The sequence below is a fragment of the Medicago sativa genome, chromosome 3 (assembly GCF_051527215.1).
Source record: "Medicago sativa cultivar Bolivia chromosome 3, Bolivia_mono, whole genome shotgun sequence".
NCBI classification, from domain to species: Eukaryota; Viridiplantae; Streptophyta; class Magnoliopsida; order Fabales; family Fabaceae; genus Medicago; species Medicago sativa.
In genome coordinates this window covers 52,821,066-52,893,154 of record NC_140751.1, presented here as the reverse complement: position 1 = coordinate 52,893,154, position 72,089 = coordinate 52,821,066, and the positions used below count along the sequence as shown (strand labels likewise).

General features: G+C 33.0%; 3 protein-coding genes, 3 long non-coding RNA genes and 1 pseudogene across 10 annotated transcripts; 3 read left to right on the top strand and 4 right to left on the bottom strand.

The window, feature by feature from the left end:
- Nucleotides 1–1,498: 1,498 nt before the first annotated feature.
- LOC146938261 (uncharacterized) lies at nucleotides 1,499–3,689 on the bottom strand. 2 transcript variants are annotated; one of them, XR_015033360.1, is made up of 5 exons: nucleotides 3,056–3,689; nucleotides 2,887–2,937; nucleotides 2,748–2,794; nucleotides 2,179–2,233; nucleotides 1,499–2,033 (listed from the first exon to the last, which is right to left on the bottom strand). It is a non-coding gene; the product is annotated as an uncharacterized LOC146938261 (long non-coding RNA). The 2 variants fall into 2 exon arrangements; XR_015033359.1 differs by having other exon boundaries at nucleotides 2,748–2,937.
- A 5,484-nt stretch (nucleotides 3,690–9,173) lies between these two features.
- On the bottom strand, nucleotides 9,174–11,594 carry LOC146938260 (receptor-like protein EIX2). 2 transcript variants are annotated; one of them, XM_085752236.1, is made up of 3 exons: nucleotides 11,279–11,594; nucleotides 9,494–9,988; nucleotides 9,174–9,383 (listed from the first exon to the last, which is right to left on the bottom strand). In XM_085752236.1, exons 1-2 carry the CDS (start codon nucleotides 11,439–11,441, stop codon nucleotides 9,495–9,497), a joined length of 657 nt encoding a protein of 218 aa, XP_085608362.1. In that variant the 5' UTR covers nucleotides 11,442–11,594; the 3' UTR covers nucleotides 9,174–9,383; nucleotide 9,494. The 2 variants fall into 2 exon arrangements, with proteins under 2 accessions (XP_085608362.1, XP_085608361.1); XM_085752235.1 differs by having other exon boundaries at nucleotides 9,494–11,594.
- Nucleotides 11,595–20,133: 8,539 nt separating this feature from the next.
- On the bottom strand, nucleotides 20,134–23,419 carry LOC146938259 (uncharacterized). 2 transcript variants are annotated; one of them, XR_015031225.1, is made up of 6 exons: nucleotides 23,083–23,419; nucleotides 21,146–21,276; nucleotides 20,961–21,042; nucleotides 20,771–20,866; nucleotides 20,562–20,679; nucleotides 20,134–20,411 (listed from the first exon to the last, which is right to left on the bottom strand). XR_015031225.1 is itself a non-coding variant. In XM_085752234.1 (5 exons), exons 2-5 carry the CDS (start codon nucleotides 21,232–21,234, stop codon nucleotides 20,352–20,354), a joined length of 327 nt encoding a protein of 108 aa, XP_085608360.1. In that variant the 5' UTR covers nucleotides 21,235–21,276; nucleotides 23,083–23,419; the 3' UTR covers nucleotides 20,134–20,351. The 2 variants fall into 2 exon arrangements, 1 of the variants encoding a protein (XP_085608360.1); XM_085752234.1 differs by lacking the exon at nucleotides 20,562–20,679.
- Nucleotides 23,420–41,581: 18,162 nt separating this feature from the next.
- On the bottom strand, nucleotides 41,582–44,019 carry LOC146938258 (uncharacterized). Of its 2 annotated transcripts, XM_085757831.1 has the most exons (3): nucleotides 43,412–44,019; nucleotides 43,179–43,266; nucleotides 41,582–42,294 (listed from the first exon to the last, which is right to left on the bottom strand). In XM_085757831.1, exons 2-3 carry the CDS (start codon nucleotides 43,182–43,184, stop codon nucleotides 41,881–41,883), a joined length of 420 nt encoding a protein of 139 aa, XP_085613957.1. In that variant the 5' UTR covers nucleotides 43,185–43,266; nucleotides 43,412–44,019; the 3' UTR covers nucleotides 41,582–41,880. The 2 variants fall into 2 exon arrangements, with proteins under 2 accessions (XP_085613957.1, XP_085613958.1); XM_085757832.1 differs by lacking the exon at nucleotides 43,412–44,019 and having other exon boundaries at nucleotides 43,179–43,319.
- A 2,395-nt stretch (nucleotides 44,020–46,414) lies between these two features.
- Nucleotides 46,415–52,706, top strand: LOC146938257 (uncharacterized; annotated as a pseudogene).
- Nucleotides 52,707–55,053: 2,347 nt separating this feature from the next.
- On the top strand, nucleotides 55,054–58,460 carry LOC146938256 (uncharacterized). The gene is made up of 2 exons (XR_015031224.1): nucleotides 55,054–55,330; nucleotides 58,213–58,460. It is a non-coding gene; the product is annotated as an uncharacterized LOC146938256 (long non-coding RNA).
- Nucleotides 58,461–59,442: 982 nt separating this feature from the next.
- Nucleotides 59,443–62,226, top strand: LOC146938255 (uncharacterized). Its single transcript, XR_015031223.1, has 3 exons — nucleotides 59,443–59,832; nucleotides 59,966–60,055; nucleotides 61,945–62,226. It is a non-coding gene; the product is annotated as an uncharacterized LOC146938255 (long non-coding RNA).
- Nucleotides 62,227–72,089: the final 9,863 nt, after the last annotated feature.

Below are 72,089 nucleotides of genomic sequence, written 5' to 3'. Positions count from 1 at the left end.
GTTAGAAAAATCATTTTTATCTCAAAATTCAAATAAGCAAAAGTCAAATTATTTTCTTAATAAACCTTGGATCCAAATCCAAGTTGTTTTCCCTTCTTATTTTCTTAATCAAATTCCTAAATGAATCTTAATTAAACTTAGACTCCCTTTCGCAAATAAAATGAAACAACCTCACTTCCATTTTATTCTTCTATACCTTTGAGGTCTCGCAACCCTTCTCAAAATCATTTTCAAAAATAATTAAAATCAACCCAACCCACAAAAATATTTTTTATAAGAGTGAACTACGACGGTTTTGATCCCTTTAAGGGTACGTAGGCAGAGGCTTTAATCCTTTCAAATCGATTAAATAAAAAATAACAAAAACTCCTACTTCTTCTCCCTCCATTCTTTCACTTCAACTTTAAACAATAAATTTTCAAATAAAAATGAAGTTAGAAAGAGGTTCTCACGGAGTACCGTGAACGACGCGGGTGCCTAACACCTTCCCGAATCGTAACCGACCCCCGGATCCAAAAAGGGTTTTTCAATCTCTTTTTCCCTTCCCAAGAATAAAATCGAGCAAGTCCGGTAGATTGAAGGTTCAAGTCCAATCAATGGCTTGACACCCGAAAATCTTGGTCTACAAACGTAATATATGTTACAACAAAAAAATATTTTTTAAAAACATACAAACACTAAAAATATTATTATTAAGGTCGCGACTTTTCTTTATTTAATACGTCATCATCAATATCCCTGCGAGCTTAACTCACTTTGTAAAGGACAATGCATAATATATACAAGGTACGGGTTCGAACCCGTACACCACCAAAAAATACGCCATCATCAATTTCAATTTGATAGCCAATTCTTAGGTAGGAAAAAAAAAATTACCTTTAAATTATCAGCTGTTTCATTACGTGTATATTACTAAATATATGTCTATTACCAAATTGTCTTTTGTGTATGTGTATATTACCAAATATATGTCTATTACCAAATTGTCCTTTGTGTATAGATATTTAATGTTAAATTGTCCTTTGTAGATAGTCTTATATTAAGGGACAAACACTTTTTTGTAGATGGCTTTTGTACCATGCAAAATCTTACACAACGATAATGATGAATTCAAATTAAAAAAAGAGTAGATGATGAATCATTTTCAAATTCTAAAAGACTATATCATTGCGTTTTTAAAAAAATACTCCTCCGGTCACTACTATAAGCAAAAATTAACTTTTTAGGTTCATCCATTAAATGATGTATTTGGTCAATAATATAGACTAAATACATCATTTAATGAATGAATCTAAAAAGTTGATTTTTGCTTATAATAGTGCCCGGAGGGAGTATATCATTAATTCCAACAATTTAAGGCACATACATTTGAAAATTATAGAAAATAATCATGGTCTATTCATCTGTTTTCTTTTCTGACATGGAAAACTCTAACCCTGAAGACAATTTCATCGATTACAGTTATGCATGCAAGACAAATTGTTTCATGCTACACTAATAATTTACAATAATAATTTAGTTTAGCCACAAATTTACAACATATTAAATGATTCGACTATAAATAAATATCTCTAACTTAAACAGACCAAATGCTACATGTTTTTGGTCTATGTGCCTGTTTGTTAACACGGTGGGATACCCACCAAACCGAGTTTTGACCAACTCTACAAATCCAAGCTTCTTAAAATCACAGTGGGATGTGCATTGGGAATCGTTTTTCAACACAAAAAAGCTAAACCAAACACATGCTATTTCTTTCGTCTTAAAAATTCTAATTACTAACCTAAGATTTACATGTCACTAATGGATCAAAAGTATATCTGAAAAGGAAACAAAAACCTATACGGCAATAACATGGATGCCCATGCCTAAAGAATATTAGGAGAATTTTGGCCAGAAGAATCTCTTCAGAGGCCTTAAACATGCAAAGGGTAATTTCATTCTCATTAAGCTCTCACTACCAAACTGTAGAGAACTTATTTGCCTTCACTCATTTTCTTCATCATAGATTGAGTTGAATGTTGATAATTTTTCTGCATTAAATAAAGATCTTTATTAAGAATGTACTCAGATTAATAACAATCAAATTGAAAGACCAAATACAAAGATCAATTGAAAGCAAGGAGAATCAGTTATAGCAAAAAAAAAAAAAAAATCTAATATCGGAAATAAAGTTACCTCATGGTCTTTATATCAAATACAAATCTTGATCTCTCATATAATGCTTCAAAATCTGCCAAAACAAAGAAAAAGAAGAATTAGACCACAAAAAGCAATGACAGCTATAAACAAAAGGCTAAAATAAAACCTTTCATGGACAATTTTCTTAGTGATAGATCTTCTAATTTCTAAAAAGCAATGACCTCTAATTTCATGAGACCAATACAATTAATTAAATTAAATATAGAACAATCCACCTCATTTCATCGTTGACTTCATATTTTGATTGTCAGAACCATCTTCCTATTCCTATCCATCCTAAGAAACCAAAATACACAAAGTTTAATCAATCAACTACTACAAACAAACTGAATAAAAAGTTCAAAAAACCACCAAGATTTTTTCTTCAAATTAACAAACATCCTAGATCCTCAAAACTTCACCTCTTGTTGCTAATTAACTTCACCTCCTTATTAACTTCACCTCCTTTTCAAAATTTTGAAGTTGAACAAAAATTATAAACAATTAAGCAAACAATAACTACAAAGATTCTTAAAAGGCAAGATGGATGTTGGTTTATTACATACTCTAAAACGAAATTCCCTTTCTTCTTTGTTTCTCCTTACACCTGCAACTAAAAAAGCACAAATCAAAACATACAAAAAAATCAGAAACCTTTCTTAACTCAAATTCAAACTAAAAAGGCTGAATCAGAATACACATCACCTTGGGGGTCTGAAACCAAACCATCTACTTCTAATATTCTCAAGTGAAAACCTTAAACATTCATAACCCAAAAGAAAAAATCAGATGGAACGCAACAAAACATGAAGAAAAAAAATTGAATATCGAAAAAACAAAAATAAAAGATGCTGGATGGGAGCAGAAATCAAACCTGTCACAGTTAGGGTTGAGGGTTTCTATGAAAATCAAATAGGGAAAGTGAAAATGGATTCATTCTCTTTGTCTAGTGAGTGGGTCGAGATTGTAAAGAAGGGCATGATTGATTTAAGGAGTGAAAGAGAAAAAGAAGTGATTCAGGAAGAAAGAAAGAGAGATCGCGGAAGTAGAAATTAAGGAGGAAACAATTTTGAGAGATGAGGAGAGGAGAGAGAAATTGGACATTGAGAACCTAAAGGTTAACAAATATCACGATAAACAACATATACCCTAGTAAATGCCATCGATTTTTCACTTATTTTTGTAAAGGAAAAATTCGCAATTCAAACTGGCATGGATTTGGGAGGGAAATATTTTTTGGGTTAACCTGATTAGCATTTAATGCTGTGAAATTAGAGCCAAAAATTTAGGGTTTAGTGGTTGCAAACCTAATAACTTTTAAGAATAAGGGAAGGGATGAGAGAGTGAAGCAATGTCGTGTTATAATTGTGATGAAAGAGAGAGGCGTGCACCACCTTGAATTTTGAAAAAAATGCACCAATACTTCTATATTATTAAATAATTCGATACAAGCACCAAGTTCTAATAAAATTATTGACATCTATGGTTTACACCAACATAATCATGAATAGATAATCTACGATCATATATTTGTTAGATGTGGTTTTTCAATACATTAAAGATTCGTTATTAACAGGGCCCAACACCCCTATTTATCACAAAATATGGTAGCTTCACTGGACATGCATGTTTGCCACGTGTCATGAGTTAGTAAACGTCTTTGACACCGCATGGATGTCTGGCTTTGTTTCAATGTGTGTAAGTTTTAATTATAACAGTTCTTATCATCGATAACTTCTCTTATTCTTCAAGGCTTGCTGTTTTTTTAGGCTTATTTGATCCATTGGTCCTCTAAATAATTTCAAGTTTTCATTTGGTCCCACAATTAATAAAACTCACGTTTTAGTCCCTCACTTTTTCCTCCGTTTGCCAAATAAACCCCGACTGTTAAGTTTAACCCCCAAATGTCTATGGTGGACCAACATTATAGATAGTCCACCATAGACCTTATTAATTTTTTCAATTTTAACTCTTTGATTTTTTTTTAAGAAAGATGACCATTGGATTACGCATGTCTATTTTATCTTACGGTGAGTCAACACCACATAATTAATTTTTCCTTTATTCATCTTCTTCCATAAACTGCATCATCTTCACCAACATTCTTACAAAAATCTAGAAAAAAATTAAAAAAAAAATCATAATCAATTAAACACCATCAACAACAATATTCCTCATCATATCTTATAAAACTCAGAAAATTAGCAACTTCAAAATCTTAAATAAAAATTAATTGGACTTTAATCTCCCCGGTATCATTTTTTTTAATCCAACGGTCCTCTTTCAAATGCAACAAAATAAACATGTGCATTAAATGGGCTTTTCACTGAGACACTAGCAATGGCGGCGGTTGATGCTTCCACTAATGAAGTACCACTCAACTTTCTCATTTTAGCAGCAGCTTCTTTCTCATAAGGAAAGCTTATCCTTGAGAAGACACTAGCCTTCTGTTTCCGATCTGCAGCCGTTGGTTCTGTCGTCGTAGCTTGTGCTGCCTTAGACAAGGACTTTGTCATTGGTTCTGATGATTTTCTGGATTTGGATTTGATCTCTGGTTATGATGATTTCTTAGATGTGGATTTGGTGACTGCATATGTTGATTTCTTCGATGAATATTCTGTTTGGTGGTGATGACGACGGTGTTGGTGGCGTTCGCGCTCGTAGTCGCGATCCTGGTGACGGTCGTGGTGGTCATACTCACGATCTCTGCCATCGCGTTCAGGTTCAGAGTGGTGATCTGATTTTCTATTGGCCGGACGCGATGGTTCAACTTCACGGTGAGTTGAATCCGGGGACGGCCGTTCTGAACGGTGACGATGTTGATGACGATGACTTCCTAAAGACGGCAAAATTGATTTCTGCAACAAAATAGAAAAGCCCATTTAATTTGAAAGATGATAAAAAAAATGATTCGTAGATTAATTAGAAAATCCCATCTAATGCAACAAAATATAGATGGTTTATTATTCTTTCAAGTTGAAGAAAGAAATTGGATGTTTTGTTATTCTTCCTTCTATGTGATGAATGAATGAAAGACTAAGAAATTGGAATTTGAAAGAGAGAGGTTAATTATGTTATGTTTGTTTTGTTTTTTGTATCTAGAAATTTTTTCTGCGGCTGTTCATCTGTTCATGAGTGTGATGATGAAGGTGATGTTGAACTATGAAGAAAATGGAGGGAGAAGATGACGAAAAGGAAATTAAATTAGGTGTTGTTGGTTTACTGTCAGATAAATTAGACTTGCATAATATAATGGTAGTATTCCCTTTAAAAAGATCAAACGGTTTAAATTAAAAAAATTTAATAAGATCTATGGTGGACCACTCTTAAGGTTGGTCCACCATAGACATTTGGGATTAAACTTAACCGACATGATTTATTTGGCAAACGAAGGAAAAAGTGAGGGACTAAAACATGAGTTTTATTAATTGTAGGACCAAAATGAAAACTTGAAATTATTTAGGGGACCAATGGATCAAATAAGCCATTTTTTATGTGCTAAATCCACAAACCTTATCCTACACCTCACATGCACTTAATTACTCCCTTAATTTTTATTTATTAATGAAAATATAACTACATTTATCACGCCATCATCCCTAAAGTGGTGTGATTATCAATGCAAATCACCAAATCTTTTATGGAAACAAATTGTTAAATTATTTATATATCCAATGAAAAATAATGTGATATTATGATGCTAAGATAATATTATGCTAACCTGCATAATGTCTTTCTCCTCATGAAATGGATATTTACATGTCATTTTGAGCAAGGCAGTAATCTGTCTGTCGTTTTAGTCTTGGAAACCTGCATCCCATATATGCTCTTAGCTTTATTAACAGAAGCATGAAAGACCATTAAATATTGATTCCGGCATATGACACAAATCAATACATATTTATTTATATAATGAATTTTTTTTTGAAAGATAGAAGTTTTTTCTAACCTAATTAATCAAAGAAATCACACTTGTTGAGGTAAAATGATATTTTTGGAGAGTAACCCAAAAACACATAGTAGATGACAAAATAAATAAAAATTGATCCTTAACATGTTAGATCGAGTTGATATTTTGATCATCGATCTAGATGAGAGTAATAACATGTTGTAAATCACAACATAGATTGCAGATCAAAATATCACAATGACAAAGAAAATATATAGATGCAAAAAATGAATTGTGATGAGAAGTGAGTTGTAAATTTAAACCAAACTAAGAGTGAAAATTGGGTAGTTATATATGTAATGAACTCAAAGGATTAAAAAAAGTTTCATTCAGATTTGACAGTAGAATTTTAGAACATGAATCTTTATCGGTGAAGGAAAAGTTGATTGCAGTTTAAAACATAATAATAGAGTGGGTGTTGTATGTATGTATGTATGTGTATGTGTATGTGTGTGTGTGTGTGTGTGTATATATATTGAGAGAGAGAGAGAGAGAGAGAGAGAGAGAGAGAGAGAGAGAGAGAGAGAGAGAGAGGAGGGTTATGAAAAATGGTTGGTGACTTGATATGATGCTGATATCAATCAATAAATTGATACTTCAAAAAGTCATATTAAATGGTAGGAATATGACTTTGTAACCTTAAGAGATAAAGATCAAATATCACCTAAAATTTTTGTAAAATTGTTTGACTTTATACCCTCAAGGGAAAGAGTTCAAACTTCATCTGAGGCAACTAAAAAATGGTTGTTAATGCCATTGTTTTTTTTTTTTTTACAAAGTTAATGCCATTAATATTATAGTAAATTTTTCTTTCCACAATTTTTTAATTTAAAAAATAATCAATTGATAGAAACCATTAATTATTTCTATATATAACAATTAGAGTTTTTCTATATAAATTTATATTCTTAATTATTTATTATTTTAGCATTGTTGACTAGTTAGTTGAACACATTAATTATTATAGGATTGTGTACTTATATTTTTAACAATTAAAATTCTTTACTGTTTTATTATTTCAACTTTTTACTATTATAATATTTTCGAATAATTAATTTTTTTTGACCTAACTTCTTTTTAAATCAATATAGTATTGTACGTGCATTTTTTTATTGACATTTTTTATTTTGATTGTAGAAAAAGTTTTTTTTTTTTTTTTTTACAAATGTAGAAAAAGTATCTTTTTTTTTTTACAAGAGAAAAGTCCAAGTCTGGATAGAATCATAAAGACTCTGCAAATCACAAAGAAAACAAAAGGATAAAAATTTATTACCTCAAAACATTCAGATAAAACACCGGAAAACCACCCCTAAAAAAACGTTGAACTGGAATTTATTAATCAATTGTTCAACATCTATTTCCCTACCAAAGAACACCACATGCTCTTTTGACCCTCTATCTATATGAAAATACGTTCTTTTAACCCTCTGTCTTTAAGGAAATACGTTCGCTAGCCCCTGTATCTTTACAAAATATTGTGATTATGGCCCCTTGGTTTGGGACACGTGGTGTCCACTAAGCAGTTTTGCAACGTTTTGTAAAGTTAGGGGGTAAAATTGTTATTCTCTGTTAGGGGACCAAAATGATCACAACTTTTTAAAAGTTAAGGGGTTAAAAATACATTTAAGCCTTTTTCTTTTCAATTTAAAAAATACAAAAAATTATTATCGATTTTTAAGGCTTTGATTATCACTTTTTTTTTAAAGGAGAATGTGGAGTCCATTTCTTTTTCTATCAAATTAAAAAAAATGAGAAGTTGTATATGTGCTTATATTTAGGGGCAATATTTTCTTTCAAAGGGTGCTTATCATTATGGATGGATAGTGTATTATAATATTGTTGACTAATTGGTAAATGATATGCAACATTTAACAAAGGAGTTTCGAGTATTCGTGCATGCAATTAACGAATAACATATGAACATACTTAGGTTTCAATGCAACATTGGTAATACACAAATACATTAATGTCATTGCATTGGTAAAGTATAATCTGTATTTAAGAGAGAAGTATAGGTCGTACACAATTACTGCATTTGAGAGAGAAAAAAATACTTAGTTTCAATGAAACATTGGTGATCTATACTGACATTTAAGCGATGTTAATAAGTCGTGCACACATTAACTACACAACATTGAAAAATACATTAATTTATTACAGTCTTAATAATAGAGAGATACATTAATGTCATTTCATTGATAATTGATAAATTAAGAGAAAGGTCTCACCTGCACATGCAATTAATGCATAACATTGAAAAATTTGTAGACTTTTATGCAACCCTGATAACATACACATACATAAATGTCATTGATAAATGACAAACAATATTTAAGAGAGATTTATAGGGAATCAACACACTTATTTAAGGTAATTTATGGTAGATGACCAGTCACCTAAGCGATGAATAGAGAGAAAATGATATTTTGGTGGGATTAGGATTTAGGAACACTCATAGGTGTTTGGGCCTTAAAATTGTAGGGTTTGGGCCTTATCTGTAGGATTCAGAATAGCCCGTAAAAAATTTGTTTACTTTTTTATAAAAAAAAAATTCTCTAGATATATTTATTAACTCGGTCAAAGCTGACATGTCGCGTTTTTTGTTAGTTTTTTGCCACGGTGGATATTATTAAAATTAAAATGTTGCCAGCAATTATTATTGGAATAAATATTAAAAGAAAATTACAAAAATGGGAGACTCCTCGCGTGACTCATTCCATTCCAGAATAGAAACCCAAATCAAATTTGGATTAGGGTTAATCACCCTTTTGCTTTTGCTTTTGATTTTGCTTTATACTTACACATTGCATTCTAACAAACTTATCAGTTGTAAAATTTGACTGAGATACCCGATTTTCCTTTTTGTTTTCCCTAAACTTTCATTGGCCACAATTCTTGAGTTAATTATTTGGAAACTTTGTCATTGTAACAAAATATGACATAGATCAATTGTAAACACAACGTCTTTGAAGAAACATATACATGTTGAAAATATGGTTAGTATAGATATTTGAATTCAAGGAAAGATCAAATGAACAGGAAATTAAAAGAAAACTGACAAAATCATCATTGAATATAAAACTGTTCAACGGAAAAAGAAAAAAGAAAAAGAACAATACACCAAGTGAAAAATAAATTCTGCAGCAACAACAACGGTAACTTATGATCTCATCTCATATAGCTCTTAATGGTTGATATCACAATGGATCCACGATTTGAATAAAAATGCAGAATCTTCCATATTGATAATCCCCTGATAAAGATTGAAGCAAATGAAATGGATATAAGCTTTGCATGAAATTACAAAATAAAACAAGTACTCTATAGTCAGATCAATCAAACTGTGAAGTAGGTTACACTAACCTTAACTAGCAGGAGCTAAATTTCTGTGAAACCTGTTTAACTTTAGGATCAAAGTTACATAAAGCTTGTCACCCACTCTATAAATAAACCGAAAGTATGCATGCCTCCATTTCCTAATAAGAAACAAAGAACCACAAATCCCCCAGAAACCTACTGCAAATCCAACCCCCATGCCAAGATACAACGATTCTCTTATAGAGTCATCATCTTTATTCTCTGCAAATGACATTGCAGTTTTAGGATTTTCTTCTTTCATGGTACAATTATTGAGAGGAGCTCCACATAGTTTAGGATTCCCAATGTAACTCGATGCATTAAAACTTTGAAGTTGTGTTCCAATCGGGATTTTTCCATTGAAATTATTGCAAGATAAATTCAAATAACCCAAAAAGGTTAAGACAGACATGCTAGGAGGAATTTCACCACAAAACTTGTTATTAGAGAGATCGAGAGATTCCATGTTTATCATGCCTCCAATCGTCTTCGGTATTGTTCCTACAAAATTATTGTGAGATAAGTTTAACGTTTGAACTTGAACAAGCCAAAACAATTCTAATGGCACTTCTCCAGACAAGCTATTGGCTGAAAGGTCAATAGTTCGTCTTTCCGAACTGACTTGATACACATAATCTTGACCTTTTGTAAACAACTCAATTGTGGCAAAATACAAAGAAGGTTCATGTTTAGTAACCATATCACTCAAGTTGTAGACGCACTTTGGCATAGATCCTAAAAATTTGCTATGTGCAAGGTCTAAGTGAAACAAATAAGAGAGATTGAATAGTTGTTGTGGAATAATCCCTTCAAATTGATTGCCTCTCAATATGAACACTGCTAAGTTTTGTGACATCCCTACTGGTATGTTTCCTGAAAATTCATTTTCTCCCAAATTCATGAAAGTCAATTGTTTCCAATTAGAGAGGTGTACTAGAACTTCACCAGACAGCCTATTACTCCATAGGTTCAGGAGTGATAGTTCTCTCAAGTTCTTCCAACTATATGGAATTGATCCTGAGAATGAGTTGTAAGACAAATCAACTATTTGGGCAGTTGGTGATATGTTTGGCAGTCCTCCTGTGAAATTATTGTGACCGAAAGCTAACCTTGAACAATTTAGTGTTAGGTTAGATATGTCTGCAACAATCGAATTGTTTGACAAAATAAGATCACCAGGTATTCTTTCTATAAGGCTTGAGAACTTATTTCTATCTACCAACGAAATTCCCGTGCTCGATAAGTCGAGATATTGTAGTGACTTCTGTGTATATATCCAAGATGGAAAGTTTGGGCCTTGATTTGTATCGCTCAATGAAAGGTAATAGAGTTGAAAAGGAGGAACCCAATCCAAATCAAATTGGAATACAAAAGTTGAATTACTCAAGTCTAGTTCAATTAAACGAGAGAGTTTGGAAAATGTTAATTTTGAAATTGCACCAGAGAAATTATTAGAGCCAATAAATAAGTAATTTAAGGATGACAGGTTTCCTAGAGTTGAAGGAATGAAACCACTTAACATATTCATGGAAAGATCGAGGTAAATGATATTTGTTAGTTGGCCTATTCTATCTGGAATCGGTCCCTGTAATTGGTTATGAGAGAGACCAAGGTGTCTCAAATTTTGAAGGTTTAGCAAGCTTGAAGGTAACAGACCATATATGTTGCTCCATGAAAGGTCAAGATCGGTGATATCTTTGGTGAGATTAAAAAAGCCATCAGGTAACTTAGAGGTGAAGTTGTTATGAGAAAGAAAAAAAGTTACAAGTGAAGACAAATTCAAATACTCACCAGATGGAATGTTTGTCAGGTTACAACTATTCAACTCTAATTCTAACAGTGAAGGAAGTGTATTCACTATTTGAAGCCAATTGGTTTCCTTATGAAGATCAATCCAATTAAGGTTGAGATATTTCAAGGAAGAAACTGAAGAAAGCCAATTAAGATTATCCATGTGCCGATTAGTAGTACCGTAGTTGAAGGATAAGTCAAGGTAGGAAAGGTTAGATGCATGTGTGATGTTGTGTTGAATGGATGAAATTTTTATCACATCAAATTCATTTTGACTCAAATCCAAGTAATTGAGAAACTCAAGTTCTAGAATACAAAGATTCTGTAATATCCCACTTAATAGATTACGATGTATCATCTGGAAACGATGAATTATGCGCGTTTAAGACTAAGGGCATTATGGACTTTTGCGTTTGAGGAGTTTATAAGGAAATTGGACCCAAAATCTTCATATTATCTTTGTCTTTCTCTCTCTAGGTTAGAAAACTTTCTTGTGCTCTCTCCTCTCTCTAAGAATCGATTCTCCCTCTTCCTTGGTAGCAATCCATACTTCAAGAACTTGCAAGCAAGAGAACAAACAACCTTTGGGTGTGTAGGAGCAAGTCTCACCATCTTGTTTTCCCTTTTCTTCAAGAGTAGAGATTCTAGGGTTTGGTGTTGAGCTTAAGGAAACTTGAAGTTCACATCAATTGTGCAAGGTGAGTTCCATAGATAGATTACCACCCTTTGGGTTGTGTGAATTCATGTTATAAGTATAGATTGATGTTAATGAGAGGTTTTTAATCCTAATACCTCTTTGATCAATTCTTGTCAATCACTTGTTAGTTTGCCATGAAATATGTTTATAAATGTATACATATGTTGCTGGATGATTATGGTGCATTGCAGGATCAAACGGGACGAGTTTTGGGGTAAAAACTGGAAAAATTGTACCACAGACCCGAAGAACTACGCTATTAGCGAAATCCACGCTAATAGCGAAATTCTTCAGGCTGGCCACGCCTCAGGTGCGCTAATAGCGCAGGCTTCTGGACATGCCAACATGCTTTTGGCTTGTTGGCTCTATGTGGTGTCTGTGGTGCATTCCGGAGCTTTTCTTTCATCGTTTTACAACTTTATAACCCCAAAACAACATCTAGGCAATGCACATAACATCAAACGATTCTTGAAATGAAAATCATGGAAATCTTAACATGAATGGCAAGAGTGAATCAAGAGAGTTTAAGCCGATATTACTCGGGTAGCAATGAAATAGGAAAGGGTATGGATGTAGAGCCTCGACATAGTTGTTGAGAACTAGCAAGATAGCATGAATCCTTAAGCATGACATTAGTATATAAATGTATTAAAATTTGCTTGCTTATGAATGAAAGATTGTAGGTGTCGCGGCTCTCGTTATCCACATCAGGGGGATGCGAGGGATTTTCCTTCTTGGAAATGGGATAAGCTCCGTAAGGGGGGCCCCCGTGGCATTGAGGGAGTCCGATTACCTTAGCTAGGTATTTTCGGATATGTATGGGATTTGTTCTTGGGGTTACTCCACCCGGATCAATCCGTAAAACGAACTCAGATAATTGTTGTTACACACTAATATTATGTATGAAAAGATATTGCAAGCAAAGACATGATATGAATGTAGATGTAAAGAAGCGACCTAGTTTCCCCGCACGGTCGTTAAAGAATGAATTAAGCTCACACACGTATAATCAACCAATTGGTTGTAAACTAGACACGTGGTAACTATAAGTTTCCCCAAAGTTACCACTAGACTAGGAAGTAGGGTGAACTCACTGAGACATTATGTCTCACCCCTCTCAATATTTGTTCAGGTTCACAGGTTACTCGCGGAAAAGGTAAAGAAAAAGCTTTGGAATGATTATTCATGCATGGAACCTTTGGAGTGGAATTTTAAGTGATGCATATGTTATATTATAAGTGTACTTTTATGAATTGTACTAGACTTCGGATTGCAACTTTGTGATGTAATAATGTAACATAGAAGCTTCGGATGTTGATGTATCATATTCCACGACTTAATGTCGTTTCTGTATTGTATAATTAATGCATCCAATATCAGTTTAACGCACTTTTGAATATTCTAGATGTTTTCAAAGTGGGCGTTACAGATTCATTTCACCTTTCAAAAATTTGAATTGCTCATCTTCATAATTAGGTTTGAGATCAATTTCTGTAACTCTTCCGGTAATGTTGTCGCAGTGGACTCCTTCCCATACACAACAATCTTTTTCGGTTGACCACGTTGATATCCGACCAAGACTATCATTGATTCCCTGTTTGAAGGCTGCACATGGTTTTGTGGAATGTCGTTATAGATAAAAGTAGAAACAAAATAAGTGTCATTTGAGTAGTAAGAATGGTCATCTTGAATAAAGAAGTAAGAAGTTGTTGGTAGCTTAATGGCATACATTAGGAGAATCTAGTGTGATTATATGCTAATGGGAAAGCATGAAAAAAGAAGATGGCTTGGAAAAAATGGGAAGATGACAAAAGTGAGTTTGGTAGGGAAAAAAAATAATGTTAGCTTAATGAAAAAGGAAATAGCTCCGAACAAGACTGACTTTTGAAAAAGCAAAGACGACTTGCTTTTAGCAAAGACGACTAGGAGTTTTCAAGTATCTCTTTTTGTTAATTTAAATTTTAAGATTGAACTTGTAACTATGCAAAATACTGTAGCAATTTCCAGTTCAACATATGACAATATTGGCATTTTCACATATTTAAGAGTTGTAAGAAGCAAAGTTTTTCCACAAAATCATGTGATTGTTGGGATGAAAGAACGTTGAAATTATGCAATTTATAGTACTAAATACACATTAGAATAGTTATAATGTGATTGTTAAGAATCCAGGATATATTAGAGGCAATTTATTCTGAGTATTTTATGGTATAGATAAAGAACTCATCGAGAAATAATCTCATAGTTTAGTTTATGTTTACAAATGGGACGCTGAACAAAGGTAAGGATAAGGCTATGTGTGGATGTACTGATTGTGAACTATGCTGCTAGTTTGCTTTCATGATTGTATTTTGTATCTTATTTTGCAATATGGAGAAAGAAATTCTTCATCATGTATGTATGGAAAGCATGTATTTTGAGACAAGTACATGAACTTGTGATGTATAATATCAAGTGCTTATGTAATTACCGTATCAAGTTTAAACACTTTGTATATTATGTACTAGTTTATAATACGTGATGTTATATTTTTTATAAAGAAAAAGGAAAATCAAATGGACATGAAATAAAAGGAGAAGTGGCAGAATTTTTAAAGGATACGAATGATGTAGCAACAGTAACAATTACATATGATCTCATTTGGTCACAATGGTTCTGTATGGGAAATTCCACACCATCCACTTAAGGTTTGCGTCCTTTTTTTTTTTCACCAAACTAATTTAAATTTATAATCACATAATTCACAATTTGTGTTGGTACAAGGTACGGATTTGCGGTACGTATGATAAAAAAATCGATACATATAGAAGTATAGCTTCGATACGAGTCAGTTTTATGTACTAATATGTAGAGTACGCTATGAATAAATATTTACATCCCAAAATGTGAGTTTTTCCAACATCTCAATATTATATCCTAAAAGTTGCAGCAAAATTTTAGGACGACTAAAACAAAAAGTTGAAATATTTATAGAGACCAAAAACATATCTAACTTTTTAATTGATTAATTAAATTTATTAATATTAATAGTCCAGACAAGAAGAAGGATTAAGCAACAAAATAGTGCACATTTCTCAAAACTTTGTTTATATTCACTATTCTTTAACTTTTTTCTCCAAAGGTTTACCTGCAAAATTTATTTTCTCCACTAATGGTTTTCTATTCTCTTTTATCTTTCGCTCAACTTTTTTTCCTCATTTTTTTCCCGATCTTCTCCAACTTGTCTCGGTTCGTCGGTTTCCACGAATTAGGGGGAATTTGTGTGAACCAAGTTGTAAAAGTACCACGAACCGGTACGCGCGTATTAATTCGTAGTTTGTCAAGAAAATTTTGTGACTTTAAAAACGAGAAAAAAAAAATCCTAACTTAGCATGTTTTTTAATTTGGCTTGGATTTATATTTTTTTTTTGTGGTGTTCCGGGTTCGAACCTCATACCTTGTATATATTATGTATTGTCCTTACCAACAGAGTTAAACTCACGAGGACTGACTTGGATTTATATATGCATGTGTATAAAAGCTCTGTTTGGTAAAAAATAGCAGATAGCTGATAAGTTAATTGATAGTTTATAGCTTTTAGATGATAGCTGATGACTGATAGCTTATGACTGATGACTGATAGATTATAAACTAATTTAAGTGTTTGGTAAAATTAGCGGTTCAACTAACTAATAAATGTAAAATGACATAAAAGACAATTGGTAATTCAATTATTTTAATTTAGTACACATTTTATATATTATAAAATTAGTGTTTTGTTTAAGATTTATTCTAAAAATTTTCTTTTTTAGTTTTTATAATTTATAAAAAATTATTTTTAAAACAAAATAAAAAATAGTCATATATTTCTTATCAAAAAGAAAAAAATAATAATCGTATGTATTACCTAGCACAACTATATAAAAACCATAAGTCATGGCAAAAGATTAAAAAGAAAAGGGTTAAATATGTTTTTGGTCCCTATAAAATTGCGACCTTCTAAGTTTAGTCCTTACTTAATTTTAATAGCTTTTTTAATCCCTACAAAAAAAAATTTACTTATAATTTTAGTCCCTGCTAAAATAAATTTTGTTTAATTATCCTTAAACTCTTAAATTTTTTAACGATTCTTTTTATACAAGTTTAGAACACTATGAAAGGTTCATTTACTAAAATCTATAATTTTTTAACATGAAATAAATTAAATATGAATTTTTTAAAACGACAAAAGTTTAAGATATAAGTAACAAAAATATGGACGTAGAAATCAAATTTTTGCGATATTTTTTTCGGATGACCTTTTAATAACGTTCTTAACACGCCTGTAAAAAATTGTTGAAAAACTTAAGAGTTTAAGCATAAATTAAACAAATTTGGATTGAGTAAGGACTAATATTGAGTGCAGAAATTTTTTGTAGGGATTAAAAATGCTATTAAAATTAAGTAAGGACTAAACTTACAATATCACAATTTTGTAGGGACCAAAAACATAATTAACCCAAAAGAAAAATGTTAACAGGGTTTTGTTAAAAAAAATGTTAAAAGAATAAAAAAAAAGTACGTACGCGTAGTTTTTTTGGGTGGTGGTCAGGGTTTGAACCCAAAAAAAAAAGTACGTACGCGTAGTTTTTTTTGGTGGTGGTCAGGGTTTGAACCCTGGACATTGCATATATTATGCATTGTTCATACCAACTGAGCTAAGTTCACAAGGACACGTACGCGCATTTTATCAACCTTCTTTTTGTTTTAAATTAAGTCATGTACATTATTAAATATACATAAAATAATTTAAAGATATATAGTTAATAACCAGGAAGTTATATTTTCATTAAATAAAAAACACAAAAGTTATATTCTATACATATTTCTTTGACAAAAGGTTATATCCTATAAATGTACAGTGTAAATTATAAAATAAAAATAAAATAGAATACAAAGGTTAAGGAGACAATTTTTAAGGCACAAAGGTTAACGAGCCATTTGTTTTAAGGCACGACATTTATTACAATAATTAATAGGTTATTTTTAAGAGTGAATTACACTCCTGTCCCTTCAAAGATGCTTGAATTACACTCTCTTCCCCTCTTATGTTAAAATATACACTCCCCTCCCCTACAAGATGTTTGAATTACAACCCTCTCCTTTAATAATTAAATGCACTACATTTTAATCTGTTTTAACAAAAATAAATATTTTTATGATAGATGCTAATTTTGAACCACCATTTAAGAAAAATAAATTCATTTATTTATAATTTAAATGACAATGATAATTAAATTTAAATATTTTGCTATTTTTATAATTTATAGTATAAAATTAACTTTTAAATAACCATACTTTATTGTCTTTAGTAATTTTTCACATATATTAATTTTATCTTTGGTTGTTTCATATTTTATAATGAGGTTTAAAACTATATGTTAATAAAAAATATGTATTCAAATTATGATTATATTAAAATAGAGCCACATTATTATTTTTTTCGAACTGTGTTAGATTTTTTTCGCTGGATTATTAGAAATAAAAAAAAAATATTGAGGGAGTAAAGTATAGACTTTAACATAAGAGGGGAGGGAAATGTAATTCAAACTTCTCATAGGGGAGGAGAGTGAAATGTTTTCTAATATGTTGAACAAGAGAGGAGGGAAGTATATATTTTAACATAAAGGAGGAGGGGAGTGTAATTCAAACATCTTTGAGGGGAGGGTAGTGTAATTTACTCTATTTTTAATTATAGGAGTAATAAATTATAATAGCTAAAATTGGATTTTAGATAAAATAATAAGGGTATAAATGGAAGAACAATGATAAGCTCTAAACTCAAACACTACTTGAAATAGCGTCTGAAAAATAAGCTATAAGCTCGTTTGGTTAAAACCATTACCAAACGGGACTTTTTTGTCAATTAACTTATAAACTATCTGTAACGCCTATTTTTATTACTTATTTATTTATTTGAGTTTAGAGTCTTTTCCGTTATAATTTAATTAATATGTTTGATAAGTGATATTTTTATTATTATGTGTTGATATTTATTAGTAGCCCCTATTTATTATTTAGTGGAGAAATATATTTAGTGGAAGAATATATTTAGTGGAAGTATATATTTAGTGGAGAAATATAATTATTTAGAATAACGAGGCTTTGGGGCATAATTGGAATTAAGAGAAAATATATAGGTTAAGGTTTATATAAAGAGGAGAGTCAGAGTTAGAAAAGAGGGATTACGTGCAAACTATTTTTGGGAGAAAGAGGAGAAACCTAGAGAAAGAGGAGAAACCTAGAGAAAAGAAGAAACAGAGAAGAGAAGTCTATAGAATTCTTGCAATCAATCAATCTAAGGTAAGGGTGGGACTATCATTCAATAATCTTGAGTCTATGATTCTGAAATTTCATTTAACATGTTGTAGGTTTAGTTTTTGAGAATTGGAGAATTAGGGTTAAGAGTGATAATTGATTATTTATGTTATGTTGTTGTTGATTTGTGGTTGTTGATGATTGTTGTTGTTAATGTCATATTATGAATTGGGTATGAATTATGTTGAGTTGTTGTTGTTGATTGTGATGATTTTGAATCAATGTGAAGTTTGAATAATATAAGTTGTTTTTCCTGATTTTTTTTCTTATCTCAGTCCCGAATTTTGAAATAGAAATTGGTATTGATCGGTACAGAATTGGTCTCACGTGTAAACACGAAAGTTGTAAGTATTGATGTTAGTTTTCTAATGTCGTTGGTCTGACGTCAAAATGATTTATAAAACTTGAGTTATGGTCAAATTACTGCACGTAGGTCACAGTGAATTTTTATGGACTTTCTGCACAACCTTTTCGATTTTGAAACGAAAACTGGTATTGATCGGTACAGAATTGGCCTTGCGTGTACACATGAAAGTTTTAGATAATTTTTTTAGCTTTCCAGTGGTTTTGGTTTGACGTGAAAATGACTTTTAGTTTTTGAGTTATGATGAAAATACTCCGAGGAGGTCTTAGCGAAATTGTACGGTGACATCATTCTCTGTTTCATGTTTTTGCGTCTTTTTCACACGTCTCTGTTTTCAATTGGTCTTTGGTATAAACATGAAAGTTGTTGATAATTGTGATATCTTCGTAGTATCCTTGGTTTGACATGGAAATATGTTATGTATAATTTATTATGTTTTTACAAAGATGCATGATGAATTGTTGATGTTTGAATATAATATTAATGATGATCTGAAGTTCTTATAAGATGATTTAATATTGTTACTGATGGTATATATAATCGTATATGTATTATGTGAATTATAAGTGATGTTTTGAGATGAAGATTACATTTTGATATTGTTATATCTTGAGATTATTGATGTGCTGCCATGTTGCTGTTTACTATTGATTAAAGCTGCATGTGTCGGTCTAAGTTGTAAGATGTTGAGTCCATGCATACTCATTTAAAGACGAGGGCTCATGCCCTAGGAGCTTTTGCTCAATAAAGACGAGGGCTCATGCCCTAGGAGCTTTTGCTCAATAGCGACGAGGACTCATGCCCTAGGAGTATATTTATGCTCAAAAGCGACGAGGGTTTATGCCCTAGTATGGTACCACATGCATGAGTAAAATAATAGAGTTGCATAGTCGAGTTAAGTTGCATTGTCGAGTCAAGTTGTTAATTTGAGTTATGAAGTTGATATTGATGTTGATTATGAAGTTGATTATGATGATGATGATAATGATGCTACATGACTATTGTTATGATATGTTGATGATGTTTATGTTGTTAAATATAATTGTTGAATTATATGCTTACATTACTACAAAAGTGGGCTTACATAGCGCTTTTTTTGGGCTTTAGATAGCGCTTTTGAAGCGCTGTTGTAAATGGCGCTGGTATAAGTAATATAGAGCTTTTTTTTGTATAAAGCGCTAGCTAAAGCAAGGTTTATATAGCGCTTTGTGACAAAAAGCGCTAGCAATGGTTTTCCATAAATAGCGCTTTCCAAAATAAACGCCATCTAAGACAGTTTTAAAAACAGCGTTTTTGTTTTAAAAGCGCTACGTAACAATAGGTTTACAATAGGTTCAGATAACGCTTTTTATATGAAAAAAAAGCGCTAGGAAAATCATTTATTTATTTGTCAATTTTTTTTCGTATCGAGATAGTGTTTTATATATATAAAGTCGGAAATTTAAAGGGAAATATATATAAATTTGGCACATTATAATTGAGACTATTATTTATCAAATAATACTTAACCATATCTTAAAAAATTCTATGTATATATCATAAAAGTAAAAAAATGTATAGCCTCTAATATGGTAACATGGATATCTCTAAGAATTACAACTAATTAGTTAACATAAAATCAAAATCTTCTATGGTATCATGTAGTCTTCATCTATCTTCTCGTCTTCTCAACATTTTTATCCAAAACAAGCAGGCGAATCATCATTCAGTGCCAAATTTCGTTCACTCTCCTCCACCTGAATATATACCAGAAAACACCATTAAGCAATAACACTATATTATATTAGAGATAAATTCAAAGTACATCATGAGTACAAATTAAAGCAAGATTATAAATTAAAACAACTACCACTTCTAGCAAATATATTTAAAAACATTAAACTCACCTTATATTATAAAAAAATCGTATAACTTTTATGCTGATCAAGAACCGACACCATTCTTCTTGGATTTCTATTAGTTTATCTTTTGAGTATATCACACACTTGAAACCCTCAATGTGTACTGCATATATTATAACATAAAAAATAACCATGTTACTTAATAAACTCAATTATATACAAATATCATAATTTAATATTAAAAAAAAACATACCAGCTTTGGAATCTCATTTAGTTTTGAAATGAGAATCTCTTTCATAAACCTCATCACAAAGTACCCGCAATCTATACCATTTTCTTGGCGAGGACACTACAAAAAATAAAATAAGTAATTGTATCAATGAAATTATTTATATTATTTAGACACTAATTTTTTGAGGTTGTTATGTTATATTATATTAAACCTGTACTCGGATCCATGATATGTTGTTAAATTTATTCTTTGGTACTTGAGCATCCCTTGCAGAGCGAAATACTTTTACAACTCTACAAAATATAAATGTAAACTTAGATTACATACAATTGGCCATATATATATATATAGTTTTCATATAAATCAATTCACATGCCACCTAGCTAATGTACTAACCGGCCCTTCAGTGAAGAAGATGCAAAATAGTTCCAAATTAATGCTTGGTTATACAAGGCCAGTGGAGAAAGCAAGTACTTGAAGTACATCACAGATAACCAAGGTTGGAATCAGGCAGCCTCTGAGTGTAGCTGGGATAACAAATTTGTTGGAGTTCAAACATTACTAACACAGGTCTTTATATTTACACACACATATAACAAACTAATAATCTTTTACTAAACATTAGTTCCAAGGAAAGAATTAACTCAATAATTTTACTTGTTTTTTTACTACGAATTCGATGGTGGGAAGAAGGACTTAGCCAAGATTCATAGTGATGGTGAATCATTTATATGTGCACTGATGCAAGGAAGCTACGCTCTACATATTAAAACAACTCCTGGTATATATTTACTTATAGGTCAAAGTAACACCACATATATAACATAAATAGTCAATCTTATTTCAATCAACATTAATTCAATATTGATGGAATGAGCTGAATTAGCATTTGCTTTATTGTTAACTCAGGTGGACTTTTGTATACTAGAGATAGTAGTAACTTGCAATATACCACGACCTCAACCATGGTCCTATTCATTTTCTCCAAAATCCTAAACAAAAATCATATTGATGGAATTCATTGTGGCTCTACCAATTTCACCTCCTATGAAATTAAAGCCATTGAAAAATCACAGGTATTTTATACACTAATCTGATTTTGCATCTCAAACATTATACTAGGAAACAAAACTAAATTTAATGTGTGCATAACACAGGTGGACTATCTACTAGGAATGGCTGCTGTTCTATAGCAGGATCTGGTTTAGCAGTTTTTTTCAACTGTCTCTGCCTGTTTTCTGTTGCCAGGGTGCCTACTGCCCCCGGCTGGATTTCGGTTCTGCTATAGGGAGTTCTATGGTTCTGTTTGTTGTTTTTCATGGTTAGCAGCTCCTATTTTAGGGGTTTAGGTTCCTTACGGGACATTTATGTGGGTTGGTGTTCCGCATATTTTCGGCACCTTGTAATTGTTCCCTTTGTTCTTGCTAGGCGTGTCTTACGTCGGTAAGTCCTAATAAATTTGGCTTCTTCAAAAAAAAACATACAATCGTCATTGTAAAATTCTGATTCTCTATGTTAATGTCACCACAACAGAGCGTTCTAATACCCGTAAGCTATGACAAATAATATGATTGTTCAATAGGCATCTCAATTTCGCTCTCAATCGAATTGTAACTTCTTTGTAACTTCTTATCGACTATTTATATGTATCAGATTAGATTGTAACTCACAATTGACTTTTTTGGCAACGTGGGCAATTTTAAGGTGCCTATTGAACAATCATCTAACTAAACTCAAATGCTCCACCTTAAAACCGACTAAACCCATTCTGCTTTCCTCCATAGTTTCCAACCAATTTCATGCTGATAAAGAAACAAATTGTGTATAACAATTGTCCCTCAATTGGTGTAATTATTAGATCAAAAAAGGAGTACATGTAGAGCCGTTTCTAAACCAAGTACAAGTTAAGTTGTCCAAAGCTCAAGTGACAATAGGTTAGCATAAATTTTATAATAAAATTGCACCAAATTAAAAATTACTCTATCCTATCAATCATAAACAAAAGATATTGATAATTGTCTAAACACTTGCTGTACAGCTGCTTTGAATTTCAGCAGGGGTTTCAGACTTCTAATGTAGTTTTACAATGAATTTGAGTAAAAAATCAAACAACATACAAATCATAACTTCAAATTATAATCAATTATACGTCCAAAGTCAGTTCTAATCTAAAGTTTGTGAATTGCAGGGATTTAGCACGCAATTGCGGAATCGCGATGCCGAGCTTTGATCTGTTACGACGCAAATCAAGCTGGAATCTCACGACAAAGAAGAAAGGAAGGAAAATCTAGAGAGAGAGAGAGAGAGAGAGAGAGGGAGGGAGGGAGGGATACCTGGATGGAAGATACAGTTTCCAGCGGACGAGGAGGAGGTTGGAGATACAGTTTTCGACGGACGGTGATGAGTTTGCGTTTGGTGGAGTGTTCGATAATTGTGGTCGGTGAAGAATTCTTCGATTGTGCTAATGGATGAGATAGAACCTAGCACAATTGTGGTGAAGTGTTCGATAATTGTGGTCGGCCATGAGGGTGAAGAGTTCTTCGATTGTGCAGAGAGAGTGATGGGGTAGAACCAACTATTTGAAAACCAATTTTTTTTAGGGTACAAGGGATTTAGGGATTTAGAGAGAGGGAACCCAATTTTTTGAAGGGAGAGATTTTTTTTTTTGGAAAAGTTTGGAGAAAGTAATATTTTAAGTTATATATATATAGGACATTTCTAGTGAGAATGACAACTTTATATGAAAACGTGAGAATACATTATCAACCCTTTATATTAAAATGAAAGGCTTAGATTTAAAGTACCAAAATAAACATAACATGGACCATCGTTGCCTTCTTTTCATCTTCAGGTTACGGTTCTTCTTCTTCTTCTCACCGTGACTACCCTTTCTCATCGCTGCCTTCTTTTCATCTCCATGATTCTTAGCTGCGTTTTTAATTTAAAATTAAACCATCTCTCTCTCTCTCTCTCTCCAATTCTGCTTTGTTCATTTTATTAGTTTTGAAATCCCTAGTTTCAATTGCAAAGCTCTGAACAATTTCAATTGTCAATCCCTAATTCTTAACCGAAGAATTATTTAGTACGAAATTAATATCTAGTATGATTAGTTGTTCAAAGATCTGATTCCCAATTGTTTTTAGTTGTTATTTGTTTAATTAATAAACTATGAAAGATATAATTCATATCTTAAGAGGAATCTAGAACAAAATGTGCACATAAAATTGATTGATGATATCATAAAGGAGGGTAGCAGGTTGACGTGATGGTGAATCGGTGCTGGAAAGATGAAGCGGCGGTGGTGCTGGATAGTTGAACAGTTGCGAGAGTGTGTGTGAAAATTGGTCACATGATTATTTTAGTGGAGTGTTTTAATCTTATCCCTTCATTTTGAATCCAATGGTTCATATTATATTCTCACATTCTCATATAAAGTTGTCATTCTCACATGATATGTCCTCTATATATATATATATATATATATATATATATATATATATATATATATATATATATATATATATATATATATATATATATATATATATATATTAAAAATATATATTAAAAAAATGTGTGTTTTTTATACAGCAATTGATTTTTCATAAAAATTGAAAAAAAATTCAAAAGCTGTGTTATGCAGGGATCGAACATGGGACCATTAGTTCAAAGCGACTTTTATAAAAAAAAAACAAAAAACAAAAAACAAAAAATATCAACACAAGGAATCGAACAAGGGATTTGAAGGTCATAGTGTTAATGCTTACTTCATAACATAGCGCTTTTTGTAATCTATAAGCGTTATTATTCTCAAGCATACAGTAGCGCTTATTAAGCTCTATTTAATGTTGATTTATTAATAGCGCTTTCCATCAAAAGCGCCATATAAGATTAATCTTGTTTTTTTTTAAATATTTATTATTTTTATTGAACCTATACCGATGCTTTCAAAACAAAGCGCATATAGACTTAGACGTATAGGTAGCGCTTTTTCAAAAAAGCGCTAGCTAAGACCTCTGTGTTTTGATTTATAGCGCTTTAGTGTTAAAAGCGCTATTTATGGAGCGCTATATTTTCCCAATTTTGTAGTAGTGTTAACATTATTGTTTGTGAATCTCACCCCTTCTGCTTGGAAATGTTGCTCTTCGTATGAGAAACTTGCAGGTGGTCGAGAATAAGTAGCTGTTGATTGCTGTCATGAGTGGTTATCTCTCACTGTGTCTTTAGGTGCTCTGATACGTAACGGGATGGGAACTTTTGTGGCTATTTTCTATTCCTTACGTATTGCTTTTGATTTTACATGACTATTATTTAGTTTTTGGATTATTACGAGATGTTTGATGAGGCCTTTGTGCCAAGACTAATTATGTTGTTGAATTAAAATCCGCTGCGAAGTTTTGAATATTTATGTTGACCAATTTATGAAAGATAAATTGTTATTTATTCCATTTACGAATTTTAAGAAGCGTGACATTCCGTTTATGTTGAATGACTCTAATTTATATGTGAAATTTTTATGTTGGGAAAACGGGGTGTTACACTATCTGCTATAAGTTATAAACTAGCTTCTCGAGCTTCGAAGGATAATTTGTTATTGTGTGGTGGGGTGTGCCGATAATGAGACTACTCAACATTTGTTCCTTTCTTGTCTGTTTTCTGCAGCTTTGTGGGGCAAGATTCAGTCTTGGTTGGGTGTAGCTACAGCCGAGCTTTTTGGTGTGTCAGCTCATTTTTATCAGTTTGTTTTTTCAGCAGGTGGTTTGCGTGTCTGTCGTTCTTTTATGCAGCTTACTTGGATGTGCTATGTGTGGGTAATTTGGAATGACAGAAACAGTCGGGTCTTCAAAAGTAAGGAGAGTACCATCTATCAGCCGGTAGAAAAAGTCAAATTACATTCCTTCTGGTGGATTAAGGCTACTCATATTTTAATTAGGCCTAATTTTCATATGTGGTAGTCAGGCCTTTTTGTTTGTTTGGGCATTGGCTAGTCTGTTTTCTGTGGACTTTGAAACTGCGTACTTTTGAGGTTTCTTGAGCATACCTTATGCTTGAGGATCCTGTTGTGTTTCTAATATATTCCATTTTTGCTTGTAAAAAAAATATGAATAAAAATAATTGGATATGTGTGGTCGGGTTGGGCATGCCGATGATTACGTAGAAAATTTGAAATTCATCGCCAAACCGAGCAAGACCGCATTTGAACGGTTTGATTTGATTTTATGCCCAAGAAATAACGTTGTCCAATCCAAACACTGGATTAATTTGGATTCAGGTTGATATGTACCTCTAAGTTGAATTTACAGGACTACATGCTCTTTCTTTTATTTATTTTTCGACTTGATTTCCTCCTATTATGTGTTCCATCTAAGCTAAAATATGGATTAATTGAAGCAAAAGTCAAAAACTACCCGGCAGCCTTAAAAAATACTATGTTCTTCTCTCTTGCTTTCTCAATCTATTGCCATATTGTTGCGACCATCACTCACACACACAAAACCTCAGATTTTGTCATTCAGTTATCAAACTATATTGCTATAAGTGTGTGGTTACGAAACTGTGTCTAACACATCGGTTCGGTTCATATAATTTAGTTGAAAAGGATTACGAAACAAAAATATCATTTCCATAACATTCATATGAATTTTAGAAAATGTATCTAAGTTTGGTCCATATCAGTTTTGAGTATAACTTCAACCAAATATTCCGTTGTATACCGCACGTTAGGACCGTGGAAATGTCACTTGAACGCACTTTATTGGTGAACCACCGCTTTCCTAACTAGAGAATGTATTTTTTTCCTGAGAGAGAGAGACATATGGTTACTGAGTTTGGATCAGAAGCACTAGAGAAGCTTAACAGACTGTAGTAGAAGTTCTAAAGAAATGTCAACCAGAAATCAATATATTGGGTCAGAAGAAAAAGACTCCTCTCAGAAGCTGAATATTAAGCTTATCAGACTCTCTAGAGATCATTAGACTTAGAAAACCTCGTCAGACTCAGAAGACCCCATCAGACTTGGAAGATCTCCAGACTTAAGATCCTGAGGGACCCAGACTCCACGTCAGATTTGTCATCTTCTATAGCTGTCTCTATCAAGGATCTGAGTACAATTTCTATTCTTCTGACCATGTGTAGAAACAGACAAATAACTTCAAGGACAATAAGAATGAACGAATACTTTCAGTTTCAGCAATGAGTTTTGGAACAACCCATTTTTAGCTAGAATTGTTTTATTTATTTATTATATGTGTTTATAGGTGCTTAATTGCTTATGTGTGTATTTGGATCGGGATTAGTGGATTTGTAGCCTGCAAGGGTATTTTAGTCATTTTAGCATTTCATCATCAGAGTCCATTGAATTTCATAGAGTCCAATCTGGCTTATGAGATGTTCCTGATTCAACATTTGTATGACTGACAGAGGCTTTATCTTTACAAATAGGTTGAATGGGTTCCAAAATGGAAGTCTGTTTGTTGTATAAGTTTCTTAGTGCAATGGTAAAAGATATATTGGAATGCGTAGCACTAAGATAGCATGGTTTGTAATCAGAAAGAATGACCAATTCAATATATGTATTTGAAGTCATTTGTGATTTTGGTTCTTGTTGTTGTAGTCTTTCTGAGACATTGGAACTGGGTTCTGTCTCAGAGACTTTTTCTGAGTTTGGTTTGTAACCAGGTAACTCACCTCTATAGTGATTTGACAGTTCATCAAGAACAGATGAATCATTGGTTTGGGTTGAATGATTTGGTTGATATGATGTTGATGTTAGAATGTCAGAAGCTGCCTGATCTAGTTCACTAGAAACTATTGTTTGCAGAGGCCTAGCAAACTCAGGTATAAACCAATGATCAGTAGGAAGATTCTTACATAACCCAAGTCTCTGATCTACAAAGAATTAATCCTTTCATCAATGGATTTTGGTTCTGATGTATCAATATCATCAGGCTTTATAGAAGTATTGTTAGATGGTGATGGGGTAAAGGCTTTTTCTGAGTTGGTTGAGGGTGAGGAAGAGTCTAGTTCTATTATCTTATCAAGGATATTATGAGAAGAACTGTTACCTCTAGTTTAAGCAGTTTCTGAAGTAGCAGCTTCTGAGGTGCTAGATTCTGAACAAGCATCTCCTTCCCTCTTAACCTCCATTGCATCCTTTAGTAGCTCACCAGTCTTCTCAGTAGCTAAGTTCTTGACAGCTTCAGCAAACTTAACCACCTTTTTAGCATCTTTCACTGCAGTTTCCTTTACCAAAGTAGCTGCAGGAATTTCTATTTGACTTACAACAGTTAATGCTTGCTCAACAAGAGAAACTTCTTGATCAGCGTTGGCCTTTTTCCTTTTTTCAACCCTTGAAACTAGATCAGTTCCAGCGTCAACTTCAGCATCTTCTTGTAAAACATAGCTAGATACCTTCATCTTTCTTACACATCTTCTTTTCTTCTGAACCTTATGCTTAGGTTGAGAAGAAGCAACTTTTGAAGATCCAACTGAAGTTCCACCTCTGATCCTTTTGTCAATAACCTTGACAGGCTCTAGATCAGTAACCTCTTCCTGAATGGATGAAAGAGTTGATTCTACCACATTCAATTGATGAGTTGTCTTTGCTTTCTTAGACTTCTTCACCTTTCGTTCAGCATCATCAACAGCTTCTGAAGAGGCCTTCTTTGACTTTCTCTTCCTGGCAATTCTTAGAGGAGCTTCAGCCATAGTATCTGTTATAGAGTTGAGATTGATGATCTCTCCAGTTTCTTTGTAGTTCCTAGTCATAAACTCCACCAAAACCACTGAATTGTCTTCCTTTGAGATAGGTGGGAAATGAACCATCAGATCAAATACAATCATTGATTCTTTCAAGTCAGAATCCAGCTTGTCAACTTTATCCACCATCTTCATACTTTTCAAAGTATGTCCGTTAATGTACTCTCCTGATACTGTTCCCAGGTGTTGATCAGAGACAACACAAGAATGTCTGAGAGCAGTGAGAAGTCCTCCTTGGTAGAAGATTTCTAAAAGTAGTCTTCCATAAGGAATGAATTTTCTTTTTCTTTCTTGACTTTCCTTTAGTGCCCAAATCATGCGATGAAAGATGTATCTTGGCAAGTTTAATTTCTCAAAGTTTACCAGAAAGTAAAGAAACACCTTATGTTCTAGAGATAAAGTGTCAGCTCCTCCTCCCTTGGGTAAGAAGCATTCTTGGATCAGCTTCTGAAGAACCTTGTGCTCTTTTTGCATGTCCTTGTACTTGTCAGAGGCATTGTTTTTATACAAGGCATCATAAGTGGTTTTAATCCAAGAGCTTGTCTTCTTGTTCAAATTCCATTGAAATTTACCATCAACGTCACATCTTGTTGCCTTTCCAATGATTTCCTCTATAATGGTAATAGGGATTCCCATTACATTAGAGCAAATTTCAGTTCTTGTAAACTAGTTCAATCCCATTTCTGCTCTGGTTTTACCTTCCAGACTAGGGTCTTCATGAATCTTATGTTCTTCTTCCAGTTTAGCAGCATCCTTGTCATAAATTTCAGCCCTGACCCAGAAGTACTTCATAAGTTACTCTTATGTTGGTCCATTCAATATACCAAAGTAACCATCCAGTTCTTGATGAAGAATATAGTGGGAAAGATCAACCTTGTGATGTGTCAACGAAGCAAAATCCGCAGGACTTTCCACTTGAACGATCAACTCATCTTATCTGATTTCCATTGTTCTAGGTTTGATGTGGTAAGATTCATAGAATCTATTTGCATGGGGAGAGCTTGACTAGAACTTGATGAAGTCATGATGATTGATGAAGATTTAGGGTTCTAAAGGTTTGATTTTTGAAAGAGAAGAGTTTTTAGAGAAACAGTCTAAAATTAGAAAGTGTAGGTAGTGTTGTGAGAAGTGTGTGAGTATGTCTAAGTGTTTTTAGCAAAACGTTTTCAATTCAGAAAGGGGACAAACAAACATATATATTAATGACAAAGGGGGTGCGAGATAGTACATTCAAAGCAAAAATTCATCATAGCCCTCTTAAATTATAAACCAATACAAATAAACCACGTCAGAGGTTCTCAAAGTAACTGTTATGTTAGTGGGACAAGTATCACTAAAAAGTAACGTCCAACATTTCCACTAACACTGCTTTCAGAAGCAATAAGTCCAGAATCTGGAGTTCACATGTTGATGTCATCAGAAGCACATTTTCCTCAGAACCTCAGTGAAGAGCTTCTGATGGACTATAGCTTCTGAACAACTTCAAAACCTAAATTCCTATTCAGAGGCAAGCATTTTAATCAGACACATAGTGCATGTTCAAATTTTTCTTTATTAAATCAAATCTCTCAATAGTTAAAGGCTTAGTGAATATATTAGTCCATTGATGTTCAGTATCAATGAATTGTATATCCAAAATTCCTTTTTGAACATAGTCTCTAATAAAGTGGTGTTTGATTTCAATATGGTTGGCTCTATAATATAAAATTGGATTCTTTGACAAACAAATAACAGTAGTATTATCACAATAAATGGAAATATTGTTAGCATTAATCTGATAATACTCCAACTGATGTTTCATCCAAAGTAGTTGTGTACAACAACTTGCAGCTGAGATGTATTCTGCTTCTGCTGTAGACATAACAATAGTTGCTTGTCTTTTGCTAGCCCAGGATATCAGATTCTCACCAAGAAACTGACAGTTTCCACTGGTTGATTTTCTTTCAATCCTGTCACCAGCATAATCAGCATCACAGAATCCAACTAACTTATAATCTAAGGATTTCCTATAGAGGAGTCCAAGATTTGTTGTTCCATTCAGATATCTAAAGATTTTCTTACCATCTGTTAAATGAGATTCTCTAGGATCTGACTAGAATCTTGCACACAAGCATACACTGAATAAAATATATGGTCTAGATGCAGTGAGATATAACAAAGAACCTATCATACCTCTATACAGCTTCTGGTCAACATTTGTTCCAGTATCTTTTTTGCTTAAGGTGCAGGTAAGGTGCATTGGTGTGTTCATCTCTTTACAGTCTTCAAGCCTGCTTGAACTTCCTCAGAAGCTCCCTAGTATATTTTTGACTGATGAACATACACTCCATCTTTTCAAACTCATCCTGCATTAACTTTGAAAATTCCTTGTAAAGAGAGGCATTAATAGAACCAAATATTATATCATCAACATAAATTTGCACAAAAAGAATGTCTTTCTCAAGAGTTCTTCTGAAGAGTGTTGTGTCCACTTGACCTCTTTTAAATTCATTTTCAATCAAGAAATTACTCAGTCTATCATACCAAGATCTAGGAGCTTGTTTAAGACCATACAATGATTTCTTTAGTTTAAAAACATGATCAGGATACTTCAGATCCTCAAAACCTAGAGGTTGTTTAACATACACTTCTTAAGATATCACACCATTGAGAAATGCACTATTAACATCCATTTGATATAATATAATGCCATGATTAACTGCATAGGATAGAAGTAATCTGATTGCTTCTAATCTTGAACCTGGAGCAAATGTTTCAGTATAATCAATGTCTTCTTGTTGACTGTAACCTTGAGCAACAAGTCTGGCTTTGTTTCTGACTACTTCTCCTTGTTCATTAAGGTTGTTCCTTAATACCCATTTTGTTCCTATAATGTTCTTGTGTTGAGGCTTGGGTACCAGATCGCACACATCATTTCTTTGAAATTGATTGAGCTCTTCTTCCATAGCTAGTATTCATCCATCAACTGAAAGTTCTTCATCACCAGTAGCAGGCTCTATCACTGACAACAATCCCATCATAGACTCTTCTAGGACTCTCTTTGTTTCCAATGATCAGATCCTATGGATGTGAAGACTTGTACTTGTATTCTTGGATTGATTAGCTTGTTGGAACCATCTTGAGCTTCATCAAAAGTTACTTCATTTTGAGCATTGATTCTGGACTCTCGTCAGACTCTGGAGTCTGGCCAGGTTCTGAAGAATCTTCAGACACCTGTATATCTGCAAAACTTTCACCTTGCTCTGGAGTTGTGTTTCCAGGCCCTTTGTCATCAAATTGGATGTGCATTGATTCTTCAACACATAGTATTTCTGAATTATACACTTTGTATGCCTTTGAACTTTCAGAGTAACCTAAGAAGATTCCTCTTTGGGCCTTGGCATCAAATTTTTATAGGTAGACCTTATTATTTAGAATGTAACAGGTACATCCAAATTGATGAAAGTAAGAGATATTGGGTCTTCTTCCCTTAAAGAGTTCATATGTTGTTTTCTCCAATATAGGTCTAATATAGATTCTATTTTGGACATAAATGTTGTGTTTACTGTTTCTGCCCATAAATGTTTTGCCAAATTGTTTTCATGAATCATAGTTCTAGCCATTTCTTGTAAAGTTCTATTCTTTCTCTCTACAACCCCATTTTGCTGTGGAGTTCTATGAGAAGAGAATTCATGGACAAATCCATCTTTTTTATAAAAAAGTTTCAAATGGCTCATTTTCAAATTCTCCACCATGATCACTTCTTACCTTTAAAATTTTCATTTCTTATTCAGACTGTATTTGAGTGCAAAAGTTACTAAACACATCATATGCATTATCTTTGCTTCTCAGGAATTTAACCCAAGTCCATCTACTGTAATCATCAACAATGACTAATCCATATTTACCTCCATATAAAGATGCAGTGTTAACTGATCCAAATAAATCAATATGGAGTAATTATAAGGGTCTGGAGGTTGAGACAATGTCTTTTGTTTTAATAGATTATTTAACAATCTTCCCTTTCTGGCATGCACCATAAAGTGCATCTGAATGATAGTCAATGTATGCTAAGCCTCTGACCAGTTGTTACTTACTAAGCTTAGAGATATTATGGAGTTGTCATTTTTGTTGACTACTGTACAGTTGGTCTTATCAAACATCACATCATAACCATTATCACAAAACTGACTGATACTAAGTAGGTTATGTCTAAGACCATCTACCAACCACACATTATTAATAGAGATAGAAGAGTTACCAATAGTTCTTGTGCCAATAATCTTGCCAGTTTGGTTGCCTCCAAACTTCACATTTCCTCCCTCTTTCATTGTTAGGGTAAGGAACATAGACTTCTCTCCTGTCATATGTCTTGAGCAACCACTGTCTAGGTACCATGATCTTTGCTTTTCCTTTGCTCTTAGGCATATCTCATTTTCATTTTCAGAGTCTGATTCAGGTTCAGCTTCTAAAGTCACTATAACCGCTAACCCGTATCTTCATTTGCTTAATCTCTAGCTTCTTCCTTATCAGACCCACATTCACTGTCTAAATCTTCTCAAGTGGCCATTAAACTCTGCTTGATCTACTTCATGAACTTGATTGATTTGAAAGTTGGTTTCTTGGACTTCTCCGTTGATTTTTCCTTCTGAAGATCAGGACAATCAACAATAAAGTGTCCAGGCTTCATACAGTTGAAGAAACCTTTATGATCTTCCTTCTTTGAGCCTTTGTAACCACTTCTTCTGCTTAAAAACTTCTTGTTTTTCCTAGCCAAATACTGAAGCTTGTTGGAGAGCATAGCTATCTTCTCAACAACAATAGGGTCTTCATCAGAATCTCCATCAGGGGATTCTTCTTCGGACTCAATGACTTTGAGAGCTTTTGAGGACTTTCCCGTAGATGGCAGAGCAATAGATTTTGCCTTCTTAGCAGAGTCATGCTCATTAAGACTAATCTCATGAACCTTGAGAGAGCTCATAAGATCTTCAACACTTAGAGTGTTTAAATCCTTAGCTTCCTCAATAGCAGAAACCTTAGGTCCCCATCTAAAAGGTAAGCTTCTTAGAATCTTGCTCACATGATCAGAAGCTACATAACTTTTCTTCAGTATTTGAAGTCCAGATACTAGAGTCTGAAATCTTGAGTACATTTCCTCAATACTTTCATCGTCTTTTATTTTGAACAACTCATATTGATGAACAGGCATGGTAGCCTTTGCCTCTCTAACCTTCTTACTACCTTCAAAGTTTGCACAAAGTAAAGCAAACATTGCCTTTGCAGTAGATTTTTCACTCATCTTCATATAATCTATGTGAGGTATAGAAGCAACAAGAATTCCTCTGATTTTGTGATGTTTCTTGTACAGATTCTTCTGAGCAAGAGTATGCTTCTTTCTATCAATAGTAGCTCCTTCTTCATCAAGGGCCAAGTCACCAACACCATCTTCAAGAATATCCCAAAGTTCATCATCTAAACCCATGATGTGACTATACATATTGGTTTTCCACCAGAAAAATTCTTCAGGATTTTCATTAAACCTTGGACCTTTGCTGGAGTCAGATTTGTTATCATCAGAAGTACCATAGTCATAATGAACATCTTTGTTATTCTGATGAGAACTTGAGCTATCACCAGATGTCATGTTTTTCACAGATCCTTATATGTTACACTGTTAAGTGTTAGGACAACAGACCAAGGCTCTTGATATCAATTGAAGGTGAGAAAAACACAAGAAGGGGGGTTGAATTGTGTTAACTTTTTCTTCTCCTAAATGCAGCGGATAAATAGAGAGAGAGAGAGAGAGAGAGAGAGAGAGAGAGAGAGAGAGAGAGAGAAGATAGACACAAAGCAATTTATAGTGGTTCCTTCCACAATCCAGAAGTAGTCCACTCCTACTTGCACTTCCAAGGAGAGTTCACTAAAATCAATATCTGATTACAATTGCTCAAACAAAAGAGCATGAAACTTTAAACTACTCAAGCACAAAAGCAAGTGGTTTCCTATGCCCAAACACAACCGCAAGAGACTTTCTATGCGCAAGCACAAAAGCAAGAGACTTCTATTCAAACAGAATTACAAAGAAAATGTTTGAGGTTCAACACTTGATATACAATCAGTGGTGTTCACAATACAAATCAGATATGACTCTTAAGACTCTAGAATTTCTAAGATATGAAAGTTGTTAAGAAATTCTAAGTGATCTTTGATGTGAAACAATTTTAGTAGAGGTTTGGCACTTGTGAAATTGTTGTAAGAGTCTTGCCAATCTTTAGGTCTTCACTCCTTTATATAAAGGTGTGGGAGATACATTGGAAATTTCCAACACATCACAAAAGAGTCGTTGTTGAAGTTTGATCAAATCACCAATGATTTGTTGCTTGATATGGTTATTGTCCTGTGAAGGAACAGTTTCAAATCCATTCCTTGTATAGAGAAATACCAGCGTAGTCACAGTTGTTGTCTTGTACTATTGCAGACATGAGGAGTGGAGTAGTGGAGGTAGTGGTTGTACAATTGTACTATTGTCCTTTTTCTGCGTTCTTCAGTGGATAAGCATCCAATGCCTTCAAATTCCTCTGAAATAGCTGTTGCTTCAGGCTTCTATTCCTTCTGCAATGATGTGCATTCAAAATAACAACATTTAACTAACTTCAGCTGCAAGTCTTCAACTTCTAATGATCTTCAGTCTTCTGATCATCTTCAACTTCTGATGACGTCAGCTTCTGCTAGACAGCTTCTGATGAGACTGCTTCTGATAATCTTCAGAACCTCTTCTCTTCAGATGCTCTTTCTTGCAATACAAGCTTCCTTTTTGTTAATTTCATTGCTCTCATTTGTTCTTTCAGAACCTATGCTTGATATAAAGACATTTAATTTTTTTGTCTATGGTCCTACACACTTGAACAAATATTAGCATATCCAATTGACATTTTTAATACCTTGTTATCATCAAAACTCAAAGGGTAATGTTAAACACATTTTGTTTTAACATGGACAACTATGCGGTTTTTCAAAAGTTTTCTGATCTTATTTACATCTAATTTGGTTTGCGACCTTCTAGGTTATTTGGAAAGAATGGAGCAATTAGATCTTCAATAACAAGGTTGAACATATGAAGTTATTATTAGACAAATTTAAGTTATTATCCTTTGTGTCGTTAAAGTTAGGTAACCATACATTTGCTCTTAATTGTCACATTTGGTGGCTTAATTGTCTGTCGTGTATGGGAACGACCTTATAGATCTTTCATGTTTCTTTCGTTTTGTCTATTTTCTTCTTAGTTAGACTCATGTAACCTACACCTTCTTGTGATAGGTGGGCAACTTTTTCAGTGTTTATATATTCATTTTAGCTTCTTAAAAAAATAGGATTGACATTTCACTCACAATGATTTATTTATGGTAACTAGCTATAAGTTGTTTATCCGTAGGTAAATCTCTACTTTTTCATTGACTCGATTGATGGAGGTTGTATCAAGTATAAACTCGCATCTTTAATCCTTTTTATCACCAGTCAATTGTTACAAGGATTTTGATATTTATGAGCTAGTGTGCGCGTAGTAACGATCACCAACAAAAAAAAAGTTTTGACGTGGGTTCATGACAAATTAAAAGGTATGATTTTGACGTGTTCAACCAAGAAACGAGTAAATGCATGTGTTTTCCTGTTGCTCGCACATGTCGTGGAAATTAACAACATCAAACATTGTTTTGGAATACCCGAAAGTCAAACTTTTTGTGTGTTTTTAGTGTAGAAAAATATAGGATTTAGATGAAAACACCTTCTACATTACAATGAACTTGATAAATGTACAAGTAAAAAAAAGTGTAGAAAGAAAAATTTGCATAAAACTAAAGTTCTGGAAAGATAAATGACTTAGAAATTTAAACATAGAAAAAATGGCATACTCATCTGAAAAGAAATCACATTGAAAATAGATTAAACATAACGGATAAACGATTAAAATTTTCCTTTTCAGTGGATCCTTATGAATGGTCATGACCACATATCCAAATATTACCTCGTGAAGCACATAACCTTTGTAGTCTAAATCAGAAAACAATAATGAGCACTAGATGATCGAAAACAACTCTACTTAGTCCACACGAATAAAACCTTTCATCTAATGTGCTACCTTCCATAGGATCTGTTGGTCTATATGGCTAGATGGTTACCAAGCTAGAGGGGGGGTGAATAGCGTGTTTGAAAAACTTTTCGAAGATTTGTGAAAAATGATTTTAATAAATTGACTATTTGAAATTTCCTTGAACAGTCACAATCAATGCATCAACAAATACCAAATATATGTGGAATAAGATTTTATCTTAGAATTGAGAGATTCACGATACAAATCTTTGTGCACAATCAATTATTAACAATCCTTGAACATGGTACAAAACAATACACAATTTCAAACCAAACCTATGAACAAGAATAATATGCTATCAATTCAAAAACACAATGCAAGTGTAATTGAAAAATTGAATAGACTTTGAAATCAATTGATCTAAGCAAATTGTATGAAACCTAACTAAGTGAATTAGGTCAATTTTCTATGAAAAACTACTTAGATCAATACTAGCAATTAACCTATCAATTATTCAATTAATCACAAGCAATATTGATAAGTAAAAAGGATAGGGAAAGAGAGAGAACACCGGTGTTTATAGTAGTTTACCCTTTTTCGTCCTCGCTTAGGGCTACGTCTACTCTACTTGATGAAGTACGCCTTCACCAAGGTCATCCACTATGTAACAAATGTTGATTACAATGTTTACAAGAGTTCCTTCAAATTAAAGCTCTAATTATTCAACTCCTATGTAAATTACTCCCCCAAACTTCAAGTACCCCTTTAATTTGGTGCTCCTTGAATCTTTGGATCCTTGAATTACCCGTGCACTCCTTCGAACTCTTCACTCGAGTCTTCAATGCTACGTCTAGCAAACGAACCCCCTTCGACTTCAAGAACGGTTAGAAAGACCCCCAAGTCCTTTGGAGGTGGAATGAGATTATTCACTTACTTTGAAGCCTTGATTAAGCCCAATCAATCTTCTTGAGAGAACCAACTTACAATCCCTACTAGCACCCCAGAGAATCTACACACTCAATGACAAAGTGATTCCAAGAAAGAGTGTTTAATCTTGAAGAATGTATGAGCAATGAGTTTTTGAGACCTAGAGAGAATAGATGCAAATGATTCAATATTTTTGAAGTTATGAGGAGGAGACTATTTATAGAGATGATAAGACTAAATTTTCGCACAAAAACAACAGGTTGAATCGATTCACTAAATGTTTGAATCGATTCAGACAGCAAGAAGACAAACCAGAGAAGTATAAAGGATGATATGATTCAGGATAAATTTGAGTCGATTCAAGTGTGCCCAGATGAAGATTGATTCGATTCAACTTTGTGTGAATCGATTCAATGCAAGTCAGAAATTTTTGTGAGACGATTCAAGCAAAAAAGAGACGATGCATAGATGAATCGATTCAAATATATGTGAATCGATTCACATGAAGTCAGAAACTTTATTGAAACGATTTACACTGTGATAAGTCGATTCAAGCTGATTCAAAATGAATTTTGACACTTTTTCAAACAATACGAAACATCAAGATCAAACTATATAGACTCTAGGGTGCTTTAACATGTTACTTAATCAAAAACATAAAATTATCTAAACTATGCTAAAGAACATCAGCAAAAACATAAAAACTAAACAGTGAGGTCTTCAGGATCAAAACCAGAAAGAACGAAGGTACAAAATGCTAGTGTGACTAGGGTTTTTGTAACTGTGTTTTGGAAGTACGTCAAAACAAAGCAGCCCAAGGGTTATATTTATAGAACCCCTTTTGCACACAGTAACTTATGATGCACTGTGTTTTTGACTTACGTGTACCATACAGTGTACCAAATTATAAATGAATCTCATCCATTTACTATTCTCTCGTCTAATGGTCATTATATGTGTGACCATGTAAGTTTTCGTAATATTGACAATCATTTTAAATCATTCATTTAATATTATAAATAATGAGCAGTATTAATCAACACATCACATCTACCTAATTGATGAGAGTGTCATGCGCTCAGACGTAATATTCTTTTATAATTATTCTTATACCCTTATATCTAGAATGGATAATGTTTGAACAACAACTAAGAACTCGACTCCACATCAAGGGTCTAAAGTGGGTTAAGGTCAAAGAGTGATATACATCACTAACACTATGAGAATAACTTATGACACATACATAACACACTATGTAATATTTTTATGGAGGATCCATCTAATATAATATTACTCCTAATATTTATACCTATGTGAAAACTTGACATCTCATATCCATGATCCGTGAAATATGGTCATCAGTCTACTCACATATTAAATCTTGACTACACATACTTTAAGAATAGTATCCTTGTGCTTAACGGGGTCTCATGGTTAAGTTATACTTAATGTTCAATTAAACGTCCTAGATATTCTATTAACTTTATTACTTGAAAAACAAAAATAATGAAGAAATGCCTTAGGCATAATTGGTCCAATGGTTCCCTAACTAATTTCCAGTTTTCATTTTGGTCCCATAACTCGAAAAATCAACACTTTGTTCCCTCAACTTTCTCTCCGTTATTCAAAGAAGTCCTTGGCTATTAACTTTAACCCCAAATGTCTACGGTGGACCAACCTTAAGAGTGGTCCACCATAGATCCTACTAAATTTTTTGATTTAAATCATTTGATCTTTTTGTTTTGAAAGAGGATCATTAGATTACACATGTCTATTATATCTTATGATGTACCACCAACACCTAATTTTTATTTCCCTTTCTTTATCTTCTTCCATCCACCTTTTCTTGATCTTCATCATCATATATTCATACATTCATCAAAACAACCCATGTAAAAAAATCAAAGATACACATCTCCTAATTTCATTATACAATAAAATTTCCAATTCGACTTTCCAATTTTTTTACTTTCCATTAGATTCATAACCACTACCACTAGATTCCACCATCGCCACCCTCAACGGCACCATCACACCGAGTCATAACCCATAACCACCGCCATCATCATCCTCCTCATCACCACGACAACCACCAGCGAATGGATCCAAAACCTAAACCTGTCCTTTGATTGGTCTTCTAAGAATCTCCCTGCTTCCGAATTCAAATCCATTCTTCCCGTTTATGTTTTCAATTCTCTCATCCTCATCGCTTCCAAAATGCATCACAGGGAACCTAATTGTGTCCATGTTCAACCATTTCGTCCCGAACCCAATTCTTCTGCTTTTGTTGCGGTTGTTGGTGATGTTCATGGATAATTTCATGGTGGTGGTGGCGATGAGACGGTGGTGTTGGTTGTGGCAGTGAGACAGCGCATCGACAATGGTGGTGGTGAACGGTTTGACAGAAGAGGGAGTTGTGTGTTGTGGCGGTCTGGTCGGAGATGGCGGCGACAGATATGTGGTGTTGGGTGGTACTAGAGGCGGATACAGTGATGGTTGTGAGTTTTGATGTACCTGCGATAGTTGGTGGTGCACGTAGTGGTGAGAGGGGGTGAGTTTGACAGAAGAGGGAGGCGGTTGCTGGGTTTCCTTCTTTTTTCTTTTTGATTTTCTTTTGTTTTTGTGATGTTGATTAGTGGAGGTGATGATGGTTTGAAGATTGTGCGAATGAAAATGGCTGAGAATATGTGTGGTGTAGGTGGTTTCTACTGATTTTGAGATAAGATCAATATGATTTTTAAGGAACAGGAATAAATGATTGAATAAGAGTAGTGGAAGAAGAAGGATTTGAGTTTATTATTTATTAAAAAAATGAATTTCTATTTTTTAATTTAGATTTAAAGATGAAAATATGAAGATAATGATGAAGATGGAGAGGGAAGAAGATGAAGAAAATGAAAGAAATATTAGGTGTTAGTGGTATATCGTAAGATATAATAGACATGCGTAATATAATGGTTCACTTTAAAATCAAAAAGATCAAATAGTTTAAATCAAAAAATTTAATAGGATCTATGGTGGACCACTTTTAAAGTTGGTTCACCAATGACATTTGGGGTTAAAGTTAACAGCCAAGGACTTTTTTTAATAACAGGGCAAAAGTTGAGGGACAAAAGTGTTGATTTTTTGAGTTATGGGACCAAAATGAAAACTGAAAATTAGTTAGGGGACCATTGGATCGATTAAGCTTATTATTATTATTATTATTATTATTATTATTGAATAACTCGATACAAGCACCAAGTTCTAATAAAATTATTGACATCTATGATTTACACCAACATAATCATGAATAGATAATCTACGAACATATATTTGTTAGATGTAATTTTTTTAATACATTAAGGATTCATTATTAACAGGCCCCAACACCCCTATTTATAACAAAATATGGTAGCTTCAATGGCCATGCATGTATGCCACGTATCATGAGTTAGTAAACGTCTTTGACACCGCATTATTTGTTAGATGTGATTTTTTAATACATTAAGGATTTGTTATTAACAGGGCCCCAACACCCCTATTTATAACAAAATATGGTAGCTTCAATGGCCATGCATGTTTGCCACGTGTCATGAGTTAGTAAACGTCTTTGTCACCGCATGGATGTCTGGCTTTGTTTCATTGTGTGTAAGTTTTAATTATAACTGTTCTTATCATCGATAACTTCTCTTATTCTTCAAGGCTTGTTGATTTTTTTTTAGGCTTATTTGATCCATTGGTCCACTAAATAATTTCAAGTTTTCATTTACAAATAATAAATCTCACGTTTTCGTCTCTAACTTTTTCCTCCGTTTGCCAAATAAATCCCCGACTGTTAAGTTTAACCCCCAAATGTCTATGATGGACAAAGATTATAGATGGTCCACCATAGACCTTATTAATTTTTTCAATGTTAACCCTTTGATCTTTCTTTTAAGAAAGGTGACCATTGGATTACGCATGTCAATTTTATCTTACGGTGAGTTAACAACAACTAATTAATTTTTCCTTTATTCATCTTCTTCCATCAACTTCATCATCTTCACCAACATTATTACAAAAATCCAGAAAAAATTAGAAAAAAAAATCATAATCAATTAAACACCATCAACAACAACATTCATCATCTTATCTTATAAACTCAGAAAATTAGCAACTTCAAAATCTTAAATAAAAATTAATTGGACTTTAATATCCCAGGTATGATTTTATTTTAATCCAACCGTCATCTTTCAAATGCAACAAAATAAACATGTGCATTAAATGGGCTTTTCACTGAGACACTGGCAATGGTGGCGGTTGATGTTTCCATTGATGAAGTACCACTCAACTTTTTCATTTTAGCAGCAGCTTCTTCCTCATAAGGAAAGCTTATATTTGAGAAGACACTAGCCTTCTATTTCCGATCTGCAGCAGCGGCTGGTTCCGCCGTCGTAGCTTGTGCCACCTTAGACCAGGATTTTGTCACTGGTTCTGATGATTTTCTGGATTTGGATTTGATCTCTGGTTCTGATGATTTCTTAGATGTGGATTTGGTGACTGTATCTGTTGATTTCTTTGATGAAGATTTTGTTCGGTGGTGATGACGACGGTGCTGGTGGCGTTCGTCCTCGTAGTCGCGATCCTGGTGACGGTCGTGGTGGTCATACTCACGATCTTTGTCATCGTGTTCAGGTTCAGAGTGGTGATCTGATTTTCTTTTGGCCGGATGCGGTGGTTCAACTTCACGGTGAGTTGAATCCGGGGACGGCCATTCTGAACGATGGCGGTGTTGATGATGATCACTTCCTGAAGAAGGCATAATTGATTTCTGCAACAAAATAGAAAAGCCCATTAAATTTTAAAAATGATAAAAAAAAATTATATGTGGATTGATTAGAAAATCCCATATAATGCAGCAAAATAGACATGGTTTATTATTCTTTCAAGTTGAAGAAAGAAATTGGAATGAAAGAATAAGAAATTGGATGTTTTGTTATTCTTTCTTCTATGTGATGAATGAATGAAAGAATAAGAAATTGGAATTTGAAAGAGAAAGGTTAATTATGTTATGTTTGTTTTGTTTTTTGTTTTTGAAAATTTTTTCTAGAGTTGTTCATCTGTTCATGAGTGTCATGATGAAGGTGATGTTGAACTATGAAGAAAATGGAGGAAGACGATGAAGAAAATGAAATTAAATTCGGTGTTGTTGGTTTACTGTCAGATAAAATAAACTTGCATAATTCAATGGTAGTATTCCCTTTAAAAAGATCAAACGATTTAAATTAAAAAATTTAATAAGATCTATGGTGGACCACTCTTAAGGTTGGTCCACCATATACATTTGGGGTTAAACTTAACCGACATGATTTATTTGGCAAACGGAGGAAAAAGTGAGGGACTAAAACGTGGGTTTTATTAATTATATGACCAAAATGAAAACTTGAAATTATTTAGGGGACCAATGGATCAAATAAGCCTTTTTTTATGTGATAAATCCACAAACCTTATCCTACACCTCACATGCACTTAATTACTCCTTTTATTTTTATTTATTAATGAAAATATAACTACATTTATCATGCCATCATCCCTAAAGTGGTGTGATTATCATTGCAAATCACCAAATCATTTCTGCAAACAAATTGTTAAATTATTTACATATCCAATGAGAGATAATGTGATATTATGATGCTAAGATAATATTTTGCTAACCTGCATATGTCTCGCCCCTCATGAAATGGATATTTACATGTCACTTTGAGCAAGGCAGTAATATGCCTGTCGTTTTAGTCTTGGAAACCTGCATCCCATATATGCTCTTAGCTTTTATTAACAGAAGCATGAAAGACCATAAAATATTGATTCCAGCATATGACACAAAAATCAATACATATTTATTTATATAATGAATATTTTTTTTTTGAAAGATAGAAGTTTTTTCTAACCTGATTAATCAAAGAAACTACACTTGTTGAGATAAAATGATATTTTTGGAGAGTAACCCAAAAAACACATTGTAGATGACAAAATAAATAAAAATTGATCCTTAACATGTTAGATCAGGCTTATATTTTGATCATCGATCTAGATGGGAGTAATCACATGTTGTAAATCACAACATAAATTGCAGATCAAAATATCACAACGACAAAGGAAATATGTAGGTGCAAAAAGTGAATTGTGATGAGAACTGAGTTGTAAATTTAAACCAAACTAAGAGTTGTAATTGGGTAGTTATATATGTTATGTACTCAAAGGATAAAAAAAAGTTTCATCCAGATTTGACAATAGAATTTCAGAACATGAATCTTTATCAGTAAAGGAAAAGTTGATTGCGGTTTAAAACACAAGAATAGAGTGGGTGTTGTATGTGTGTGTGTGTGTGCGTGTGTATGTATAGAGAGAGAGAGAGAGAGAGAGAGAGAGAGAGAGAGAGAAGTGGGTTATGAAAAATGGTTGGTGACTTGATATGATGCTGATATCAATCAATAAATTGATACTTCAAAAAGAGTCATATTAAATGGTAAGAATATGACTTTGTAACCTTAAGAGATAAAGATCAAATATCACCTAAATTTTTTGTAAAATTGTTTGACTTTATACAAAAAGAGTTCAAACTTCATATGAGGCAACTAAAAAATGGTTGTTAATGCCATTGTTTTTTTTTTTACAAAGTTAATGCCATTGATATTGTAGTAATTTTTCTTTCCACGATTTTTTAATTTAAAAAATAATCAATTGATAGAAACCATTAACTATTTCTAGATTTTGTAATTACACTTATATAATAATTAGAGTTTTTCTATATAAATTTATATTCTTAATTATTTATTATTTTAGTATTGTTGACTTGACTACATTAATTATTATAGGATTGTGTAATTATATTTTTAACAATTAAAATTCTTTACTATTTTATTATTTCAACTTTTTACTATTATAATATTTTCGAATAATTAATTTTTTTCAACCTAACTTCTTTTTAAATCAATATAGTATTGTTTGTGCATTTTTTTATTGATTTTTTTATTTTGATTGTAGAAAAAGTTTTTTTTTTACAAATGTAGAAAAATTATCTTTTTTTTTACAAGAGAAAAAGTACAAGTCTGGATAGAATCATAAAGACTTTGCAAATCACAGAGAAAACAAAAGGATAGAAATGCACTGTCTTATAACATTCAGATAAAACACTGGAAAACCACCCCTCAAAAAAACGGTGAACTAGAATTTAACAATCAATTGTTCAACATTTATTTCCCTACCAAAGAACACCACGTGCTCTTTTGACCCTCTATCTATATGGAAATACGTTCTTTTAACCCTCTGTCTTTAAGGAAATATGTTCGTTAGTCCCCCGTATCTTTACAAAATGTTGTGATTATGGCCCCGGTTTGGTACACGTGGTGTCCACTAAGCAGTTTTGCAACGTTTTGTAAAGTTAGGGGGTAAAATTGGTATTCTCTATTAGGGGACCAAAATCACAACTATTTAAAAGTTAAGGGGTTAAATATACATTTAAGCCTTTTTATTTTCAATTTAAAAAATACAAAAATTATTATCGATTTTTAAGGCTTTGATTATCACTTTTTTTTAAGGAGAATGTGGAGTCCATTTCTTTTTCTATCAAATTAAAAAAAAAATGATAAGTTGTATATGGGCTTACATTTAGGGGCAATATTTTCTTTCAAATAGTGCTTATCATTATGGATGGATAGTGTATTATAATATTGTTGACTAATTGGTAAATGATATGCAACATTTAACAAAGGAGTTTCGAGAATTCGTGCATGCAATTAATGAATAACATAGGAAACATACTTAGGTTTTAATGCAACATTGGTAATACACAAATACATTAATGTCATTGCATTGGTAAAGTATAATTTGTACTTAAGAGAGAAGTATAGGTCGTACACAATTACTGCATAACCAGCCATTAATGTGTAACTTTGAGAGAGAGAAAAAAAAACTTAGTTTCAATGAAACATTGGTGATCTATACTGACATTTAAGCGATGTTAATAAGTCGTGCACACATTAACTACACAACATTGAAAAATACATTAATTTTTTAAGGGAAATGCTAACCGGTGCCCCCGGGGTACTGGTTAAGAATACTAAAAAAGAAAGTTATATAGTATTTAATGCTTTGAAATTGTATAATTAATATACAACAAGTCAAAAAAGGTTTCCTTTTATGGCCATAAGTTACCTTTTTGGTTTCCTTAACCCGTGCCCCGGGGGCACCGGTTAGCAAGACCCTAATTTTAATGCAGTCTTAATAATAGAGAGATACATTAATGTCATTTCATTGATAATTGATAAATTAAGAGAAAGGTCTCACCTGCACATACAATTAATGCATAACATTGAAAAATTCGTAGACTTTTATGCAACCCTGATAACATGCACATATATAAATGTCATTGCATTGATAAATGACAAACAATATTTAAGAGAGATTTATACGGAATCAACACACTTATTTAATGTAATTTATGGTAGAGGACCAGTCACCTAAGCGATGAATAGAGATAAAATGATATTTTAGTGGGATTAGGATTTACAAACACGCATAGGTGTTTGAGCCTTAAAATTGTAGGGTTTGGGCCTTATCTGTAGGATCCAGAATAGCCCGTATAACAAAAAGGCCCTAAAAATTTTGTTTACTTTTTTATAAAAAAATGCTCTAGATATTTCTTGACTCGGTCAAAGCTGACATGTCGCGTTTTTGTTTGTTTTTTGCCACGGTGGATATTATTAAAATTAAAATGTTGCCAGCAATTATTATTGGAATTAAAATTAAAAGAAAATTACAAAAATGTGAGACTCCTTGCGTGACTCATTCCATTCCATAATAGAAACCCAAATCAAATTGGGATTAGGGTTAAGTCCTTACACCAAAACTCACTCTCATCTCAATCGAACTGATAAGGTTAACTAAAGAAGATGACAAAACGTTCTCCAAAGGGAAAATCGAAAGCAAAAATTAAGAAGACGGATGCGAAGGTGGGGGTTGCGAAGATTTCCGATTCGAAGAAGTTGTTGAGTGACGCAATGCAAGAAAGTAATGGAGGGAAGAGCATAATGGGTGATGGAACAAGGCTGAATTAGGGAGAGAACATGGGTACAGTGAAGATGCCTGACAAATTTCTCTCAAAGTAAGTTTTTTTAGGGTTTTGAAATAAATATAGTTGTTGGCACTGTTAAATGTTTTATTTATGTTTTAGGGTTATTTCTTTATTCTTTTTTGCTTGGTCTTTTAGGGTATCCGTGGACCACATGCTACAATTTAGATTCCACCACAAAGGTTACTTCACATGTGACCCTATAATTGAGTATAAAAGAGGTGAAGTGTATGAGTTGGAAGGTGGTTGGGACATAGATTAGATTACACTAATTGATTTTTATAAACTTGTCCAAAAGAGACTAGGTGTCTCAGTTGACTATAAACTTTGGTATAGATTTCCTGAGAAAGAGTTGGTGGATGGTCTTAAGTTGCTCAAGACTAATAAGGATGTCATTAGGTTCATTAATGAATTCACAGGGTTAGAGTATGCTGATATATACATAGAGAATACATCACCAGCTTATTAGATACCTGTTGAAGATCTAGAAGTGAATGGCGAGGCTGATGTTGAGTTAGATGAAGAAGTTGCATCTGATGATGATTATGAATGTTCTGATGAAGGATATGTTGGAGGGATAGATGAAGGACCTGTTGGAGGGATAGATGAAGAAGCTGCATCTGATAATGTTTCAATTGATGACAGTGATTATGATGAGGAATGGCAATGATCTAATGTTTTTCCTGATGAAACTGTGAATCCTATTGTTGAGAAGATTAACAATACTGCTAAAGTTTCAGGTATTACGGATGTTCCTCAAAGCTCAAAAAAACCTAATCCCACAACAATATCTGACTTTGAAGATGAAGATGATGATTCTTCAGATCTACATAGCCAGGTTTCAAGTGAATAGGAAGGTGGTAAGAAGATTTATCCAAAGTTCAAGTTAGATTATACTGGTGTTAGGTTTAACTTAACCTAAACTTTTAGCACTGCTGATTTATTTAAGGTTGTTGTTAAGGAGTATGCTTTGCACTACAGAAAAATATATATTTAAAGAAGAATGAAAGTAAAAGAATTGTTGTGATGTGTATGAAAGAATGTCCTTTCCATTTGAGGGCTAGTAAGTATTCAAGGAAAAACTATTGGCAAGTTGTGAGTTACAATGTTGCGCAGGAATGTTATAGTAATGGAAAAAATAGATTGTGCAAGACAAAGTTGGTTGATGCAAAGTTTGTAACAATCATGATGCATACACCTAATATGAAATTAAGTGCTTTGCAAGAGGAGTGCATAACTAGGTGGGGTGTTATGTTAGCAAATTTCAGGTTTATAGGGCTAAAGTGAATGCTTTGTAGATGATACAGGGTGCTTCTATTGAGCAGTACAAACATCTTAGGATTTATGCAGCTGAACTGCAGAGAAGTCATCCAAATAGTACAATGGTTATTAAGAGTAAGGTTGGAGTTGATGGACTTGCCTTTGAGAGAATGTATGTGTGCTTTTATGCTTGCAAAAGAGCTTTTGCCACTACTTGCAACCCTTTAATGGGTATGGATGGTTGTTTTTTTTTTGAAAGGTACTTTTGTAATTTTTTTGTTGAAATTGTACATTAATACTTACATACCTCTAATGTTTATTATGACAATGCGTATTCTAATATACATATTTTTTGAAAGGTACTTATGGAGGACAACTACTTTCAGTTGTGGGAATGGATGGCAACAACCAGATGATGATATAGCGTTTGCTATTGTTTATGCATAAACAAAAGAATCATGGGTCTGGTTCATTAATATCTTAATTGATTATTTAAACAGTATTCAGTATAGGAAATGGTATTTCGTATCAGATCAACAAAAGGTAATTTTACATGACTCTAGTTATGTTAAGTGACTGTGTTATGGGCATGTGTTATGTTGAGTGACTATTGAGGTAATTTATGACTATTGTTGAGTGACCTTTTTAGGGATTGGTTACTACAATTGTTGGTTTGTATGAAAATATTGAGCATAGGTTTTGTGTCAAACATCTATATGGAAACTGGAGAAAGAGGTACCCAGGTGATGACTTGAAGGAAGCATTTTCGTGTGCAGCCAGGGCAAATACAATGACTGAGTTCACTAAGGCAATGGACAAACCGAAGAAGATGAGTGAACATGGATGGAAAGAATTATCTAAGTATCCACATGGTATGTGGTCTAGGGCAGGTTATAGCACGCACACATATTGTGATTTACAAGTGAACACCATGTGTGAGGCATTCAATAGTGCAATTTTATAGTATATGGACAAACCAATTATTTCACAAGTTGAGGGACTGGAATTTTACATGACAAATAGGATTGTGAAGCTTAAAGATTACATGGTTAGGTATGAAGGTGATATATGTCCTATGATTGAAAAGAGATTGAATTTCCATAGAAAAGATGGTGATGGTTGGTCTCCAACTTGGTCTAGTGATAAGGACTATTCCATATTTGGAGTCTCTAATGGAACAGATGCAAATGTTGTTAACCTGAAGAAAAAAAAATGTGCTTGTAGGAAGTGGGAACTTACTGGTATACCATGTTGTCATGCAAATTCATGTATGTGGTTTAACAACCAAAATCCAAATGAGTATGTTGTGAATTGGTAAATGTTAGTAACATTTAATTGATAGCATTTAATTGATAGCTGATAACATTTTATGTCTACGTTAAATTATAGGATTGTGTAACATTTAATTGATAGATGATAGAATTATAACATTGCGCATTGGTACTTGTAGGAATACAACTTTTCTTCATACATATAACAATCTCATACTGCCTAACAATGGACCTAAGTTGTGGCCTATAATGGATTTTGAACCCCTTGTGTAACGCCCCAAAATTCTAATTAATAGTTATATATGTCTAATATGAATATCTTTATAATTGTGTGAATAATTTTTTGTTTTATGTGCATTTTCTTTGATGTGATAATTTCTATGTGTGTGCCTTAATATTTAATTTAAATTATCAGCACTATATTTATTTTTCTTAAGATAAGTTGGGAGTTCTACACAAAGTTCTAAGAATTTCCGATAAGCTTTAGCATATCTACTGGTTAATTTTTATTATAAAATTATGCTAAAATAAAACGAAACAAAAATAGAGAGAAATTAGAGATAAAGGAAAACGCTTGTTATTGTGACTTGTTCCCCACTTCTTAGCACTAACTCACGTTACAGGTTATTTATAGTAGCATCTAAACCTAATTCTTAATGCTTGTCCTTTATGTTAGTGCCGCAGCCTTGACTCATGCGGTTAGATAGATTTCTTGTACATATGAAACCTAAACTCTTCTCAAACCAATAGTTACCCCCTTAATCATTCAAAGTACGCCAATCTCTCTCCTTAATGTTTGATCAAATCACTATGTTTACTTGACTTGTTGATTCGACAAGGAAAGACTACAGTACCTTAGCGGTAATTTTATATTCGCTTTAAGTTGCGGCACTTTACCAATCCATCCAATTATCTCTGTTATTTTCAAATCGTGATATTTTTAGAAGAAAGGATTATGCTTCCTAGCCTACCTCACAAATTCTGTTGGTATTTAATTGACTTGGTGCTAGTTGGTGGTAATTGCATATCATGTTTGGCCTTCGGATAGTAGTACAACAATGATTGACGGAATGGAAATGCTGACTTGTTAAGCTGTTTGATGTTGCTACTTCAGTTAGATTCTTTAATATGCAAGAACTTCAATTCAGGTATGGGGTGAGAGAGAAGAGTTCGAGATCATGAGTGTAAATTAATTGGGATGAACGGGAAAGCCGTATTTCCCAAAGTTCATTCGGGACTCACCGCGACGGTTGTAGCCCTTTGAGAGAATAATTAATTAATGTGCAAATTTAGATGTGGGAGGTTAAAAGAAGAATTAGAAACATTATTAAGGTGTTGCTTGATTTAAACTATGTGAATATGTGGTATTTGAAGTCATGGATAAATTTGTGGGTGCTTATGCTTGATTTGCTGCAACTATTTAGATTGATGACTTATTTAATGATTGATATAGACGTGATGTTATGTATTAGAAGTTGGAATTGTAGTGGTGCCGTATGCCTAGTATAAATAATAGTTTATTTTTTTTAAGTGATTTTATAGAGATAATAATTGAAATTATTCTTACTATCTTTGAATGTGTTTGAAATAAGATTTATTCTCCTTATAGATGTGTCTTGGATACCATAGTGCTAAATGTATTATTTTAAGATGTGTAAATGAAATATATTATTTGACTATGTGATATTTGAAGATGTATATGATTTAAAGATGTGGTATGTAAAGATGTGATATTTAAGAAGTATAGTTGATGTATTATTTGACTAAGTGTAATTTGTGAATTATTTGATGATGCGAAATTGATGTGTTAATTGATGATGTATAACTGAAGTGCTATTTAATGATGTGTATTTGATAATGATGCTATTTAAAGATGTGTTATATAATGAAGTGCTATTTGGAAGATGTGTGATTTAAATATGTGTTATTTATGATGCTTATGTTGATGCGATGTTTAAGATGTTGATGTTTATCGTTTGATGATGTTGACCATTAATGTCATAAAGTTGTAAGTGTCGATCTAAGTTGCAAGAATTTAAGAAGTTGTCCATGATTATGAAGTTGTATAAGATGTTCACGTTGTTGTCTAAGTTGTAGGATGATTGAGTCCATTGCATACCCATTAAAGTTGGGGGCTTTAGGCCCGGCAGCCATTGTGCTCATTAAAGTTGGGGGCTTTAGGCCCGGCAGCCATTGTGCTCATTAAAGTTGGGGGCTTTAAGCCCGGCAGCCTTAGTGCTCACATGTTGAAGAGCCTAATTACGCTCATTTACGTTGTTGAATGGTACCACATGCATTTGCATATCAAGAAGTTTCACGATGATTTAAGTTGTTAAGTTGTTAAGAGTGCATTGTCAAGTTGAGTCGTGTTGTCGAGTCAAGTTGTTAAGTTGTGATGTTTTAACGAATTACTTTGTGATGTCTATTAATGTAATTGTGTGAGACGATGAAGGTGATTATTTGTTGATGTCCTTATGAAGATGGTTATTGGTGACTACATGTGTTGTGACTAGTTGGAATTGAATTGTGACATTGTGTTTGTGAAGTTTTTTTGGTTCTTAAGTAATGATATTTTCTACTAATATAGATTGAGATGATATAGTATATTCTTCAAGGTTCTGAATATTATGTTGTGATGTGAAACGACTTTGACTTAATTGCTTACGTGTTCTTCTCATTTTTTTTATACTATTACATGTTCTCGGAACTCACCCCTTCGTTGTTTTTGTTTGCTGGCTTGGCCCTGCGGTTGCGAAACCGTTGTTATATAGGTTATGAGTCTTGGAGTCAAGTGCATGCCTTTCGTGAGGACTTGTCTTGTGTCGTCGATTATTTTGGGGAAAAGCACCGCTCTGATAGTGACACGGGAAAAGGGATATGTTTACTTATTTAATTTTGTGCAAGAAAACCATTGTCTATGATGTAAAATGAAATATTTTCAAAAGAAAAAGATTCGATGTTATTATTACTATAATTTTTAATGAAGTGAAATATGAATTATGTTTGTTATGAGTCAATGTGATATCCTAAATTTTGTGGAAGAATTCCTATATCATTAGAGAAGTTTTTATTTGACACTTTCCGCTGCGAATAAAACTCTATTTTTAATTAAATAATAGCAATAATTATTCTTGGGATTTAGGGTGTCACACCTTGTCCCACCATATGTCAGAAGAGCACCTGGGAGACCTAAAAAACTGAGGAAAAAGAGTAATGATGAACCCAAATCCTCAACAAGGATGAAAAGAGAGCAAAATACTATGAGGTGCAGTAGGTGTGGTATCTTGGGTCACAACCTAAGAAGTTGTAAGGGGAAGACCGCAGCAGATAGGATGCTTGCAAAAGATGGAAATAAGGTAATGAACTAACTTTTTATTGTATGTTTATTTCAACATTGTTAAATGTATGGTGATCTGATTTTGTGCTTAATAAGATAACACATAAATGAAGCATCCTGGTGAGACATCTGGCACCAAAGCATGCACCAAACTGGCACCAAAGCTGCCACTAAATCTAGTACCAAATCAAGCACCAAAAGTGGCACTGGCACCAAAGCAAGCTCCAACTGTCCAACCTGTTTAATCTCAAACTACTCAACTTGTGCAATCAAATTTAACTAATGTTGTGAATGTTAGAACCCCCCCCCCCCCCCCCCCCCCCCCCCCCCCCCCCCCGATGCAAGTTGTGTCTGCAATTGCTCAATCACCAATGAGAACTGGTAAGAAGAGGAAAATGAACTCAACAATTTGTCAACAAGCCTTAGTAACCTAGGATATGCTTATGCTTATGTAATCAACCATTTTTTTTTTGTTGAATTTCAAAGCACATATGATGGTTAAGACTCCTTATTTTGTGTTGTGTTAAGTTGGTTGCAAAATGCTTATGCTGCAAGCACTTAATTTATTTTGTGTTAATATGGTTGTAATATACTTTAGCTGCAAGCCTTTAATTTATGGTGTCTTAATCTGATTGTAAAACAGTCATGTTGCAATCACTTATTTGGGAAGCACTTATTATGCAACCAACTTTATTACTCTATTATGAATTGTCTTTATAGTTCCAAGCACTTATTTGTGTTGTCTTTCAAAGATTCAGATTGCAACACATATATGATTTGGATTGAAAAACATAGTTAGGAATCAACACAGACAGATTTTCATTCATTTGTTGGTCTAATGTTATACAATACATAAATGAGTTGATATTACAACAAATACAATGAATCAACACGAGCTAAACCTCAAACTACTTGAATAATATCACAAGAAGACATAAAACAACAATAATCCCTAACACATACAATCATGTGACCATATTTTTTTCCCTCTTAATCAACTCATCATTATTCTTCAACATGGCCATAATAAGTTTTTTCTGCCTTTCTAGAAGTTAAGTATCATACCAGTTAAAAAATTTACATTTTCTTGAGTACCCATTGTATTTTTCACACTCGAAAAATCTTCTCCCATGATTATCATATGTCCATGAAGTTACCAATGGAGAATCAACTCCACTGTAGCATACAATGTTACCTTTCCAATTTCCAGACGAAGATGTAGCTCTATAATCACTGGCTCGAGCCATCAATCACGAAATAGTGAGAAAACGATTTGAATCGAGTGAAAACAGGAAAATCGAGTGAAAAGGAGGATGAATCCATAAGAATGGAGGAATCCGTGAAAAGGAGAAAAATCAATTGAATCTAGTGAAGGAGGATGAATGAAGATTTGTGTGTGAAGAAGAAAAATGATGTTTGAGAAGAAGAAGGATGAACCAGATTTATGAGTGAAGAAGGAGGATGCAGATTTGTGTGTGAAGAAGAATGATGAAGGAGAAATGGTTATGGAGTGGGAAGAGGGATTGATTTATGGGGAAGAATAAAAGAAGCGTTGTACAACGGTAACGTGGGGAGATATTTCTTATTTTTTTTTTATTCTAAAATTCACGTAGACAGTCTATGTGCCAAAAACAAAACAAAAAAGCGACATGTCAGCTTTGACGGAGTCAAAATCAAGGAGAGCGATGGAAAAAAAAATCCAGGTCATATATTTTTATTCCTAAAGTTTTTATTCCAAGAACAATAGTATCTTTAGTGTTTAACTATCCTTTTTGGGTTACTAACTAAGTCATTGGTTTTATACTAAAAGTAGTTACAAAGGCACAATGGGAGGTTTATGGTTTTGTAGAGAGAGAAGTATGAAGAGAGAAGAAAGAAGAAAGAGGCACGTGAAAGAAAAAGAGAGAAGAGGAAGTAAGAATAGTGAAAGAGAATGTTCTATGTGAAGTGTGGTGTATGTATAAGCTACTTTGGTTTGGATATCTTTACACTATATATATATATATAAAGAAAATAACTCCTTTTAGCTTTTTTGATCCAACTTTTACTCTTTTCAAAAATACCCTCAATTTTCAATACAAATAACACATGTAATATATCAAATAGATAAAATTAAATTTAAATATTAAAAAAATGTAACAAACATGATATGAATATATATATATATATATATATATATATATATATATATATATATATATATGTATGTATGTATGTATGTATGTATGTATGTATGTATGTATGTATGTATGTATGTATGTATGTTTTTTCTTTTATCTTTTCGCTGTTTTTTCTTTTCACCCCTTAAACAACATTTTCTAAAATAAAGATTGTTGTTGGTGTCATTAAAAAAATAATTTATATTTTTTTTTGTTCAATTGTTGGTGTGATCAAAATAGATAATCATGTTTATAGATAAATAGAGTCTTTTAGATGTTGAGGGTATGACCGTAAAGTCATAATGTAACACCACAAAAAATTTCATGTAATTAAAAGTATTCTTGATTTTTATGATTATAATGATGTTAAGATGCTAAAATATTATGTTAGCTATGAAGAAATAGATTTATGATGATTAATGACGTGTTTGGATGGTTATTATGATGAAGGGAAAAAGTAAATAAAATATTACAGAGGCGGAAGGTGTAGAATAGAACTTTTAATTAAGTGGGGGAGGGAGAAGTAAAAATAACAGAAAATAGAATGGAAGGAATAATAGTATGAGGTTAGCCCAAATATAAATAGAGAATTAACAATTAGAGTTGTCACTTTTGCTGAAACGTAGAAACAAGAGACGAAGAGAGAAGCAGAGGAGAAAATCCTAATTCATGAGGAGAGAGCCAAAAAGCTGTGACTTCGGAGATTCGAGGTAAGGGGGAGATTTCTTTCACTTTAGGGTATTTATTCTATGTTGGGGGTTGTTTGAACTCTTTAGATGTTAATGTTATTATGATGTGAATTACGATGAGAAAATAATGACGAAAGTATATGATGATGTTGAAAGATTAGAATTGAAGGAATTTAGTTTAGGGTTTCGAATTGAGTCTATAGCCTTAACAATAGTATACAATCAGGTAGTTTAATGGAAAATTAGTGTTGGAATGTTAGGTAACCTTATGGTGAAGTTTAGGGTTGAGTTCGGCGAGTTCTAGTTCGAAGATGGGTTTCGGGAAGGTCTCCTCAAGCAAAATCGCAGGAAAACTGCGATTTTTAGTATCTAACAACCACGCACGGTCGTGCCACTTGTAGGAACGGTCCGTGCTCACCATTCGACGTTTTTGGTTGTGTTAGGGGCGCACGGTTGTGCCCCCAAGGCGCACGGTCGTGCATCCTGTCTCGACTTAGAAAAATCATTTTTTTGACCAATTTCTGCTCCAAATCAAGCTCAGGTGTCTTCATGAAAGTTGTAGGTATGGATGTTAGATTTCTAATGGATTTATTTTGACTTCATAATGGTGTTTTAATCTTGAGTTATGATCAAAATACTACACATTTGTCAACACAGTCGTGCACCCTGTCTAGGCTTAGGTAAAACCAACTTTTCCACCACTTTCTTTTCCAAATTGGATTTAGGTGTCTTCATGAAAGTTGTAGGTATGGATGTTAGCTTGAAATAGGGTTTAGTTTCATCTCAATAAGACATCCACAACCTGAGTTATAATCAAAAAACTGCACATAGGTCATGCTGCGTTTTTCTTGAAAATTCAGCACAACCCTCGCAATGGACTCTAAAACATCTATGAGAGCATTAGCGAGTTTAAGCAAGATAGTGGTGTGCAAATTAAATTAAGGTTCCTTTATCTATGCATCTAAATATAGAATTGTGTTAAGTCATAAATAGAAGCGATAACCTCAAGGTATTAGTGAGTCTAAAACTTGAACCACTGATAGTGGCTTAAGTCAATATAAGATAGCAATGATAAAACTATATATGAAGATAGGATCTTAAACTTAATGAGCCTAAAAGTATAGATGAAAAACATTATGAGGAATTACGAATGGAGTGATAAAGATCTTAAGACTGAGAATGAAGAATAAGACATGTCTCCAGGGCAAAAAGACGTAGGAAATGGGGGATAAAACTAATGATGGGTGTGGGTTCTAAACATGATGTTGATTTGACAAACATGTAAACTATAATATGTAGATATGATTTTAACTGACGAATGAGATGTTAACGTTATAAGATGATGAAGTATGATGATAGTATAAATGTAGTATGACGATGATGAACGACGTAATAAAATATGCTTATGAATGACTTAAGGGGAAAGTAGAGTGAGTTGTAAGAGGGTTATTTAGGAACTAACAAAGCTGAAAACGATAGTAAATTATAGTAAGGAATAAATGCAGCGATGAGACTATTTGAAGAGTGTGAACTTAGGAAAGTTTTCAGATTGAAGAGGAAAGGAATCGAGGTAAACTGGTAAAGATATAGACACAACGAGGCGTAGGTGAACGAGTATTAGTGAGGAGTAGGTTAAATAAAGGGATGTGGTAAAAGATGTCATTCGCGGTAAGGATGATAATCAAGTTACTTATGATTAATGATATAAGATCATAACGATACAAATAGCGAGGACGAATCTAGAGAACTAATTACGATGTTGGGATCGTTAGGATGAAATGTAAACGGAGATAGGAAGTTATGTATGAACTAAATGAACGACGTGAGGGGTAGTAAAAGCGGTGAGTCAGGATATGAATCAAATAGAAGAGAGTAAGAGGAATGCGAAGAAAGATAAGGGATAAGATAAGAAAAGATGACTGTTTTAGGAATAGTTCATAAACAGGGGATAAAGATAATAGAAGAAACTTAGAATAAAGATTGAGTCTAATGATGTAAACTATATTTTAAAGGTACAAACTACGATGTTAGAAGACTAAGGTAATAGACGATAATAATGATGAAATTAATAACTAATGATAGGGTCTTACGACTTAATAAGTCTAGTCATATATAAGGAAGTTATTATGAGGGAATATGAAGGGGTAGTAAAAATTGTAAAGACCGAGGATGAAGGATAAGGCAGGTTAGTAGGAGTAAAGGGTGCAGATAATGTAATGTAAAGGAAACCAATGATGAGTGTAAGTCCTAAACATGACGTGAGTTTTAACAAGAAAATGAGTTAGATATAATTAGACGAACATGTGGTGTTAATTAATGATAAGGTGTCAATGATGATGTAAAACGACGTTATGATTGTTAAAATGACGAAAGATGAAAAATGACGAATGACTATGATGTAAAGATGATGTGTTGTTTATGTGTCTTTCTAATAACACAGCTCTGAACTAATGAACGACTTAATAATGTATGATACTTCATGCATCATATCATACTGCATAATGACGAATGACGAAATGTATGTTTCAGTAACACAGCTCTGAACTACATTATTATGATGATAGGATCCGGTACTGGCATGCATGTAGGTCTAGGAATGAAGTATGTCGCATATAGGTCATGTTACGTATACTGTGATATGTGCTAATGATGTGAATATGATATGTGTGTTAAAGGTGTGCATAAGATGTATGTGTTAATGATGTTTATGAAATAAATTGTATGAATATCTAGATGAATGATTAATGATGATATGATGAAGGATTGATGATGATGTGATGAAGGACCGATGAGGATATGATTATCTACTTTATTATTAATGTATCCCAATATATGTTACGATGTGAATTCTCACCCCTTTGTTGTTGTTTGTGTATTTTGGTGTCTGTACCCTTGGGGTACAGATACTCGGGACGAGGAGCTTTAGCTTTGCCGGACGCTTAGAAGGTGGCGACGGGGATATACTCATGTAGCTATTATTTGTGATATTAAGTAGTCGAATAAATATGTGCTCTGATATGTAACACTGGGGTTGGGTTAAACATTGAATGTCCTTGAATTATGAAGTTTAAGCACTATGATGCTTTATGTTATTTTTCGTAAATAATGTTAAAGACAAGATGTTTTATAATTATGATATTTTTATGTAGTATCTTCTGTTGTTGTATCTGATTCTTTATTATTTTTTTTAAGTGAAAGATGAATGAATGTGTGTGACATCCTTTTTCATTAAAACCATGATCATTATTATGTAAAATTATCGTCAGGGAATTAGGGTGTTACATAGTTGTTATCAAAGCAGGTCAGTCAACCCGACCAAGTTATTTAATTTTGCTAATTCCCTACAGACGACATGTGTCCAAACACAGTCAATGCTTGAATCCCTTTAATAAGGTATCTAACTACTGGTGGGTATATAAGGAAGGTTGGGATAAAGTAGCTGAGCGAGGTCTGCTCACTACAAGGTTACGATAAAGATAGATAAATAGATAGATAGATAGACAAGAACTATAATTGAAAATTGCTTATTTGTATAGTTACAAATAACTAATTCTACATATCAATCACAGTTTTATAATCGACACATTGTTTATCAAACACTTTAATCATAATTGATATTGAATATTGCATTAATGCGACAGAAACTATAGGGAATTCAAAGAATCATAATCGTCGTCTAACCTCTGAAACAAACTCTTTATTTTTCCTGCAAACTACTAATCGTATTGAACACACAATTAAAAAATGAAACCACAGATGTTGTCAATTTCGAGCCGCAACAAAGCAATCATAAAATTAATTTTTTTTGTTAAATAAATGTCTCTATGATGCATCAAAGTGGATTCTTTATCGCTTAAGATCATTGAGTCGGTCAGTTAAAATTTATAACACATTTGATATAAAAACTTGATGAGGATCAAAGTTTATTAATTTTTTTAATTGTAATTTAATAATATTTTATTATTTCTCTTTTAGCTTTTCATTATAGACAAGGGAAAAATCCGAGAAGAGAAATATTTTTTTAGCTTTTCATTATAGACAAGGGAAAAATCCAAGAAGAGAAACAATTGAGATGAATTATGAAGAGAAAAAAAATAGTTGTATAAATTGATGACAAATTTGATAAGTACACCAAACTATAGCAAGTCATAAAATAATAAGTTATCGTTTTCACATAGATTGTCATCAGCTAAGCAATTAAGTATACCTATTTTAAATAAGAGAGCAATTAAATTTAATAAAAAAATTCGATTTTATGATTGCTTTGTTGCGGCTCGAAATTGACAACATCTATTTTTTTTTTTTTAGGAATACAACATCTATTTAATTGTACCTAACAAACCATATAACTTTTTCTCTAAAAATACCATAAAGTAAGTAACTTTTACTTATAAAGTTGTTTTGTCAAAAAAAACTTCTAAATTCAATTTATTACATCGAGAGGATGAAAAATATGGTTAAGTTTGTTTATGCTTTGATAATGTTTCTTTTTCCGGTTCTTTCTGATTCCGCTTACCGTTGGCGTAAGTAATATCAAACCATTTTCAATCTTTCTTTTATTCCATATATACACACTATTTGATCGACTTTTACTAACAATCTTATATTGTTATTTTTCTTAAAAAAAATATCTTAAATTGTTATTTGACATCACAGTGATTTGCAAAGTAAATTCTGATTGTCCAAAATATTCATGTATGAAACCGACAAAACCGAAGTGTGTTGATTCATGGTGTATGTGCAACGGTAAGATATATAATTAAAATGAAAAATAATTATATGCTATTATTACGTAATAATATTTTTATTTATATTAAATTTTTCTCATAATTTCATTTAGGTGAGAGTCAGTCAGGGTAGAAATATCTCGGTTCATTCGTTAGGGAGCTACGCCCCGACCTGCTTAAAGTGAATAACTCGTTTAGTAAATACATTAAACTCATACATTTTAAAAAGTTCATTAATTTTTTTGTCAAAAAGAAAAAAGTTCATTAATTTAAAAAGTCAGGCTAAGATTTATAAAAAAGTTTAATAGGCTACCACACCGGTTCGTTCTTATATGTGAAATTACATTAAGTTCATTATCTATACTATATATAAAGAAAATAAACATTTTCAACTTTTTTGGACTGACTTTTTCTCTTTCAAAAAATGCCGCCAAGTTTGAATACAAATAAAACATATAACATATATATATATATATATATATATATATATATATATATATATATATATATATGTATATGTTTTTTTCTCTTTATCATGCAAAAAGTGTAACAAACTAGATGATTATATTTATACTTACTTTTTCATTATCTCAACTAGCTAAAAGATGGGCACTCACGTGCCCGTCTTTCCTCTCTCTTTATTGCGTTAATGTTTAAAAATTATGAAATTTTTATTTTGATTAAAACTAATAATATAAATGTTTGTTGCTTTCAAGTTCTAACAAACTAAACTAATCATGATTATCTATTTCAAAGACATCAATACTATAAAAAAAATATAATATAAATTCTTTTTTTTAATGACACCAAAAACAATCTTTTTTATAGAAAAAGTTGTTTAAGGGTATAATTGGAATAATGAAAAAATAAGTATAAATATACTCATCCAGTTTGTTACACTTTTTAAGTGATAAAGGAAAAAAATCAAACATATATTTTTTTTAAGGAATCAAACATATATTTATTCACATCGTATTTGTTACATTTGTTTTAATATTTAAATTTATTCTTATCTATTTGTTACATGTGTTATTTGTATTGAAAATTGAGGATATTTTTGGAAATGAAAAATCCAACCCAAAAGTGTTGAAAGGGGTGAAAAATCCAACCCAAAAGTGTTGAAAGGGGTAGTTTTCTTTATATAGTATAGATTAAGATTATACCTTAAACAACTTTTTCTATAATAAAGATCGTTGTTGGTGTCGTTAAAATAAAGAATTTAGAATTTTTTTGTTGTATTGTTGATGTCATTGAAATAAACAATCATGATTAGTTTGGGGTATGTTATAACTTGAAAACAACAAACATTTATATTTTTAGTTTTAATCCAAATTAAAATTTCATAGAAAACCACCGTAAATATTTTTTAAACTTCAGCGCAATAAAAAGAGTGGAAAGACGTTCACATGACCTCCTATTAATTACCATTTCAATACTTTTTTTTTGAGTAAATTACAATTTCATTACTTAAAAGGGAAACAATTTATTATTATTATTATTATTATTATTATTATTATTATTATTATTATTATTATTATTATTATTATTATTATTATTATTATTATTATTATTATTATTATTATTATTATTATTATTATTATTCTTTTTTCCTCCTTTTTCTTTCTTTTTTTATTTATTTTCATTGCCTTAGGTACGGTAGAGCCCCTCAAAACTATGTATTTTTCTTCTGGTTATTTATATTATGCTTTTGGCTTAGAAAAAATTAAATACTTTCCAAAAATATAAATTAAACCGTAGATTTTTAAATCATAATATTAGGTTCCTTTCTTTTATTTTATATTTTAAATATTATACCATTTATAATTTGTATGATTTTTTTTTTTTGTAACTATAAGTGTTTTTATACTAATATCTGTAATGGAAAATTGATATAGTTTTTGTCTGTAGATGAAAAGGCATTCGTCAATGAGGGGTGGCGGGGGTGGCTCTGAGGATGGGCGGGAAGGGCGGCAAACCAAGGCACCGTTATTTTAGGGGTACCAAAGTATGTTTGAGAAAAGTGAGTTCTCTAATAAGTTTGAATTCATTAGATATGGGTTGTGATGGGAATTGTGAGTAAGAAGTATTAGATTAAGAATGAGAAGTTAAGTCATTGTGGAAAAGAACTCACCTCTTGTTTGTTATTTATGTTTTAATTGAATATATTATGAACTATTACTAAGTTGTTAACGTTCCATTGCATGGACTGAAAATTTGATTAAAGTAGACGAGTTGCTATATACAAAAGAATTATAGTTAACGTCAAAAAAAAAAAAAATTATAGTTATTGGTAGTATTCATGTAACGCTTAGCTTAACCTATGAGTAAATGAAATTGGTGTTTTGTTAATAACATAATGTACATAAATAAATTTTTATTGGGAAGTAGCCCAATTTTCCATTTCCATTCCTTTACCTTTATTTTGTGCAATTCACGGTTTTTCCATGTTTGATATTAATTAGAAATTAATTTTTTAGATAGGGTGATGGTTCAGTGAAATTGGGAACTTAATTTTTGAAACATTTAGTATCCTAGATCTTCCTAGCCAATTCTCCAAATTCTCATAGTTTAAGCTTTCACCCTTAATCACACAAATTTTCAGCGAAGATTATCTATTTTTGCAACAATAAGGTATGTTTTCATTGAAAAAAAATTGGTATCTTGTCATTAACAACAATTTGACCTAATTAGGTGAAATTGATTCTTATTTAAAGAGGTTTTCTTAAAATGAAGTTATTCAAGAATTGGAACTATATAATGAAGTTTGTTTATATGCATTGAGTTCAAACATGCATAACAAAATTAATCTTTCTATATATCACCATATCTAATTTGTGGATAGTTTTTGAAATCAACTTGTAAATAATTAGAGTTCACATGCATGCATTGTCCAATAATATTTTGTGATTTGAAGTAGTTTGATGCATGATAGAACAGGTAGAAGGAGATTTAATTTGTTACCCTAATGATAACCTGTGTGCATAATCAAAACAAGCTACTAGAGGGAAGTGGGACTTAGAAGTTGTGTCCCAATCCATTTAAGTATTTCCTGCATTTAGCTAATTGATTGATTAGGATAGGAACTTAAGTTTTATTTAACTGGGTTAGTACAGTTTCCACTAACTGTGAGATTTTCCAATATGGTGTCTGAGATACCCTCTCAGATTTCGCACAATTTCTCTTATTTATTCGTCTACCTGACCATGCATGTTTTGGAAAGCTACTTCAGACTTTAGCTATCATCAGCTTAATTGTGAACGATTTGACAATCTTACAAAAAACAACCTTGAAACCCTATATTTTGTTATATGGTTGTAAACACATCATGCTATGTTCTAAACACAAAGGGTTAATCCATCACAAACGGTTGTAAAACACGGTTCATATGTCACATTCCTTTAATACTAGATGTCGTACTCACGGAGTATGGGACAAAGCTTACAGTAATCTAAGTTATTGCTAGGATGCATTATTCCCATGATGATGGATTAGTCCAATCCATGACAATGAGATTTTCCAACACAGAGAAGATCCAGAAGCTTAAGGTTATCATATAAAAAATTAACAAGTAACAAAATAGAGGTTATCATAAGATAAAGACCTTAAAACCCTATAACAAAATAAAGGCTATCATATTTTAGGGACACAACTTCTAATCTCAAATTTTTGTTCAATCTTATTCTTCAATTTTCTAGTGCATATTAGATTGTTTATGATCTCATTCTGAAGTACTTCTGGTCATTTTGAAGTCCTTATTAGCACTTGGTGTTGTTAAGATTCATGTTGCTTGGATATATGTGCATTTATAATCTCATGTTCTAAAGAACACTCAAAGAAACTAATAAAACTGGATTATTAGTAAGCAATGGTACTTAATAAGGGTTTTTTTTTAAGCAACGAAAATAGATATTAAATAAAAGAAAAAGGAAGTACAAAAGCAGAGGGAACATCAACCTGACCCAACAACCACATATCAGCCCAAATAGGGTAATACAACACCAATAACAAAAAGTGGTATATAATAGCTAACTAGACGAAAATCTAGAAAAATTACACATCAACACAACCCAGCAAGCCCAACGCGGGACCCGAAACTAGGATTGCAAAATAAAGTGATATGTAAAAAGCCGCAGTCATTGATGAACCAAAGTAACCAGTGACACGCTTGATTATAATGAAACCCAAGAACGGTGTATGAATCGACTGTAAACACAAAGATTCAAGAACCAATATCCCCTGCAACAAAAGCATCAGCTTTACTGACCCTTTCGAGTCCAAACCAAGCAAGAAATATCGTCATTAAACCCGATCTCAAGCTTTGAAACTGGACATATATAGAATCCGACTGCCAACACGATTGCAAATCCATCAGTCCACCAGCTACCATGACGAACCTCAAGAACAGCAAGTCTTGACGGCCAATTGAATTAAACATCCCAAATAAAGGCCACGATCTTTCGAGCTAACAATCCAAAGTGAAAATTTGTCCAAGACAACGAAGCAAAATCGGATAATCACAGAACCAAACCAACAGAACACCAAAACAAGACGGATCGTGAGTGGCCATCTATCCCATCCCCTACTCAAAACCAGCCCTGACGCGAACCACAAGGGAAACACAATTTTGAATCACATAACAGCGACGCCAAATCTGTTGAAACAAAGCTCAAACAAATCCGTTTTTAGGACACCCAAATGAAACTGACGGCGTAAATGCAATGCACCCACGCCGTTTTCACACTCTATGCCAACACCACAGAGAAGGGAACACAGTGAATCACAATGGCAGAGCAAAACACGCTAGAGTTCACCTATAAACCGTCCCAAAAGGTTCTACCATGATAAAACTTAAATAAACCCTTATATTTGTTACCAAAAGCAAGCTTAAATAATAATACTTAAATAAAACCTTCTATTATAATAAAACTTAAATAAATCCTTTTTAGCGCTATAACAAAGGGTTGCAAAACACGGTTTAAATCTTATAAACAAACACGATTATATTATAATAGATCTTATAATAAAGGATAGATCATCCCAAGGCCCCAAATACAAAGAAAGTTGAATCAGGATAAATCTTCTAAGTTATATGCTTACGGATGTCCCATAACTTGTAAAGGAAGGTTATTTAAGTGTGATTCCAATTCAAATTCACATTAAGGTGATATTCCCATTACAACACCTAATAAGGTGGTCATGGAGACGATATGGACAACTTGAGCTCCATATGGTTGATTGATGCAGACGATCAACTTCATAGACCATAGGGTTGTATTTATGTGAACCCTAAATGGTTGACTTTGTATTGACCCCAGATGGTTGGCTTTTTGTTGACAGCAGATGGACGAAAACAAGATAATTTTGCTACATATGGAAACAAAACATCAGAGTGTCAATTGTTCTCAACTATTCTCTCCGGTCACATTTATAAGCAAAAAACCACTTTTTAGGTTCATTGAATACTTAATGTATTTGGTATATATTATAGACCAAATACATTAGGTGAACCTAAAAAATGTTTTTTTTCTTATAAATGTGACCGGATGGAGTATATTTTTTGTCATCAAAACTCAAACTAAGAGGTTATTGATCTTCAAACCATTTGGTTTAATCCGTTAATGTACCTTGAAAGAGGTCATGAATTACCTTAGAAATTACCTCGCATTTTAGCTATGGATCTCTATAACATTAGGGCAAGTTGGAATTAGGAAGGTTCATGATTGTGATGAAATCTAATAATCCAAGGCTCTTTAATTATATTGCATATCCTCCAAAATCAATCAATCATCAAACTTCCCAAAATACTTAAAACCATTCTAGCTAAACACTTAAGAAAAATACCCTCTGATCCAATTATACCTAAGAAGATGGTTAGTCGGCTAAGATCCGTTGTGTGGAGGGATCGAGCTTTGATCCATCGGTCGTGAGTCAGGTTATGTTGAGTCGTACGTTGATAGTCCTTCTCCACCTGGGGGTGGTGTACGTGCATGCACTCCGACACCCAAGTCAGTGGAGGATTCAAGAATTATGCGGAAATAATATGGGTAAGAAGTGTCACGTCTGACCCAAGGCTAGGCCTGGGTATAAATAGTGGCCATGTAGGGTTTGGTTGGCATGCCTTATCCTTCCAGTTGTGTTTAGAGGTACATACGTGAGCAACTCCCATCCTCGGTGAGTAACTATTGGCATGTGTGGGTGTGAGCAAACCCTGGCCCAATGAACGACTCTCGACTCGTGCCACAATCTGGTGGATTCTAGGTCGTGTCCATCACATCTTTAAAAATGAAAAGAAAATAAAATTGGTAAGTTCCAAAAAATTAAAGAAAGTGAAAATGGTTAGTACTTGAAAGAAAAACAAAACAGACATGAGAAAATAAATATAAACTACGCTAAAAAGAGAAACATTACAATTAGTAACAACTAAAGAAAAATAACCTACCTAATAATATTTAAACTAGACCCCTAATAACGACTCAATAAGGACTTATTTTTTTGGTATTTTTGAATATTTAAAACGAAAAATTAAATGTGAAAATTTAAATGACAATTACGAATAAGTAATTTAAATTGCTTAGTCGAAAATATCAACATTAACTGGCAAGGACGCCAAAAACTTGATGATTAGATTTAGGCAACTGTACCAAATCATCTACCAAGTAATAAAGTGTAAGTAGAGTATCGTATCCACCAGGATTGTAGTTCCAACTAGGTAATTCACGTTACTTACTTGGGAACAAGAAAATAAAATGAAAACAATATATAAAAGATAAAGGGGGTTTTTCAATTTAGTTTGTTTGCATCGGAGAAAGAGTTTAGGAATTAACCTGGTTTTTGTTTGCAGAATGTTAGCGGCGGTTAGAAATCCTCTCTATTCATTTGTTGGAATGACTTAACAGTCAAATCTTATTCAAATTTTAGCGTTTTCTATCTAAATGATGAGTTCGTGGGGTTTTACTACCTACCAGCTGTCAAGTTGCACCTCCCGATCACATGGGTACGTACGTGTAGGGTCGTACTCTCTTAGAGTTTTGGGTTCATTTCCCTCCAGCTTCCAGTTGCAACCTTCCACCGAAGTTTCTACGGGTTTCAGTGTTTAGGATTTTCAGTCCTATAGGTAGATACAATTACGCGCATAGAGGTACGTGTATGTTCTTACTTTCTCATAGGTATTTGAAACAATAACATATATTAGGGTTCCTAAATTCTTAGTGTTCTAAAGGTGCCCTCGTCTATTTAATCTTTGAATGACATCAGCACACTCTCCCTCTTGGTAGTTCTATAAACCAGCAGCCCTATCTCGTGTACCTTACAAGGATGAAAGGAGAATGAAGTTAATAAGCTGAGTTAAGTCATGAAGTCACTGTGTTTCGCTAATTATTGTACTCTTTATTATAGTTACTTCTTGATTCAGGTAGGTTTGCAACAATATTAGGTGTGTCACCTTCCTAAGTATTGTTATCTTAGGGTGGTTCACTTTAGAGAAGATGATAGACAATTTAGGCAAGTGCACCAATTACTATCGAAGTAATAAAATAAGATCGTTCCCACAAGGACTTTGTTAATCTCAATAATTCAATGGCGTATTATTTAGGATGTATAAAAGTTATTTTGTTTTGCCCTAGGCAGTTGATTGATTTGTTTGCATAAAAGTAATAAGCGAAAAGTAAAGATTGGTTTTAAAGAATAAGAGAGAGATGAGATCAGGTCTTTCGAATCATCTATGTTCCCCTAATTGGTATACTGCACTTATTCTTATGAATGATTTTCTAGTTCCACGATAGTTAACAAAATAGCCCTAATCAATCCCTTGACTTAGGACCCTCTTCTCAAACTACAGCCCCTAATCCCTTAGGTGGTCTAATAATCTTTGAAGGTTTTACGAACGTTAACTTATTATCATAAATAAACGATTATCCATTCCTAGACTAACCATGTTTATTTGAACAATTCAATTAGGTCTAAGTAGAAAGTTATGGTCAGTAGTCATTCATTCTCTCTAAATCATGTTTATATTTGATCAGGATATAAAAACATTAAGAACAATTGAATTGAATAAAAACTAGGTTGTCATTCACAATAAATAGAGTTTCACAGCAACATGGTTCAATTAGGGTTACAAAGAATCATCTCATACCTAATCTCTAAGAGATTTAGCTACTCATAATTGAGTTTACAAATAGCATAATCAATGAAAGAATTAAAACATACATAAACTGGTAAAGAATGGAGGAAATCGCCCCGTTCTTCAGTCTCTAGCTCTGCAAATCGCACTTTCTCTCTCCAAAATTTGCAATCCTTGTTTCCAGACTAAACTTCAGAATAAATAGGCTCAGAATTTCACCTAATCGTGTTACATTTTTAGTAAATCGTGACACATTTTTCCTTGTGTAACAAACCACAAAATTTAGGATTTCCAAAATCGTGTTACATTTTGGTCATCGTGACACGTTTTGCCCACTGTCGAATGCATGTTTTTGGCCTTGTGGAATCGTGTCACGTTTTGTCTAAATTGTGACACGTTTTATCTCTTGTCATTTTCTTTAGTTTTTATGCTATTCTTGTTGCTTAAGTTGCCTTGTGAACTCCAAAATGTGATAAAATTACATATTTACGTAATGACGAGATGTCATCACAACCCCAAACTTGAACCATTCCTTGTCCTCAAGGAATTCACTTGCAAAATTGACAATCGACAGTAAAATAACAATTACCTGATCAAGCGATAGTACCCAAAAGTTCAACTCATTACTAGCTAAAGATGAGCCAGTTTGACTTGTTGGCATCCACCAATTCACAACTCCACGCAACAAAATGAATAGGGTTCACAAACAATCGACATGCAAATCTACATATTACCATATGCTTGAAAAGTTTCTAAACGTCAATCAAAATCAATGTCAATGCACACTTTGAGGTCTTTAAGGGTTATAACGGGGCTTAGGAGAAGTTGGGATCATATTTGGATAAGTAGGCTACACAAAATCTTGAGTTAGGCATCCCTACGGAAATTAAAGCACAAATTTAATCCATCATTCACCTTTGGAACAACAATTCTTGTAAGGGTACTAGAGATTCTTTGTAACAATTGGGAGAATCGAGTATGAAGTTACTCGGATTTTAAATGTTTTGTCCCTTTTTCATTCTATTTTTCTCTTTTTTTTTTTTTGAATACACCCTTTTTTTTAACAACCTAAACAAAGGCCAGAATCTCCAATTCCAAATACACAGAGTCTTCATCACCTGCTCAACCTAATTCTGATATTAACACTTCAGTATCAGAAGCACAAACTCATGTTGTACAACCAATCGGTGTAGCTTTATCCATTGTCTCATCAGAAGCTATAACTGACCCTCTACCCTCTCATGAACTTACTATAGAACCTAGTATTACAGTCACATCAAATTCTGATGTTGAAGATGAGCATGTTGTTCAAGCTAATCTATCTTTAGACTCATCTTCTCCTTTTGTTCTAGAATTTGTTCATGACCCTCCTTATGTTGCACCAAACCAGTCTGCAATTACTCAAATCATACACTCAGATCTTTCTTGCTCTTCAAATCAAATCATTCATCAACCCATAACTACAAATGTCTCACCCCCACCTACCCTTTTACTTGACTCTGTTATATTAAAAGAGGTGTGTGAGAACATCTTTGAGGATCTGAACAAGCTAGTGAAGGCTAGAAACAACTTTGTTCATCTTGAGAACTATGAAGAGAAATGGACTGCCCTCAGAGAAAGAGTTGATACCGTCATGTGTGAACTTCAGAAGCTATCTCTAGAAGCTCATAAGGAGTTTATCAACACTCTTAACAACTGGTTCAAGAATGTTGTCTCCTGTAACAGCCCGATTTTCGCTAGTTTTATTTTATTATTTATTGATGTGTGTTATATGTGCTCTTATGTGATTGTTTGCCTCTGTGTGTTTTTGGTTGGGAATTGTAGAATTCGGTGTAGAAGGGTATTTTAGTCATTTTGGACTTAGGGGCATTTTGGTCATATTGAGTGTAGGGGTAATTTTGTAATTTTGGATGAGGATTAATTTTAGTGTTTATTAAGAGTATTATTTTACCAAGTTACTAGAGAGGGTGTAGTAATTATTTTAATTACCATTAAGTGACCGTTAGTGTTATAATTCACCATTAAGTGAGTAGTGACATTTTGGGTGTTAGAATAGAAATGGGTTAGGCCCATTAAGGTTTGAGAGATAAGCCTAATTGAGTAGAGCATGTATATAAACTCTAGTTGTTGGTGAAACTAGGTTTTACAAACATTATTCATTTCATTTCATTTGGGAAGAGAAGAGATAGAGACTAGAGACAACAACAACAAGGGTTAGAAGGCAAAGAGGGGATTCATCATCTAGGAGCTAAATTGAAGCTTGGGTTAGAGAATCTTGGTGTTAGAGGTAAGAGGGTTAGATTTCAACCATAATTCACATCTTTTCTCTTTACCCATTTTTGTGAAATTGTTGAATTGAACCTAATTGCTTTCAAATTCGTGTTCATGTTTTGATGCAATGTTTGAGTATGTAATTTAAATGTTAATTGAGTTGTTAGTGATGAAATTACATGCTTAAGTGGTGGTTATATGTATACCTTGCATTTTTGTCCAAAAATGGTGATATGAGATGTTGTTGTGATGAATTGTTGGTGAATTCATGATGTTTAGCTGATGTTGTTGTTGATAGATGTTGTTGTTGATGATTAAAACCTTGGGTAATCATAATTGTGGAGTTTGATATGAACTTGTGTTGTTTTTGAAGTTTGATGAAAAATGGGTCAAATGATGATTTTTGTTGTAAGGATGTTTTGATGCAAGTTTCACATGATTTTGAGTGTCTTTTCATGTTTAGAAATGTTTAAACAAACTTTGGGATCAAATTTGAGCTTTGGGAAGTCAAAATTGGGGTTTTGGGGTGAAAAAGTGAGTTTTTCTCGTAACAGGACTGTCCCAACTCGCCACAGCGAGTGGGAGGCGAGCAGGAGGTGCTTTCGGTGAGCTTACTCGCCTCGCGAGTAGATTTACTCGCCACGGCGAGCTGCACAGTGGCAGCATCCCCTGTTTCGCGTTCTTGCGTCTTTTTCCCTCGTTTCTGTTTTGAATTGGCTTTCGGTGTAAACATGAAAGTTGTAGATAATTTTGTTAGCTTTCCAATGGCTTTGGTTTGACTTGAAAATGATTCTTGGTTTTTGAGTTATGAGGCAAATACTCCGAGGAGGTCTTAGAGAAAATTTTACGAAAAATCCGCATAACTATTTCTAAATCGACCCAAACCCTTTGGATTGTTTCCAAACTTCAAACCTATGTTTTCTGAGTTCAATTAAGGTGTTTAGTAGTATTTAAACTATGAGGTGAGGGATTTAACTTGTTTTGCTTAGAAAATGGAAAATTTCTTGAAAAGTGTTTCGGTGAGACGAACTTTGTGATTTTTATGAATTCATCATATTTGGCAGATGAAATGCTTATGTAACCTCTACTGCACATATGTGTGACTTGTGAGGATACATGGCATAAGCAATTGAGCTCGTTTACTTGGTTTTGGCTTAGGTGCTCAATTATTTTCAATGTTGTGATTTTTGGAGACGAACATGGTATAAAATGATTTTTTGAGAGCCAATTGCTTATGAACCCTTTATGAATAGATTAATATGATTATGAGATGATGTATGAATGGTTTTTGAGTGATGAATATGATGTTTGTGATCATATGTTGTATTTGTTCCTTTATTTGGATTGTAAGGAATTATGTGGAAATGTGGCAACTATATGTTGATTTATGTGGAGATGATTAATGATGTATGTATATGTCAAGTGGTGGTGAATTGTTGTCGGTGCATATGTGCTAATTGAATGGTGATGAACATGTTTATGTTATGTTATTTGTTGAACATGTTAAATGTTGATTGTTGGTGGTGTATATATGTGACAACTATATGTTGCTTGAATTATGGATGTTGTGGTGATTGTATGTATGTTAAATTGGTGGTGAATTGTTGATGATTGCATATATACAAATATTGGTGATGGTGAGGTGATTATTGTTTGTGTG

What these genes read in the sequence shown, in the direction of transcription:
- LOC146938260 (XM_085752235.1), bottom strand. Translation starts at nt 11,441, where the DNA reads ATGGATAATCTTAATTGGCTTTCTTCAGTTTCTTCCTTGAAATATCTC.
- LOC146938259 (XM_085752234.1), bottom strand. Translation starts at nt 21,234, where the DNA reads ATGTACTTCAAGTACTTGCTTTCTCCACTGGCCTTGTATAACCAAGCA. An exon ending in TCTTCTTCACTGAAGGGCCG is followed by an intron (nt 21,043 to 21,145) that starts GTTAGTACATTA and finishes TATATTTTGTAG; the next exon opens with AGTTGTAAAAGTATTTCGCT. An exon ending in TATCATGGATCCGAGTACAG is followed by an intron (nt 20,867 to 20,960) that starts GTTTAATATAAT and finishes TATTTTTTGTAG; the next exon opens with TGTCCTCGCCAAGAAAATGG.